The sequence below is a fragment of the Ambystoma mexicanum genome, chromosome 5q, assembly GCF_040938575.1.
Source record: "Ambystoma mexicanum isolate Mex_15411 chromosome 5q, UKY_AmexF1_1, whole genome shotgun sequence".
NCBI lineage: Eukaryota > Metazoa > Chordata > Amphibia > Caudata > Ambystomatidae > Ambystoma > Ambystoma mexicanum.
In genome coordinates, this window is record NC_090933.1 from 1,203,410,087 (window position 1) to 1,203,482,175 (window position 72,089).

A 72,089-nucleotide genomic window follows, 5' to 3' on the forward strand; every position below is an offset into this window, starting at 1 on the left:
ACCGTTCTGCGCAATGTAGATTTACTGCTGGGAACACGAGTAGATCCTTTAAAGAATGTGTGGATAATCAGGATTTAATTGACGCTTGGAGATTTTTTTAACCCTGAAGTGAGAGAGTTCTCCTTTTACTCACCGGTACATGACTCTCATTCAAGGTTTCATTATTTTCTTATTTCTGATCGGTTGGCTGAGGGTTTGCGAGAGGTAACTATAAAAGAGAGGAGTATTTCAGATCATTCACTGATTATGATGCAGTTGAGTATGGGACAGGAAAGGTCGGGGTTTACTAGGTGGCGACTTAAAACTCATATTTTACAAGAACAGGGGGTTGCTGATTCTCTGGACAATTTCACGAGGAATTACTTTGATATTAATGTTGGGTCTGCATCTGATGTCATGGTCTGGGAAAGCTTTAAGGCGACTGTGAGGGGGGAACTGATGAATATTACATCCCGGGTGTGGAAAAAAACCTTGGCGGAGATTCAGAAGCTGGAAAGGAAACTGGAGAAAGTGCAGAAGGATTTTGCGGTGTCCAAGCGACCTGAGGATAAGTTGTTGCTTGGGCGGTTCAAGGACTTACTTAAACAAAAAATGGATGCCCAATATGAGAAGGGTATGTTTATTATGAAGCAAAAGTTTTGGGAACAAGGTGACAAAAGTGGGAAACTGTTGGCGAATAGGTTACAGGGTCTATCGGATGCTTCTTTTATCCAAAAACTGGTCGATGACAATGGTGTTCATATTAGTAAGAAGGATGAGATATGTAGTGGTTTTCGGACGTTTTCTGAAACTTTGTATCGAGAAGACCAGTTTCCGAGCCAGGTAGACATGGACTCCTTTTTTGATAAAATTATTATGCCAAATTTGAGTGCGGACCAAGCTGTGATGATGGATAGCCCTATTGAGGAAGAGGAAGTGTCAGTGGCTATTGGTCAGCTCAATAAGGGTAAATCACTGGGGATAGATGGTCTTCCGGTAGAGTTTTACCAGACACCGAGTGGGGTTCTTGTACCATTCCTGTGCAATCTATATAATGGTTTTATGCGGGATGGTTTGCTTTGTCCCACTATGAAGGAAGCTTGTGTAATTGTTATCCCGAAGCCGGGGAAAGATGGTAAGAGATGCGAGAATTATATGCCGATCTCGCTCCTGAATGTGGATCTAAAAATTTTCAGCAGGATTCTGACTAATAGGCTGAATATGTGCATAGGCAAACTGATCAGTGGATCACAGGTTGGTTTCATGAGAGGCCGATACGGTTATGACCATATTAGGACGTTGATAGATTTGATGGGTCTACCGAAGACGAAGACCAGGGACACCTTTTTGTTATTTATGGATGCGGAAAAGGCTTTTGACAGGGTCAATTGGTCCTTCCTTTATCACACCCTTAAGAGGATGGGATTTGGGGACGCGTTTATTAGGACCATCAGGGCATTGAATTCTAATATTAGTGCGAAGTTGTGGGTCAATGGGGTTATGTCCTCCTCGTTCTTGTTATCTAGGGGAACTAGGCAGGGTTGTCCGTTGTCTCCGTATCTGTTCAATCTAGCCTTGGAACCTCTCATCCTATACTTAAAACAAGAGCAGGGCCTTCGGGGCTTAGATTTGGAGATAAGGAGATGAAAGTGCTATGCTACGCTGATGACATGACAGTTATATTGTCTAACCCGGCTGAGGGATATGTACTACTTAAACAGATGTTTGATGAGGTGGGACGTTTATCGGGCCATAGGATCAATTGGGGGAAGACTGTAGCCTTTCCTTTGGATGTTAGTGTCCCGCGTGATGTCTTGGATTTTTGGCAGTGTCCCTGGGAGGTGGGAACAATGAAATACTTGGGCATACATTTAGTTCGGGATTTGAAAAGGATGACTGCTTTCAACGTGTCAAGGATGCTGGAGGTAATTAAAAGGGATATATTGAAATGGGGCCGACTGCAGTTGGGAATTTGGGCCAAGGTTAATGTTGTTAAAATGGTACTTTTGCCGAAGGTTCTTTACATCATACAGTCCATCCCCTTGAAGTTTACGAGAAAAGTTGTTGCTCCTGTTGATAAAGTCTTTCGGGATTTTCTTTGGGGAGAAGGCAAGCGGCCTAAAATTCCTAAATTTATTTTGAATGGTCCAGTAAAAGATGAAGGATTTGGATTCCTGAATTTGATGAATTATTGCACAGGTTTTCTCTTGAATAAATCGACCCCATATTTTTCTGAGGTTCATGAATATGTTCCCAATTGGTATATAAATGAGAGTTACCAGTTTTCGCCTTATGCGCTGAGAGACCTCTATTCAATGTCTAAATTGCCTGCCTCAGTACAGAAGCTGCCCACAATGGGTGCGACTAGGGAAGCGGTGCTGCGCTTTCTGGACTTTGGAGGTGGGAATGATGGGTTGCACTATGATGCGTCTTTATGGCAAAATGCATGTTTGCAATTAGAGAATAGGCCCTTATGCTGGAAGAGTTGGATAGGTAAGGGCATACTTAGAGTCCGTGATGTGTGGCATAATGGTGACATGATCTCCTTTGAACAGCTGAGAACATCCTTTGGTATTGGAGCTAGAGAAAGAAATCGTTATGAGGCCTTAAAGATGCTCTTGACTGAAAGGACAGGGATGTTAGATGGGGGCATGAATGAGAGACCTGCATTGTGTGAACTTCTCCGTTCTGCATCGTATGGAGTTTCGACTTATCTGAAGTTGATGCCGGCGGATGAGGTTGATGTGAGAGCATGGGATAAGCTTCGTCAGACCTGGGCGGATGATCTTGGGGCGGATATCTCGGTTCGGGAATGGACGTATTTGCTTCATGTAGGAGTGCATAAGTACTGATTCATGTTGGGGTTGTGGATGTGGTGTGGGCTCTTTGATACATATGTTGTGGACGTGGCCGAGAGTTTCCGACTTCTGGACTGGGGTATTGGATAGACTGGACCTTGTATTGGAAGAGAAACTTCCTCGCTCCTTCCTTTCAATCATTTTGTTATCCAACAGGGGTAGAGGAGACAGAGCTAGGGACTGTACGGAATGGATTAATAAAGGGTTGATTTTGGCAATGAAACAAATCCTACGGGTCTGGAAGTCAAGGAAGAAACCGGGTGTGGATGGGTGGTTATCAGATATGCAGGTCTTGTCGAACTTTGATAAAGTTATGCTCCTTGGACAAGGTAGAGAATGTTGTTATTCTCGACTTTGGGGACCGTTTAATGACCTATTTGTCTGAAGGTTGGGTTCCAAACCTGGGTGGATAATTCCTTAGTTGGGTTGGGGATACTTTGATACTTCTGGTGAAGGGGGGCTGTTTTGTTGTGTGTTTTTGTTTCTTGTTGTTTTGTCTTATTGGTTGAGTGTCAGGGATTTTTGTTCAAATTGTATTTGTTTTTTTACAAATATTATTGATGTCCATGTATTCAGTATTATTTTGTTTATTTCTGAGGTTCTTTTAGACATTGCAATCTGAACACGATGCGATGTACTGGAGATTGTTTTTCTTTGTTGTTTGTTGTTAAAATTTTTAAATAAAGTGATTAAAAAAAAAAAAAGACAGCAACATGATTGACCAGTTATTTGCATATTTTAAAGAGTTTGGCCGTGTTGTTAGAGGCCACAGAGACGCGTGCTTGAATGTGTGTTGTCTTCTTGATGAGTGTTATTGCTTCAACTGGCATTTTGGTGCAGCCAGTCTAGGTATGTCTAAATGAGGCCTTGCATGCTTTACTGTAATGGTATTACGTGTCTACACTGGTCTACATTGTGCAGCCAGATGGACATGCTTTCATTGTGGTATGGCATTTTGATAGCAAAGCATTAAAGTTCCTGTGCACTGTTGGTGACTTGCATGTATTGGATTGGTATTAACCTACAAAACCATTGCAAACACTCTGGCTTTTTTGCCAATTTTTCTCAGAAAGTGTGCTGTATATTGCATTAAAACACATATTTATATCTTCCTCCTAGTGCAGTTTGTGGCACACCCCTTCAACAGCACATTTGTGCGTATTGCGCAAGTGTGATAATCTAGGTCAGCCCAGAGTGTGGCGCAACCCATGATTTGTTGCTGAGTTGGGGGGGGGCCCTCCGCCTGGCTTGCAGGGGGGCGCCCACATTTTGTGTTACACCACTGGCCCTGGGCCTGCGCATAATGAACGTGCCCAGGCCAGGGAACAAACAAACTCCACATGCCCTACCTGCGCAGTGCACTGCTGCGCAGCCTCAGCCTTTGTTTTTCAGAACAAAGGAGAAGCCAGGCAGCGACGAGTGCTGCAGTGACTCTGTGCTCATGACAGCGTGTGTGCTATCGAGTGAGAACAGGCTGGATTTTGGGGGTAGCGCCTCGGCAGTACGTGGACTTAGTGACTTCGGTGTCTGTCCCCCCTTCCAAATATCCATTCTCCTGACTATTTCTTAAGAGTTAACGCTTGCAGGTATCAATGGGCCCTTTTAAGGTCATGGATCTGGCATGCCTGTTCCAGCTTATTCTGAGAAGCTATATGGAGTGGTTGGTCATGCAAGGCGTGCAAGAGAAAACTGTGAAATGTAAGCCAGGATATCGAGGGTGCTCTGAAGACTGAGGAGAAAGGGTTGAGTAACTGTAGATGAGAGTTGTGGGGTGCTGGCTATGGGGGAAGGAGAAGCGAGGGACTGGGGTGCATTAGAGTGTGGGACTGCAAAGTGAAAAAGGGTAGAAAGGGTGCAGAGGACAGAAAAAGAGAGGAGCAAGGGAGAGGAGAGATGGGAACAAGAACATAGTGCAAATGAAAGATAGGGATGGTTTGCAGCACGGGGTGACCAGTGTGTGCAGGGGAGAGAGGGGTGCAGGAAAGACCAGAACACAGGGAAAGTGGTGTAGGGCAGAAATCGCATAGGAGGTTCTTTGGGATTTGCAAATGAGAGAGAAGAACAGACAAGTGCGAAAGTGCAAATGGCAGTGTGTCAGAGGAGTGACTTGGTGTGGGGTGTAGGGAAGGGACTTGGGAGAAAAGGGTGTACAGCAGACGAGAATGTGGAGTAGAGAAGGGTACAGAGGGGAGATTTGTACAAGGAAGAATGGTGCCTCGCCTCATGTCCCCAGATAAAGGGTGGAGTCACAAATGCGTCTTCTTTTAACGCTTGATCCATGCTCATGAGGCCTGCACGAGGACGATTAGAAGTCGTTTGTTGAAATAATTGCAGATATATACACTACACCATATCTGTCTGTGCATTGATTGGGCCTGATAATACACACAGTGACCCCCCTCTCCCAGGTCGGCATTGGGAGTATTTATTAGAGGGAACGTGGGAGCTCGGGCTTGGTGCTCTCCCACTGCCCCAGTGTCATCTGCGCTCCTGTATTGTTCCTCTCCAGGAATAGACAGTCACAGCAGGCTGTTCCTGCATCAACTCCCTTTTCACTCAATCCTACCTGCAGCCTAGCTCTGAAGTCAGGACTAACCTTAAATGAGGTATATATTCACCTCTGACCTGTCCTGTAGTGGGAGCTGGTGCCAGGGTGCGTGGCATCTTGCCTTGCGACACAGCATCATGTTATTTGGGCTATTTTACTAACTTTCATGGGTTTTTGGTGGATGGATGCCATGCGTGCCACAGACTCATTTTATGCCATAACCTATTCCTTTAAAAAAACACTGAAATGATCTATAAAGGGCACGTAAAGTGGCAGTTCTGGTTTAGATAAAGCCACTGATTTAGGGATGTTTACTACAAAGCCCTGAGTAGTTAACAACTTAAATGGAGCTGCGAAGATACTACTGGTGTAATACAAATGTCTTATCCAGGGATGCCTTCATCCACTCCTTTTCACCTTAATTGTTCATTGCACTTGCACTATCTGAAATGTCGTCGAGCTGATTATGATAGTTATTCTTCACATTCTTAATTGTTTCAAGGACCTGCCTGTAAGAATGTGACTGTATTTCTCCCATGCTCCCTCCCCCTTGAAACGCTTTGAAACACATTGTGTATAGGCGCTATACAAATAAAGAATCAATCAATCAAAAATCAATCAATCACTCTATCAGCACTATACATTTCCTTCACTGAAGTCCTGCTAAAAACCAGCAATGGCAATTGTTTGCTTGTCTATACGTATAGGGCATTTTCCAGGCACTGCTATTAAATGTTCAGGTACTTGCACCATTTTGCAGCTGCTACCATCAGTAGGTACCTAATACCACTATGGCGATGCTTGGCAAGGGCCTTTTCCAATGCTTGTTTTAAAATAGGGATGCAACTGCATTTTTGGTACCTACCACCAGCTGAATAATGAGTTGTAGACAAGTTTTAATAGCGGCCACCATAAGCCATCTGGGTGACCCAGAAAAAAATAAAGCAGAGCCTCGAGATTCAAAACAACACTTGTTCCTCTATCTGTGTAAATCCAGTGAATACCCTGGTGCCGAGGTATGATTGCAGCCCATGCACTTCTTAAGTGTTCCATCATTGAGGGTTCAAGTGGAATAGGATAGGATGGGTTGGCGAAACTCCATTAAGCACTGCACTTAAAGCGCAGGTGAGAGTATTATAAAAGATCTCATCGCTGGGAGGATTTTATACTCTGAACTGCTTTTCTTTTTTTTAATTTTCTTCAGTTTTCTTTTCTTCTTCTCTCTTGTTTTATACAGTGATGATATATGTAATTTAATACACACTGCTATTTTGATTTTGTGAAAAGTTGAGTTCTTTGACTAAGACACAACAAATAAATAAAAAAAACAAGTCCCCAAGGTGTCCCCTGTCCCCCCCAGATTGTATGGGTCTCCTACGCCCCTGATCCCAGCAACACTGGAACCGGAAACATAGAGTTTGGGGCAAGACTATGGGTTGTAGTAGGTGTGTACAACATTATATCATGGACATAACTTGGGATGTAATGCCTGCAGTATCGCAGGATGATGCCTGATGTATTGTGAAGAGGAGAGACACATTTTCAATAAGAAGAGCATGGCATTAGACACGTGATCACCTTTTAGCAAACCTGGCCATTCCTGCAAGGACATCCAGTCCTGTTTTTATTGGTAATTCTGGGACTTGTAGTATACCTAAATTTCAAATGGAAAATAAAAATCTACAGGGTCCAGAATTCAAAGGAAAGGAGCTGACCTGACACAAGGCCTGGAGAATCTGGACAGTTCTGTGTATGCAAATGCAATAACATACACCCATCACTTTATCCCACAGACCCCGATCTAGGGGTTTGCATTGACTTGGTCGAATTGCATCGGCAGTTGGAGCACTGGTCGAATAATTTTTTGGACAGCTAGATTTTGCATATATGCAGTGGGGTACCACCTGCAGCCCTCCCCATAACCTCTATACTGTATTTATATCCCTAAACCCACCCTCCACATATATATGGAAAAATGCAGAATACAAATGGCAGCCAATTCTCCTGCGACCAATTCGTACTTGCAATAATTAACCAATACCTATCTAGGATCAACCAGCACCATACCCAAACCATGCACTCATACACACACATAGGGATATGACACCACATATCTGCCCACACATGTAGGACAAGAGAAAAGAAAGTTCTTCTGTGCAAATAACCACATGCCTTATTGTAGTAATGTTATAAAATACATTCATAAAACATCTCACATGTCACGGATGACATGGCCAATGATGAAGAGGAGATGTCCAGCACATAAACAAATATCACATTGCATACTTCAACACATGTACCACTGACCAGCGCATCAGAAGCCACCAATGCACCAAACACACCAATTGGAAGCAAGGTCCTCCACAAATCTACTATCACTACCGCGGGCAAAGGAAAAAACAAAGAAGAAGGCCCCTGTGGAAGCAGTGCCACCAACCCAGCCAGCACAACCTCTGCAGACAGCACAGCCACCACAGCTTTCCCAGGCAGCCCAGCCAGCAGGACCCTGCTGGGCAGCAAAGCCTGCCCAAGCAGCACAGCCTGCCCAGCCAGCACAATATTTGCAGCCTTCCCAGCCATTAATGACATGTCATGTGATTGTGGAAGTGACCCAGCATTATTATTATTATTATTATTTTTATTATTATTATTATTATTATTATTATTATTATTATTATTATTATTATTGGATTTATTGAGCACAGACCTAGTTACGAGAAGCAACAGAGTGTTTTACAGAGGTAGACAACAGTACAGATGCATAACACAGTGCTTTTCAGATGTAACAGAACAGGTATACAGCGGGGGTAGGATAGAGAGGGACACAGTAGGGGTACAGCTGTACAGGCTGGTTGAGAGAAGAAGGGCGGACGATGCCTAGCAAGTCAGGTGGCGTGGGGGGCAACGTGATGGCCTACGTGTTGAGGAGGAGAGACTCCTTGAAAAGGTGGGTCTTGAGTTCTTTTCTGAATTGTAGGAGCGTGGGGGCAAGTCTGATGCTGACAGGGAGGAGGTACCATGTCTTGGGGCATAGGCAGAGAAGACTTGTTTTCTGGTCCTTTCCTTTTTTCAGCGGTGGATTTCAAGTAGGCACATGTCTTGTCTTCTGGTGGTGCGCTGTCCGCAGGCGATGCAAAGTTTCTTTGCGAGGTAGCTGGGTGACTTGAGGGCAACTGACTTATAGATGATGCCGCAAGATTTGAAGGTGATTAGTGCGTGCAGTGGGAGCCAGTGAAGGTTGAGAGTGCTGGGGCGATGTGGTCATATCTGCGCAAACCCTTGATGAGGCAAGCAGCCGTGTGTGGGACTCTTCTCAGGGGCACAAGGGGGGAAGATGGGGATGCTCAAGGAGGGCATTGCCCCCAGTGGGATAGGATCAGTGCTTGAATGGTGGATCTAAAGCTGTCCAGAGAGAGGAAGGGCTTGACTTTCCAAGGGAGAGAGAGCTGATACAAAACTGTCTGAGTTTTCTTAGCTATGTGTGTCTTGAAGGTGTTTGTCGATGTGGAACCCAAGTGACTTCGTGCAGAAGGGGAGCTCAGGTGTGAAGCCCTCAAGGTTCATGGTTGATAGCCAGGTCTGTATGTCTGGGTGTTCAGTGTTGTTGGAGGTGAGTAGGAATTTGCTCTTGGAGTGGTTCAGCTTCAAGTATGCACTGGACTTCCAATACTGTTGTCAACGAAAGGCAAGTTTTGACCCTGTGGATGTTCTTGATGGAGTCGATCTTGAGGTATAGCTGTGTGTTATCAGCATGTTGGTGGATGTGGATGTTGCGTGTGGCGAGGAAGGCTCCCAGCAGCTCCATGTATAGATTGAAGATCACTGGGGAGAGGATGGACCCTGAGGGACTCCACAGGTGACAGTTAGCATTGGTAATCTAGAGGAGTCCATCTGAACAAACTGCTGGCAGTTGGCGAGATAGGACTTGAACGAGCATAGGACAAGGTCACTGATCCCCATGCACAGATGTAGCATGTCTGTGAATGCCTGGTGGTCTACATTGTCGAAAGGGGCTGAGAGGTCAAGTAGAACCAGGAGGCAGAGGTGGCCATTGTCAAGGATATTGAGGGTGTCGTCGACCACCTTTCTGGTTACTTTCTCTGTACTGCATCTGGGTCTGAACCCGGATTGGTAGGTTTGGAGTTTGCTGATTTTGACGTGTTGCTGCGGTTGTGTGGCTATCGCTTTCTCGATTATTTCACCTAGGAAGGGAAGATGGGTGATAGGACAATACTTACCTCAACAGGTAGGGAAGGAGAGCATCTGTGGGGAGGATCTTGAGGATGGATGCTGGGAGGATGTTGTCTGTATACGATGTGGCTTTGAGGGTGGCCAGGACTTCTACCAAGTCCTCTGTAGAGTATCTTGAATGTTGTCCAGGGTGTGGAGGAACGTGAGGTGGATCTGTGGATGCAGAGCTGGTGTCTATGTGCTTGCAAATCTTGCTGATTTTGTTGATGAAGAAGGTGTTGATGGCAGTGGATTTTCCGATGGAGTCTGGTATGGCAGGGTCGGGTAGTGGGTTGATGCAGTGCTTGATTGCTCTGAAGTTTGCTCCGCTTGTGTTGTCAACTTCTGCTATGGTGTTCTGATAGTAGGAGGCCTTGGATGTGTTGATTAGTTGTCGCCAGGTTGCTTGTAGTTCCTTGAGGAGCGCCAGGTCAGATGTGGACTTGGAGCGGCACCATGTTTTCTCTTGTTTCCTGATGACTCATTTGCTGAGGTTGAGTTCTTGAATGTAGCAGGGTGCTGACGGTTTCAGTTTGCAGGTGCTTTGTTTCAGAAGCATGTGTTGGTCGCTGGTGGCTGAGAGGGTGGCATTGAGTGCTTCCAGTAGAGTCGCAGTTCTGTTGGGGGTGTTCGGTCCATGTGAGGTCGAGGGTGGCAAGGTTGTTAAGGATTTCAATCAGGAGATACACTCTGCTCTCGGCTTAGTGTACAGCGCAATGGAAAAACGGATTTGATATATAGATTCAATTATTTGAAAGATGTACCACTCGTATCACACCCCTTACTTAAAAATACCCCGGGTCATGCTGGACCAGGAATCAGGCTGGTTTGCAAAAGCTATTATTTATTTATTTATTTATTTAAGATCAAAATCACAATATATATTTTAATAGGTAAACAACAATCACCAATGGGATGACAGAACACAGAATAATATCTTTAATACACTAGAAATAAGTACTGAGCAAAACAAATGCAGCACAGAAATAATACTTTTGTGTTGGTTCAGATCAGATAGCACTATGGTTAGAGGTTCTCCCTGCAACACCCCTCAACCCCAGATAGGCAATGCTAAGAGATGGAAGGGGAGAGCAGGTATTCAGGAGTAGTACAGATCAAACAGTGTCTCACTTCCCCATTACCCCCTTACACAGAAAGAGAAAAACAAAGAGGGCTTTTCAACTGTCAGAATGACTTTTAATCTGGCTGAGCAAGAACTCTAAATGTGTGGAAAAATGTTTAAATTTTTCGAAATTCCTATGGGAGCCGCTTTGAACAGTTGCACACAAACATAAGCAATGATTTAGTCAGCAGAAAACATTTGCAATCTTAAAATCCAAGTCAGAAACAAATGCAAGCTATTTCACACGTGTAAAAATTTCTCAAAATGAAAATTCGTGGCAAACTTTTCCATGCGCTTTATTCACGATAACGGGAGAATCGCACTGATGTGGTACAAGTAGGGGTTGAAATTTCATTCCTATCATAAAAACTGAGGAAGTTATAGAGGTTTTAGTAAAGGTTATATTTGTGAAATAGGCGCGAGAATGGAAAGAGGCTTCAGTTTTAAAATCAGAAAAATATTGACTATGCACTAGAGCATCCAAGCTAAGCCACCAGGACGGCACAACGTAGGAGTCAGGAGTGATTCGCGACTCAGTCCTGGTTCCTCGCTGTCCACCTTGGAGTGCAAGTCACTCGAATGAAATGAATAGATCAAAGTTGACAAAATGACTAGGAAAAGGATGCTTTTACAGAGAGACAGAATACGATTTCACTACCGATTTAAACAATATTGCTGATTATGGAAGTAAGGATAATTCAGAGGTTAGGAAGGGACAAGATAATGCACAGGAATCAACAGTTTCTAGCTTCCTGTTAATACTCACAAAACAAAATGGATTAAAGATTTTGGACCACCAGGAAACTGGACTGTCAGGATTCTGGACCGTCAGGAGTCTGGACCATTGAATCAGATCTATCAGGGACTGACAGCTGGGCACATCGGACTGGACAAAGTCAGCAAGGCTCTCTGGTAATAGCACGGCACAGGACTGGACGGGATCTGCCCTTCTTGGTTCTGATGATATTTCAATTCAGCAGGCAAGCATTAACAGTACGCCCGGCTGTATTATGATGCTTCCCCTAGGCTTTTGGGGTTCTGTTCTAGAATTTGAGGCCTATCTGAGAATGGTTCAGCTATGCATTAGGCCTTTGCTTTGCCAAGTTTCTGGAGTCTGGAACAAGGAAGATGTAGATTTCAGCAGCAGGGAGCTCTGTCAGCAGTCAGGAGAGTGAGTGGATCTGTCTGTCCCTATGTGCTGTCAACTGTCTCTATTTATGCTATAAAATGACATTATAAAGGGGGTGTATGGGCTGGCTTAACTAAGCTTGCCCCTTTGCGCTCAATAGGGTCAATACTTCATCTCCGCCTTGCATTTGGGGTGATTGGATCAAGGCCGGCTGATGTCACATTTTATGATTTGCTTTACAGTCCTCAGAGACCTCCCTTTAGCCACTGGTCTCAAAATCGGATTTTACACTAAACACACATTTCTACATTTGTCACTTTTATACAAATTACACACAAAGATGCCATATTTTGTGTAGCATCCTTTCATCAAAACCTCGCAGCTGTAGGATCTGGTATCAACTGTTTACAACATTTTGTCCTTTTCACTATGAACACAAATTCCAAATTTTAAGCAACTCTCCACAAATGTGTGTGTTTAACATGGGAATAAGTATATAAAGTTTCACAATTCTAGCAGAAATACAGACCCCTTAAACCCACATTTCTTGCCATTCATGTTCAGAATAAGCTACACGGTTGTACTAAGTTAACAAAGGTAGTGCTAAAAATCAGGTTAATTAATCTGCCATTTTCTGATTTTGCACCCCTTTTGATAATAAGTTATACTCCTTCTAAAATGTCCATTACGTATCCTGTTAATACCAAATGGTCAGTATTTGTCACTCCTTGAAGCATGTGGTGGCCCCCTCCTTTGGAATTTGCTTCTGTCAGCCAGGAGTTTCCTGGGCTGCAGCACACCTTCCATATCCTGGGTTGTAGGATGTCCATTATTCCTTAGCTTTCTATAGACAAAAGTCAGGGCTAACCAGCAATTAATACCTCCTCATGAGTTCCTGCTGAGAGGAAGGCCCGCCTTCCAGGAGGGAAACCTGCTTTTCCTGGTCTGGCAGCCCCAGCCAGGCGAATTAACTTTTAAATCCAGCAAAACCAACTTTTTGGCATCAAACATAAGTACATTATTTTCTTAGCCTTAAAATCTGTGGGATAAAAACACAACTAAGATCTGTATTCCTTTTTGGCAACAATCCTTTTTCTGTTTGCTAATACAGCAGGCTTTTGACTTTTAGCTCACTTTTAAAGTTTCATCAGTAACTCTGACAGCTGTCATTCAGGTGGCCCATGGTGCTGCACCCAGATTTTGGCATATGCTGTCAGTTTTCAGACAATCCAGTTTGTCTGAAGAATGTTTTGCTCTTCATGTCAGAACTTTTTATGTTTACAATGCTTCATTAGATACATGAATCTTAGCACCAGGAAAGATTTTAAATGTAAAAGTGTTGCGTTATAGATAGGCATTTTGGAGTTTTTAGCAACAAAGCAAATGACATTTGGAGGCACATTTTGAGGTTTCATTTGCAAAGTGCTGCTTCTCTGTTTGCCCTCTGTTTGCTGGTCATGGAGCCCACTGGCACCTTTTCTGCAGGGTGTGCTCTATTCCCCCGCACATGCACCATGGGTGGCAGGTTGTGCATCCCTCTTTTTGTGTGCTGAAGCACACGGTTTTGGTAGGTTTTTGTAGGTTTTTGGCACGCACAAGGGTTTTTCCGCCATTGTTGCTGTTTTTTTCCCCATAACTGGCACCCTGATGCCACCTAGCACAGCGGAGTGGGTCAATACATCCCACATGGTCTTACATTAGGGCTTCCACCAGGAAGTTCTTGAAGGACCTGAAAGTTTGTCTGAGGTTTTTCTGCTGGGATGCTGGGAGTGCTTGAATGGGGTAGTGTGCAGGATGTTGAAAGGCACAGCCAGGTGGTCAGAATGGTAAAGCGGGAGAGGAGAGCTGTAGTGTAGGGAAGGCATTGTGGTGATGATTAGGTCAAAGATGTTACCTTTCTCTGGCTTTGGGTCTTTTGCATGATGTGTGAGGATGAGTTTGTCGAGAAGGCTGGGGAGAGATTCCTTCATCATTTGATGGCCTTGTTCTCTGGGAGGTTGAAGTCGCCTAGGAAGATTTTTTTGTCATGCGTGAGTGACATGGTGGTAACCAGGTCGATGAAGTCTCTGATGAAGGTGGTGTTGGGTTTGGGTTGTGTATAGATGAGATGTAAGGTGACTGTGTCCATCAAGGAGTGCGGGAAGTGGCAGGAGAGGTCTTCGATGGAGTCAACGTTGTCACTGTCAAGTCTATTGTAGGGCTACAATGTCTTGTGGATGATTGCTGAGCGGATGTTGGCGAGCATCAACATCTGTGTTTTGGATTGTGAGAGGGTGTTAATGCGCTTGAGTCCGAGAGTCCAATGTGGGTGAGTTTGCTGGAATGCGCAGTCCATGCCTTAGAGGAGGGGCAATGGCGTGGGTGTTGCCTGGTGATGGTGGGGATGGCCTGTGGGCATGGAGGGAGAAAACATGGCGGTGCATGCTTACCCGTTTTCTGAGGAGGGGTTCGGGCCCTGCTCTTCCCGGTCCAAACAGGTCCAACCAGGATTTGCCCTTTTCATCATTTGCCTTTCACTTCGGACGCCCAGGTGAGAGGCACCCTTAACCTAAGAGTTAAGAGCAGAAAGGAAGAGGAAGGTCTAAGAAGGTGGGTTGGGATTAGGCCACCGTAACGAGAACCACTTGAGCCTGCTTACCAACTGCAAAGGAAAAAAGGCTGGAGGGCTGCTTAAGTAGGGAAAAAGTGCTGAAAAACAGGAAGGCACAAACAGTTTAGCAGAGATTGACAGATGGGCGGGGATTAGGCCACGTAATCGAGATCCGCTCACACCCTCCGCTTCCCAGCTGGTGTTATTGAACATATTTGAAGACTGCGCAACTCCTATACAGCTAAGCTTGGAGATGACTGTTTGAGACCAAGGCAGTACAGATGTTTGGGCCCAAGGAAGTACAGATGTGTCACCCTATCTGATGACTAATGCCAACTCACTACTGCAAACAAACCAATCATCCCATGTCAGTTCATATGCCGTCCAGGATAGGTCAGCCTGACAGGTTGGATGACTCAGTGAGGCAGAACACCAGGCCATCATCAGTCACCTCAGGGAGATGCAGACATGGCTCCAGTGTCAAGAGGACCTATATCTGCAACACCTGAATGTGATGTAGGATAACTGAACTGCATTAATGCTGCATGGAAAAACGTTGGGTCAGTATGTATCACATCTGCCAAGGACATCTAAGTGCCTTATGGGTGCTGTAGCACTCCAAAGTCATCAAATTAGGGCGAGATCATATCGCACTTCCACCTGCAATCTGGCATTTTGTGGGTGGATGGAGCAGTCCCTGCATCAATTACATCCGGCAGTGAGTCAAACATGTGAGTCTCCGCCCATCAACCTCTGTGAAGACCACAGAGGAATCTGTCATTGACAGCCCTCTACATCGCTCTACATGGCATACACATCCTTCAGACCACATCCCACTTGCAAGGAGAAAGAAAAGATGCCAATAAGTGCAATGACACGGTTTTCATAAGCACACTGGTTCAGGTTGTGTTAGGGATGATTTTTGGAAGAGATTGAGAGGAGTTTTTGTTGGAGTTGACCACTGGGGGAGGAGGAGAAGAATGTTAGAATTGACATCGGATGAGCAGGAGGGGTTGTTCTTTGGTTGTCTTCTGGGGGAGAGGGAGGAGGATTTGTTGGGGTTCACTTATGGGGAGGAAGTGTGTGTTGCGGTTGACTTTTGAGGGAAGAATGGGGGTGTTGTCTTAAACCCGTGGGGGAGAGGGTGCTAAAACACATCTGATTCTGTCATTTACAGTGAAGTCTGTGATTTAAACATATGCCTCAGAAGAACCATATATCAGTATCCACTTTAGGAATTTGATCAGGCATGATTCTCATGTTGATGATAGCATGTTAGGCACTTCTCTTCCACGCTACACATGCACACATGTGCTCATTTCAAGAGGACATGCCCTATCTCCTCATAGAGATAGGGCATTCCTGCAGATAACAACAGATAGAGTTTTGGAGTTGCAAAGATAACTTGGGGACTGCCTTGTTCAAATAAATATATGTCTTGCCCTCAAGGTGGCTTGCGTTCCACAGATGGGTGGAACCAAGAAAATAGCAGATGTCACGACCTCAGAAGAAAGAAGCCTTGTGGCACTACATATCAGACCAATTCATAGGATCGGGATGACCACACCATACATCTCAGGCATCTGTTTACTGTGCACACCACCAAGCACCTAAACCCATTGATGTCAATAGTAGCTTATTTACTGCCATGTCCCTACTACATGATTACCATTTCTTCTCCCAGAACACTCAATCCGCTGGGTGCTGGGTGTAAAACTTCATGGGGGCTGACCACACATTATATAATATGTTATTTATAGCACGCTTAATACCCAGAGGTTTCTAAGCACGGACCTGGGGATCGAACCTGTGTTGCTCTGTGTCGTATTGCGTGGACCCGGGGATCCAACCTGTGTTGCTCTGTGTCGTATTGTTTCTAAAGTGAGCACGTTGCCCCTGAGCTATCCTCCCGAGACTACACATACCCATATTGAAAGGCAGTTTAAGTGCTAGGACCATCTTTTTATTTTTGTAACAACTTTCTTTAAAGGTTCACATCACGTTTGATGGTCCATGTCACATGTACAGAACAATTGGGATCTGACAACATCACTTCCGGTATAATGCAGACCTAGCAAATATATAGCACACAAGGATAATAACAAAAGCCGGATGCCAACAAGATAAATTAGGTTACTCAGACAGATGCATTGATCGCTTAACTGTAGGAGTGGAAAACATTCAGGAGCCCCGCTCCCCCACAGGTACATTGCAGCATCAACCAGCCTTATATTTCTGATTAAAAGCATGGTCAGTTTCCAAGTATATCCGACGAGCTTGGAGAGTACGTGAAAAAGGAAGTCATCCAGATCATGATTGACTCCCACACTTCCCATGTGTTGATGTTTACTAGAAGATCAAAGTGGGCAACTCATGTTTTAATGTTTCATGTATTATGAACACTGTTATATGATTATGATTGTATTCAGAATGTTGAATATTGGATGTTAGGTTGTTGCTTTTGCTATTTTTTTTATTTACTGTTTTTAGAAATGTATACAATGTTATTTGGTCTATTCTGTTGTACTTTTATGGACACTTGAATCCGACTAAAGGAATGTGTATGGATGGACTGACTGACATTTCAGAGAAAAACAGTATATCATAGATCATGCGCTTTGTAGCCTGCAGTGGCTCGATTATGAAGAACGCGTTGAAATGGTTCCCAGGTATTCCACCGTCTAAGAGTGCCCATCAACAATGAACAATAGCCCAGCTCTGCATCACAGCACTATGTTACATCGATCAGCCATTTATGACTTGAGGGTGGAACAGAACTTGACCACTGCATTAAGATACATTGCTTAGCTGACAACATACATGTTGACAGCAATCTCCTGGTATCCGTAGCAAACCCAGATATCCTCCCAAATAAGCAGCACAATGGATCTCTGGGAACCTCCCTCTCAATTGTTTGAGTTGTAGATACTACAGATTCCCAGAATGTGATGAGCACCGCACATGACCAGATCATATGTATAAAGTCTGCACCCTTCGTGCGACCTCTGGGGCACTTTCCACAAGACGTATCACCGAACTTCATTTGGCGTTCAATGCAAACTTCTGCCTGAATAGATACAAAGAGACCATATTTTATTGTCCAGTTCCATCCCAACAATCCTTTAGCCACTTTCACCCTACACAGAAGATCCTGCATAGGGGTAAACTTCTGTGTCATTTGGTAAATAGTACAAACAATTTTCTTAGAATTGGCAGAATTCACAATGTACCCAAAGAATGGGAGTTCTAAGAGGTGCCCGGGTGAATCAAGGGGTCCAGGCTCGAAAAGCCACACGCAGCCAAAAATACTGGTAAGTCAGTCGATAGTCATGTCCCAATTTCACTGTAAACTGTTCCCTAGAAACACATTCCCCACCCAGGGAGAAGTCATACATATAGTTCACTCCCTATTGGGTCCAATCCCCCACTATCACATCATCACAAGCAGAGTCTAAGTCCTTAATACCCCAAACCTGCAATTCCAGCGCATCCGTAAACACTTAAATAACCTCCTCCATGCATCAGCCATGCAAGACACTGGGTCACACCTGCGTTTATCCTTCACGTTCATGGACACCAGGATCACCTGCAAATAGGAGGGGTGAACCGACCTTCTCTCAATCCTAACATGGGGGAAAGGCAGTGAGCCAGGCATCCAAAATGATGCAAAATGCGCTCGGGCCACTAGGAATTAAAGTTCTATATCAGGGGGACATAAGCTGCCCTGGCCATAGGGTCGAGTGAGTATATCCCACTTGATCCGTGGCAACTTGGGGTACCTCGCTAACAGCGAGTGAAGTTCCACAAAAAATGTAGCCCCGGGGCAAACCGAAATACTCCGAAAAAAGTAAAACAATTGAGGGACTATCACCATTTTAGTCACCGCTTTGCAGCCAAACGTCAAGAGGGAAAGAGTGATCCACCTCTCAATCCTTCTTCTAAAATGATTCAAATATGCATAGTGATTATCTTTTAACCCCTTAACTGCCAGGCTATTATGCACGTCTATGCAAGAAGGATGAGCATACTCGTCATGGTCACTGCTCACTCTAATGCCAATATATTGAACCACTGTCTGCTCCCACCTATTGGAGCCAGACCCACTCAGTTTAGAGATGCAGTGATTCAATGGAAACAAGATAGATTCAGGCCAGTTTATCCCTAATCCTGATGTCTCCAAACATTTCAATTTTCTGCATAAAGGATGATAGGTTAATTTCTGAGTTTTTAATATAAAGTATAATGTTGTCATATAGCGACACCAGCTCTCGCACCTCCCCCAAGGCCAGGCCACGATCATGTTGCAAGTTGCAGCTGAGCAGCAAGTGGTTTGTTTGCCAGGGTAAATAACAGTGGCAACAACAGGCACCCCTGCCACGTCCCAAGAACATGCTGAAAAGGAGCAGATCGCTTTCCAAACAAGCTAACCCGCGTGCTGGCCTCAGTGTGAAGCAACTTCACATAATTAAGAAAATAGCTCGGGAGCCCCACTTTCTCAAGGATAGCAAACAGATACACCCAAAATACCGGTTTGAATTCTTTCTCAGCATCTAAGATGGCCCCCGCTGCCTGTATCCCGTGGTAAATTTGTGTAAGTATCACTAATAGCCACCTTAGGTTAACCGAAAAGATATGGGGAAGGAGCCGATTGGCTAGAATCTTGGAAAAAATATTGGCATCTAGGTTTATCATCGAAATGGTCCTTAGGAAGCAACAGGTCCTTGACAGGCTTCAGTGAAATTATCGCTTCTCACATTGTGGGCGGCAATCTGACTTTCTACAACGACTCCTGACACACCAGCAGCAGATACATGGCCACGTTAAACACAAACTCTTGAACAATTCAACCGTAATCCCATCGGAACCTGAATCATTAGAGGAAGGCAACGCCTTAATAGCGGCCATTATATCAGCGGTTGCAATTGGGGCATCAAAGAGTTAATGTGCATTTCTGTCCATTTTAGGCAAGGGAATTTCGCCTGTATGGAGCTCCCCGAGATCAAGTGACCCCCTAGCAGCATATAAATTCTCATAGTATTGAAGAAAAATCCCCAAAATTGAATCAGGATCCAACACTATGCGCCCTTCACTGTCCCTGACAACCTCTACATCTACAGGGCCACCATCACTCTTCAGCAGGCCAGATAGAGGATGACCTGATGTACCTTCTTCACCGTATTTACGAGCCAAGCTGGGGGCCGGCAGGAATTTCCCTTCCCATACAGCATCCACATGAAACAGGTCCAACGAGAACTTAATAGAGGCCAAAAGCTACTCTTCAGCTGTTTGTCCCAACTTTTCCTCAAGGCAACACCGCTCTTTCTCATGATCGGCCAGACGCCTTGTAATAGTTTTAAGAACACCATTTTCAAGACCAATGCAGCTGCCCCAAAGGTAAACGTTAAGTGTCTCCCAAATTCTCCCCATCAAGGGCACTGATCCAATATTGCGGTGGTGAGCTCCAAAATGTTGCTATGAACCAATACATCTCGCAGTGCCTGAGACTTGAAACACCAGAACGGTCTCGCAATAGCCCCACTAGCAAATTCAAATCTCCAGATTATCGGAAATGTCCGGGAGAGAGTTTTAGGAAGGAGAGTGCATTCTTTAGTCTTATGAAATAGCCTAGCCCCAATGAAAATATAATCGATTTGTGACCGCGTGTCAATGACAGAGGAATAACACATACATTCCCTGTCCTCAGGGTGCAACGTTCTCCATCCCTCCATGAATTTCATGCGCAGACAATGACAGGACCTTTGTGCCTGTACTGGATCTATCAAGAGTGGTATGCAAAATGGTATTGAAATCTCCTATCCAAACAATTTGAGTGTGTGAAAAAATCATGCAATTTCCATGTTGTTCTTTATTTCAGACAGAATCGCCATAAAAGACAGCATATCATAGAATCGAAAAATCGCAAAGAGAAAATAAGTTAAAAATACCAATTGTACCATTTGTTCTTGTACTTCACACCAAAAATAACATAAAAACACCTTTACTGGTTAAGAAGTTATCCTATTTTCTTAAAATGAAGTTTAAACAATGTCACAACGGCCACAAACACTGCGTGAGTAGGACATCTTTACATCACATCCAGAGCGGCACAAATGGTTCGAACATTGAGGTGCGTCCACAAGGATCTGAGCCATTTGGACCACTCGGATGAGTATATTGGGAAATGGAAAATAAAATGCACTTTGCCCTCAATCTTGCTGGGGCAGAAGGGACATGGAGATGAGGATAGAACCTTCTTATCCCATTTTACCATAAATGGAGCCAATGGCAAGATTCCCAGTTGAAGCTTAGCAAAGATGCTCTTCAACTTGAGACTTGAATCAGAATCAAGATACAAGTCCAGGCCCCAATTTGTCTTGACTGACACATTGTTAGTTGCCATCGTTCCTTCATGACAGGCGTCAATCATCTGGCCCTATACCCAGCCAATGAAGTGGTTCTTGACACTACGTTTGTACCTTGTACCAATCTTAGTAGGGTCTTCCATAGGTCTTCAAGCACAATGTTTACTAGCATGTTTCTAACATGCCTCAACCACAGCAACTGCTTTCCTCCCGATCTATTCAGGCTTCCTTCTTTCCTTCTCTTTACAATATTCTCTGTACAATACTAGTGCCTCGGAATTAGCCACTACAGCACTGGTTGGGGCATGATGGAATATTTTATTTCAGTTAAACCAACCTCACAGCCACAGAAATAGAGGATGCACTTGAGGCTCACTAAGAATCTATTCTCCGCTATTTGGATTGAGGCGCAGGGAGTATATCCCCATCAGTTGGCATGATATACAACATCTGGAATCGCCTGAGCCCTGTAGATCTTATTATATTTTAATTTTATTTTAATTGGTTATTTATAACACGCATAATACCAAGTGGTTTCTAAGCACGGACCCAGGGATCGAACCTGTGTTGTTTCCCATAGTCTTGTTTTCAAGGCGAGTGTATTGTCCCTTAGCTATCCTGACAAGACCATCTTAAGATAGACTGACACTGCATTGTCTTCCAAGTGAGATGCAAGCCTCGCAAAAAAACCGCTGTGACGTGAGCAGGTTATGGTACTCGTTTCAATTTGTGTTACCCAGGAGCATTGCTAGGGGGTGGGCTAAGGGGGCTATAGCCCCTGATCTTTTGGTTGTAGCCCCGGATAGAATCTCAGGAGCTACAGCCAAAAGACTAGCTAGCCCCCAGTCCCAACAGTTCCCACATCAGCTTAGCCCCGGGTCTTTTCCAGACCTAGCAACTCCCCTGGTGTTACCTATTTCAAGTTATTGGATAAAGTCAGACGCAGATAATTATGAATATGACCGATTCAAACACGTAGTTGTTCAGACAGAATTTTACAGTTGGCCAAGAAGTGTGCAAACCTTTGATGTTACATACATTCTCAAATGCGTTAAGTTGGTGTTGCACCCCGGCCAGTGTTTTAGTCAGAAAAACTGCATCAACTGCAAATAGAATAGGACTCCATTTATGACTGCCCAGGCTGGGGGCATCTTTTGCCACAGCGGGTAACGCTTCTGCAATGCCATTAACATGCAATAAGAATAGCAAAGGGGCCAGCGCACAACTCTGCCTCACTCCGATGTTAATGGGCACTGGGGCAGCTGTTCCACCAAGCATCCCCCAAGGAATGAGAGCACTATTCCCATGGTACAAGGGCTTGATTGCATTACAAAGGCTCTCAGAAGTCTGCAAATCATATAACGTTTCCCAGGGGAGGTTTCTCGGGACAGTATCAAAAGTGGTCTTTAAACCTTTTAATTAAGAGAAAAATGAACATCACAAACAAAAGAGACAGAAAAGCAGTACCACAACAAATGCCATACAGGGGGAACATAATCCATATCGGGCTGTCCAAATGTGAGGAGTAAAAGCAGTCATAAGCGGATAATAGACTGCTCACATCACACTCCTAAGAGTAGGTGACTAAAAGACATACCTTCTGGTGAGAGAAGTAACAAGACCAAAGCCAACATCACTGCCAGTGGGCCCCCGCTGCCCTTTGGAGATCTACCAATGCCAGATATATATATTGGGAGTTCAACCTCACATATTTTTGTGATATAAGGTCCAACCTCACCACCTGGTAAACTGTTGAGACCCGTGGCCTATAACCTGGCTGGACATGTGATAGGATATCTGACTCTGTTACCCAGTCCGCCATACCATGTAGGATGATCCTCGAGTTGATTCTTGCCAGAGAGTCGATCAGTGAGATTGGTCTATAGTTAATTGGTTGGTCCTTATCGCCCTTCTTATAGATGGGAATGATAACAGCCACCCTCCAACTTTTCAGTGACTCGTTTGCGCTAAATACGTCATTTAGAAACTTTGTGAGAAAGGGGACCCAGATAAGAGGTTCGTTTTTTTACTGATGCATTTATCAATCAAATGTTTGTAAAAAGCAGGGTCATCAATAATTGGGCCATATATATTAACTATGATCAAGTGCATGCAAGTTGAAACACCGGAAACTATAACAAATCGGCCCTCAGGGTCCTGCTCATGCTCTACAATCTATAATCTAGGAGATTTATAGATGAGGTACTAACGCCCAATGAGAACAAAGAAAAGGAAGTATCATATCTGTACGAGCTTCAGGATTTAGCAAGTGCCTCGTTGACGGTCGTTGATAAATGCGTCCCTTGTAGAATAGTTATCTTTGCCCCTTGCTGCTCTCAATAAGTGACTATCCTGCGCACCTTAATGGGGTCATTCAAACCCCTAATGTTCCAACATATCGAACAGCAACTCTCCGGTGGCATCATCCCAGGTCCCATCAAGGAAGGTAAAGCCATGGTAGTCTCCATTGTAGGATAGGCGCTTATTGGGAGGGGCATGGGGCAAAGATAACTCTTCTGCAGGAGACGTATTTATTGAGGGCCGCCAACGAGGTGCTAGCTAAATCCTGGGGCTCGTCCAGATTGTGCACCTTGAAACACATTATGTATAGGCGCATGATAAAATCCCATTAAAATAATAAACAATACAAATCATACTTGTCATCTTAGGAATGCAAGTGATCTCCCATGATGCTAACCAATTTTAGAAATTAAACCAAACAACCCCAACTCAACCACACCCTCCTCCACCCACACAGCAATACCGCAACCCACAGTGAAGTCTCCGAACCACATGAAAAAACAACCCCAAACCTGAAACTTTGGGCATTCACCCAGGGCCAACCTGTAGCACAGACCTAGCTGCTCCACCCGACAGGAGGACAACAGGCTCCATGCACCAACTTATATGTGCTAAAGATGAGCCAAGTTGTTGCATTCCTAATCATGAATAAAATAACATGATCCCAAGTCCCAGGCATAGCTAGAGGTTTACTTATGTGTCATTCTATAGACCCATCCCAGCAATTAAAACAGCTCAATGGAGTCAGCAGGTAATACCTTTCTCTCGGGGAGACCGAAGAGGACCCATTTTAAAAAAAAACAAAAAAACATTTGTACTACCCCGGATCCACATACCAATCCCAATTACCCACATATACACTCAGTCAGCCTTTCTGCAAGGATTCCATGAAGGAAAGGGCATCTGCCGGACCATTAAAGTTAGCCTTGTTATTGTGGACCACTTGCAGCTCTGAGAGATACAGCATAGCATATTTTAGACCCTGCTCCCACAGTTGAAACTCCACAGCAGCAAAAGATAAGCAGGCCTTCTGGGAGGAGGAATGAAGTCCATATAAAAGAAAATCCTGGCTTCCTGGTAATGCATTTCACTTAGCTCCCAGGCACATCACAGAACAATATCTCTATTCCTGTAGTTCATCAGATATGCAATCCCTTGACAATGACTTTTCCCAGGCTTGTGACCTTGATGAGTTATGCGATGAACCCTTTCCACCAGAAACTGTGAGACAGCAGGGTATCTGACAACACCTATTTAATGAAACCTTCCATGAACAACTCCATGTTTAGTTGTGGGATGAATTCAGTTATGCCGACCACCTGTATGTTGTTTCTTCTAGATCTCGCTTCTAGGTCATGGTGTTTCATGCAAATCCGTTTCACCTATTGTTATAAAACAAGCAATGCATGGCACATTTTGGAACTGGTATCCTCCAAACTCCCAATCCTGTGTTCCACCTCCGAAAAGCAGCCACGCACCTTCTGAATATGCTGTTGCATCCTACACACCATAAAGACCAGATTATCCAGCTTTCAATTGACTGACTCGAATTGGTCTTCCTTTGGGCCAGGATAATGGATAATTCAGATTGATCATTCAATGATCGCTCCCAGTGTTATGCGCTTCAGGGAGCTTCTCCTCCAACATCAATTCCCAAGCTGTTCTTCCTCCTGATGCAGGGGCCCTATATTTCGGTATAACTGGGGGCTCTTTATGTGAGAATGTCAGCCTTCACTGATGCTTGTTCCGCTTGTTCATGAGTGCAGTACCCCTCTCCAGCGGGCTAGATACCACAGGAGGAACCAGTCCCAAGACAATAGTGATCACAACGGCCACACATCCTGTGAGGACACATACCATTTTCCCATCCCAAAAGCGAGGGACCATCTCCCCACTTAACGCACCAAAGCAGGGTAAACGGATCTGGTCACGTCTGCACAAGAGAAACAAATACAGCGTAAACAGCAGACTTACAGATTGTCATCCAGATTTTTTCAATAGTAATACAAGTTGCTGCACTCTTTGCCCTCAGCACACACCAACTCTGCAACAAGTAGGGCCACTATTCCCCACGGGCCGTGTGCTACTAATAACATGCCTGCCACAACAAGGGATGTGATCCCTGCTCAGCATCTTCAATAGCATTGGGTATATCCCTCCATAGGGGAGGCTTCCGGCGTCATCCGTCCATCACCTCCCCAGCCGTACTGAGCACCAATGCGGCAGGGTCCAGGCGATGATCGCTACTGTCTCCCGCATAGGGTTTACATCCTGCCAGGTACCAGACCTAAAAGTCCCAGTCGGCAGTGACCAGTCATCTGGCGTGCTCCGCAGAGGTGAAGCACTGCCACCAAACTCAAACAGCCCATGGGGAAGAGGTCACAGAAAAGGATTACACCTCTGTGGTGGCTAAATGGACAAATGTTCTCGGAATGGTCTCACTTTTCCTCATGTCATTGCTGGAGCTCAGTGCAGAGTGGACATCTTGGTTGTGTGCCCTCTACTGCCGCCCTGCTTGCTAGGACTGTCTTTGATACCTCACTGGGACATATTTATCATTGCCTCAGGATAAATCCTTCGTCTACATCCCACTTTGGGTGTCCTGCTCTGGTTCCTCCATATCCTCCACCCCAACACTGTCAGGTGGAATGTTCACATTGTGGGGCATCGGCATATTGTGCTTTATGCACAGATTCTGATGCATGCAACATGCAATGACATTGTGGCCAACCTTCTTTGAGGAGTCTAAAGGTTTCCTTTATGATGCTGCATGTTTGAATGTGAGCGGCATTAAACCACCTCTTGACTGGCCTCTGTGGGTTTCTGTCGGATTGTAAGAGACAAGGCAAGTTTGGCTATCAAGTCTCGCTGGAAGGATAATGAGTGAGGTGAGAATGGTACCATTAGTCCTATTTTGTAGACATGATTACTTGAGTTAGGGGCGGTGGTCTTGTATCTCTAGCACAGTGTGTAGAATCTGAGCTCCCCACACCATGCCCTCCCTGTGCTTAGCCCCAAATCACCAGGCACTCCTTGTTCACAAGCCCCTCACCAGGCACTCCCTGTGCTGAATTCCCCTCACTAAACACTCCTTGTGCTTAATCACACCGTCTCAAAAGGAAATTCCTTGTTTCTGCTTGGCTAAGAGCCACATCTGTTGAATACTGTACATGACCATGTGGGCTATGGTCATGTCTGTATTGCGGGCCATCGTGAAATTCAGAATAAGCTGTAGTTCCTGATTTCTCTACCCCACCTCTGTCTCATGAGGAAGCAGAAACCGCTGGCACCTTAGTCTGGGAAACCTCTAATATTAGGGAATTGTGTAGGGTCATAGGAGTGTCCTTTGAATGTAAACTATAATGATGTTAATCTATGGAATGTACCTACATTTCTAACATTTGATTATTTTCATGGAATAATATCTCTGATCTAATACCTCCCACCAAGACATTCCAAATTCTGGGATTAAAAACAGACTGTTTTGAATCTTAATATTCTGTTTTATTTAAAAGTATAAATCAAGAAATTAAAAGCTGTGCTGGGTAAGTCACCAACAAAATACCACATAAATGCAGGAAGCTTGTCATATAAAAGAAGTGCAGCCTGCCTGCTAGTGTCTCATTTAGGTTTACATTAACAATACATACACAGTCATATATATATATATACACATATGATGAACTATTTTAGACACAAGAATAAAATTCTCTTCAATATATAACCATACACATTGACACTGGTAGTTGGATTAAAAAAAGAACACACAATTTTAAAAATTCGCATAAAAACTAAACAATTCACATAGTTTTCTATGAAACAAGTGTCATAAATAAAAAAATGTTGTTTAACATTTGAATTTCCTGTTTTAATACTGACTCAACTCTAAAACATTGGACCTTATAGATGTTTAGGTTGGTCATAGATACAAGAATGTTTGGTAGGGTTGACATGGTTCATGGCAAAAGTTGTTTTATGTATAGAAAACTGAATTTAGGATTTCTTTTTTGTGTAAATTATGGTTTTCAAAGTCAGTAAGGTTATCAATCCCAGCAGATCAGTGAGGTACATTATAAATAGAGCTTGTTAACCCATACACAATTTGCTCCCATGAAAACTGAGGGAATTAATACATATTTCTTACTATCAGAGACAAATATGCCCCTGTACAGTTGTGGATTCTAGGACCCCTTTTTTTAAATATACTTTAAAAAAAATTCATTTACAGGCCCAGTGTATCTTTAATGATATGTGTAAACAGAGTTCTCCATAAAACGTTTCATTGCAATATGGGATTTAATTAATTCGATTATACTCACTTCAGGTTTGTCTTTAAAATGCCCATGCCAGGTAGGGACATTAACAGCTCAGGAAGTCACACCAGGCAAATTCTTTTTTAAACTGTCCTCCTGATTCCAAATCCATCTCAGGAAATCTGGTTATGAATCTGTTTATGTCTAAAGGCCTTCTTAAATAAAATATACATCAGCTATGTCCAATTGTATACACAATTCTCTTTTCTCATGTCAGGAAGGCCCTTTTCCTTTGATGCTTTCTCCAAAACATCCACTTCTTCTGATGTGCTTGAATTTAAATATCTAGCAAACTCCTCTCATGTAACATAATTTGATACCAAATGTTTGGATTGGAGAGAGAGCCTGTGATGATTTCCCTTCACTTCCTCACGTCCATTAAGATGATCCACTTTCCAGCGATTTTCCAATGCATTTTAACATGTCATGAGGAGATTTACTTGTTGTGAGTAAGCTCTTCTGCAGGAGATTTATAAAATTGGACTGAAAGATGCCTTTCCCATATAATTTATTGTATGAAGTTGTGTCATTAATAATACTTATATATTCAGGATTGCAAGACAATTCTGAATTCAAAGACATTGTTCATGTTTCAGTAGCTGCATGTATAACAAAGTTATTAAAATATGCAAATTCATTAATGATAAATATTTGGATGTCATTTGAAGTTTGCCGGTATCCCGCTGGTAATACCAAACTGGCCTACTGTTTCTGCTGCCTGATATCCTGTTATTACCGGGATATTACAGGTGGCGGAAAGGGTGGTAAATCCCCATTCCAGGGGATTGCCTGTAATACCAGCATTTATTTTCCGGTGGGGGCCTGATTTACCTCTAGCTTTTAGCTGGAGGTAAATCAGTGGCCCTCACTGGCAAACTTGTGATTTGGCGGTGCAGTAAAAGTGCTGGTTATAGATTTACCAGCACTTTTACCAACATGTTTACTGCATCAGCAAACCTATAATGACCCCCAGGACTTCGACATAATTCCCTTAAATGCCTGTGACTTGGGCCACTCCACTGAATTCAAGCTATGTCAATTTTAAAAGTCAGACAACAGGTTAAACATTTTAGATGGTAATGTAGTTATTTAATTATTTGTGGCTTTAAACCATTATGTTTCTAATGCTGTACCCAATTAGCTGTTGTGCAGGTGTTGGTAGCCTTATGGCGCTACTTGGGTATAGGCCTGGGTCTGCTTGAGACCTTTTGAAACTTGCCATTACTGGCTGGCCATGCCATCATCCATCTCATTCCAGGGTGGCCATCCAGATAAAAGTAAAATAATAGGACCTTCGAAATCCTGAATTTGGAATTTATTTAGCCTATCTTCTTGTATTTTTCATACAGACAGGTGTCCTGGATACACACAAATGTTTTCATTAATCACTCAATGGCTTGATCACAGTAATTGATAACGGTACCTGTTTAATTTCTACACTATTGGGCTGTGGACAGTGCTATTGTCGGTCTAGAAAAATGGACAGCTCTCACGATGGATGGCAAACGCATTTCGGTGGCCGAAGGCCAACCGGCTCATGTACGTAACGATAGAAATACAGGTTCCGAGTTTGACCAATGAACGGCCATTTTGATGTAACAAGGATCGCCATTTTGTTTTCTAACGATTGCTCATTGCTTTCTGTTCAAATTGCTTCGCAGCACATTTCTGCTTACACTGCTCGACTGTTAACATTGTTGTCTGAACGTGAAAGGACAAGGCCGCAAGGCCGCGAGGCTAATAAGAGTTTGTTGAAACACAATGTAGGCAGCTCCGGAGAGAAATGCCCGGCTCCCTCCCGAATGTAGCCTTGAAGCAGAGCCGCAGGGCATTTAATCATTTCACAGCTGCCAGCCAGTCTCGTTATATGGTAGGATATGTTAGAATAAAGCAGCTAAAGGCTTGAATTATGCTCTTCTTACGGCCCCCCTTTTCCGAGCCCTGTAGAGCGTGTCGGCTCCCAGGACACGAATAGCAGCTCATAGATAGCAAGGTCTGGAATGTGACTCTTCCCCCGTATGTAGCTCGCTTACAAGAACAGAAGCACTGTGTTCTGTTCAACAAAGAAAAGATGTCTCTGCACTTGCAAGGTTGCATATTGTTACTAGAATAGATATTTGAAGATGTCATATTCGTCGGAAGTGTCCATCATCAAACCGAGTTCAAAGAAACCCAATAAAGTGTGGGTGTTAAACATGTCACAGCCGATTGTATGATATGCATTTTGTATATATGTAACTGATGTACGTAATTCACTCTCTTGCGTCCCCTGAGGTCTAGAGATACACGTCGCGGGGCGTGAGACCGAGTTGGCCAACTGAGACTATTTGCTTTGCAATAAACCCTAGCTTTGGGAATACAATCTCGTATCTGGCTTATCTATCGTGTGTGGTGACTTGCCTTGTTTCCATAACGCGAGGGACCCCTAAGGGCCCCTTTCAAGATGGCGCCCGAATAGGGACCCTCCCCCACTTGTTCCATCGTGTACATTGTAATTGAGTAAAGGCGGAGAACGACGAGGACGGGACGATCGAGCCGGGATCAAGAGGTGTTCGGGGCGCCCTGTAGAAGTGATGAGAGATTCCTTTGCAGATCTGCACACATCTGATCCCTGATCGATGTATCTGGCTAGAGAACAAGGAGGCGAGGGTCCCGAAACGAGGCAGAAGCCAAGAAACGCAGACACGATGTCATTGGTTGTGTCAGTATACAGACGAAATGTGTCCTGGAGGACAAATTTATTTATCAGGTGAGTCATACCCCGATCAAAATAATCCTGATATTGGTTGAGAGTTGACTTTGCAAAATCAAACGCCCTAGGTAAGGTTGATTAATCAAGGGGCGGTTGAAACATGCCTGGGGTATTGTCCACCCTAGCGGGGTTTTTCCGCTGTGGTAGACAATCTTTGGAAAATGGCCAAATTGCACCACCTGGGGGAACGCCAGTGTATGAGATGTATGTGAAGTATGGTGTGGGAGCGATAATATTATGTGAGACTTGGCATAGGCAAAACAGAAAGCAACAAGACCATCAGTGGCCGATAAATGGTAGTTTTGAGATAGTGAGAATAGATAATTTAGAAAGGGTGTTGATAAGAAGGAAAACACGTCCCGCAGCATTTGATATCGTTAAGGACTGGAGAAGGGAAGCAATGCTCCGATTTAGAGGTTGAGCGAAGCATGCGCGCAGGCATAAATCGAAAGGTGAAGTAGCGGAAGAAAAGGAGGAGGAGGAGTGGACTGAGAGTCTAAGGAGGTCAGGTAGACGTGACCAGTTGAATCAGTTGAATATAGAAAAACTATACCCACAACGAGAACTGAACATAGCAGATGAAGTGATGGAAAACATATTGATCCATACAAAACAAGGCCCAATATCAGAAGCGAGGCCAAACACGTCAGTAACTATTGCTCAAGCCCCTCCCGTAGCTCAAACTCTCCCTCCCGTAGCTCAAGCCCTCCCACAGCCACAGACCGCGTACGTAACACTTCCTATTAGCCAACCAGGCCCACAGCAGACACTCCCCGTTCCTATTGTCCCATCAGCACCTCCCGCCTTAGATACAGACTCGGTACCGTCCGTCCCTCCAGGGGTTGAAGTTGAAACCACGGGGGCGAGAGGCAGGACTGAACAAAGTGGATGCACCAGGGTAACTCGCAGTGCGATCAGCACAGAAAGGAAGGTAGAATTGCAGCAACAGGCAGAAATGTATATAGAGGGGAATGATGGGACGGCAGCATTGGCTTCGATGTATGACTTCCGAAGAAGCAACGAAAGACAGGTAGTGTTGGAATGAATGGGTGAATATTTGGTGGAGAGATGGAAACAGTTAATTGGGAAATTACCACCGCAGCGCTTGTTAGACTTAAATGCATTAGCACGCTGTAGACAAAGAGATGAAGAAGTGAGGGAACATGTGTATGGACTTTTTGAGCTTAAAAATGAATTGGATAATGATTATGCTGAAATGTTTACTGCACCTGGGTACAGGGGTAAGGATATCGGGAGAGATAGGAAGGAAGTGCTAGGGCCACACAATCGACGGCAACAGTTACCATTGCCGGGGCGAAAGGCGATGGTGGACGAATTACTGTTATTAAAACAGGTGGGGGAAGACTTGAAAGAATGCATACTGAAAACAAGGGTGTTACTGCAGCAAGTAGCAGGACATAATAGAGGAAGAGGGAATGCACAAGGGAGGAGTAATTTGAATACGCATGGGGGGCCATTGGGACCAAATCAGTGTGCGTAATGTAAGGAGGAAGGACACTGTTGAGCACAATGTCCACATTTACAGAATAGAAATGGACCTGGTCAGAGAAGACAGCACAGAGGGCACCAAGGAGCAAATGGACCAAATAGGAATAGTATGCAGCAGCACCACAATAATGAAGGTAATCAAAACCAAGCCCAAAACCAAAGTGCTCCTAACCAGAGTCAGGGTCAGCAAAACCAACAGTATGGGAATCAGAGTGGGGGAAATAGAGGAAAGAATGGGAACATTTTCAATACGCAGCCAAATACGTATTACAGTAATAGTAGTGACTACACATCGGATGATGTGTTATTTCCCCAATAGGACAGCCCAGGGCAAGGGTCGGAACCAGTGTCCATTCCCGTGAATCAGAGAGGACCCTACGTAGAAATGGGAGTCGGGAATAAGGAGCACCGCTTCCTTGTAGATACAGGAGCACAAAAGTGTTCAATAGACCATCACTTGGTTCCGGATATACCACTGTCAGGGCAAAAGAATGTTTCTGTAGGATTCGCAGGTACACCAGTCATAAACCCAGTGTCCCAACCAGTCCCAGTTACTATAGGACCATTCACTGAACATTGTCCCTTTCTCCTAACAGAAAATTGTGGGGAGAACTTGTTGGGATTGAACTTGTTGAAAAAGCTAGGTGCAATTATACATTGTACGTCAGACGGGGTGTTTCTGACGATTTGGCCACAAGATGCTCCTGTGTCAGAATTCATGTCTGAAACCTTGCCAGGAGAGTTAAGAAAAGTGCCAACCTGTATATGGGCGATGCATGACAACGATGTAGGATGCTTGAAGATAGAGCCAGTGAGGATCATTTTGAAAGAAGGAGTTACACTGCCAAGAATTCCCCAGTATAAAATTTCGGCAAACGGAGAGAAAGGATTGAAAAGTATTGTTTCAGATTTGGTGAAATTAGGGGTAATTGAAAAAATTACAGGCAGTACATGTAACAGCCGATTCTTCCAGTGTTTAAGAAAGGAGGCAATGAAGTACCATATTGTTTCATAATTGATTTGCGCGCGCTAAGCAAAGTAGTAGATCCACAATTTCCTTTGGTCCCAGACGTCACTACAATATTGACAATGATACCTGCCTCAGCAGAATACTTTAGCGTGATTGTTCTAAAAAACGCTTTCTTTAGCATTCCGGTGGACAAGGACAGTGGATATTTGTTCGCGTTCACATTAGGGGATGATCATTTAAATTCACGCGCATTCCACAAGGATATACGGAAAGTCTGAGTATTTACAGTACAGCGTTAAAAGAACAGCTAGACATGCTAGAATTACCAGTGGGGTGTGTACTATTGCAATACATAGATGATCTGTTGATCGCTGATGATACAGAAGAGATTTGTAAAAAGAGCACCGTATTACTACTGTCACACCTAGCGGCACATGGCCATAAAGCTAGTTTGAAGAAGTTTCAATATAATCGAAAGGAGGTAGCTTATTTGGGCTACCTACTTTCGAAAGAAGGGAGAAGGCTAACGCCAGAGCGCATAGAAAGTATTTCTTGTATGCCTATTCGAAAGACACAGAAAGGAGTCAGAGCCATAATAGGCATGGCTTCTTATTGCCGGCAGTGGATCAGTAATTTTGCGTTAATTGTGAAGCCAATGGTGCTATTAACTAAGAAGGATGCGGTGATCCCTTTGCAGTGGAATGTAGAATGTCAAAGAGCGTTTGATCAATTGAAAACTGCATTATGTTCTGCTGCAGTTCTGGGCATGCCGAATTATGAAAAAGTTTTTAGATTATTTGTATGCGAGAATGAAGGATGTGCATTAGCTGTTTTGACACAGGAACAAGGTTGAAGAAAGAGGTCGTGCGGCTATTTTTCTTCTGCGCTGAACCCTGTAGCGCGCGCACTATCACGATGTTTGCGATCTGTCGCGGTGGCTGCTGCATTGGTGAAACAAACGGAAGGGATGGTATTGGGGCATACTTTAATTCTGATGGTGCCACATGCCATAGATGTCCTATTAATTAGGAAACAGACGCAACACCTCACCTCTGCTAGACTGACAAGATATGAGATTATCTTGTTCGCGTCCCATATCCAAATTATGAGGTGTAGCGCTTTGAATCCTGCAAAATTAATGCCACTGCCCATAAAAGAAATTGGTCACAACGAATCACCACCCCATGATTGCTTAATGGTCACTGAAGAAGAAACGAAGGGGAGAGTTGATTTAAGTGACATCCCACAAAAGGAGCCAAATGGAGAGTTATTTTGTGACGGCTTTTGTTTTAAACTACCTGATGGCACGTCAACTGCCGCTTACGCTATCACTACCCTAGAGAGCGTTGTAGAAAGCAAAATAATTCCCTACAACTCGGCACAAGCGGCAGAAATAATAGCATTGACCAGAGCCTGTGAGATTTCTGAAACGTGAATATCTATACTGATAGTCAGTATGCTTTTTGGGTGGTTCATAACTTTGGTCGACTCTGGGCTCAGAGGGGTTTCTTGACATCGCATGGGGCCAGAATTCAACATGGTCCTTTGATTGTACAATTGCTATCTGCACTCACATTTCCAAAGCGCCTAGCAATAGTGAAATGCGAGGCACATAAAAAGATAAAATGCAAAGTGGGAGAGGGAAACGCATTTGCAGACAGAATTGCGAAACAAACTGCCACTGATTTGAATAATAAAATGATGACAGTCCATACTGAGGAAGTACCCTGTATGATAGAAGATGGAATTGCCACTGTCAAAGAGATGCAGGCCAAAGCCACGGCCGATGAGATACAAGGGTGGGCAGAGGGCTCTGCTGAGTTAGATTTAGAGGGTTGTTGGGTGGACAAGGGAACTAAAAACAGGATGTTGCCAAATTCTTATGTGACTGCAATGGTCACGATGGCTCACAGCCCTACCCACATCTGTGCAAAAAAAATAATACAGCACCTATCTACGGTATGGCAGAATATAAACATAAAGAAGAATGCAGAGAGGTTGGTGCAGAACTGTATTACGTGTTTACAACACAATGTAGGAAAGGGAACAGTGACTCCAATAGGCAGTTTTGGCCCGCTTCTATGCCTTTTGAGGTAATCCATTTTGATTTCATAGAGATGGAGAGGTGCCAAAACTTGAAATATGTCTTAGTGGTGATCTGTGCATTCAGCAAGTGGGTGGAGGCATATCCCTTAAAAGACTGCACAGCAATGAGTACGGCAAAAGTAATGCTTAAAGTATACTTTTCCCGTTTTGGCTTGCCCCGTGTCATATGGTCAGATAACAGTCTACATTTTGTGGGCGCAGTGGTATTACAGCTATGTGCAGGTCTTCATATTGATAAGAGATTTCATAGTTCGAGGCATACAAGTTCGGCCGGTCTTGTTGAGAGGCACAACGGAATCCTCAAGTAAAAAATTAGCAAGATATGTGCAGGGAGCAAGTTGAGTTGGCTGGATGCATTACCGATAGCGCTATTGTGCATGCGTACGTCTGTACAGGCTAGAACTGGGCTCTCCCCGTATGAGATTGTGATGGGGAGGCCGGCGAATGTTTGGTGCGCACCCAGGCCAAAGGGACTGAGTGAAGTGGAACATCCTGTACTTAGCACTTATTGTGGCCTTTTAATGCAGAAATTGCGTTTAATTCATCAGCAGGTGCAGGAGGCTCTACCCGTAAGATATACTGGTCCGGGGCACGCGCTGGAGCCAGGAGACTGGGTGCTGCTTAAAAACTTTGAGAGAAAATCGTCGTTAGCACCCAGGTGGCGCGGCCCCTATCAAGTGCTTCTGGCAACGCAGACGGCAATACGGGTGGATGGGAGGAAGTCGTGCATCCATGCCACCCATGTCAAAAAGATCCCATCTTCACTGAAAGACTTGCCCAATCCGGACGACCGGAAAGAGACAGCGGTCCCAGAAACGAAAGAAACTGCTTCCAGTCCACCGCCGCTAAATATGTCCGAGGGGGAAGTGAAAGTCGAAACAAAGCCTGAAAAGATTGCCAAAAAGGGAGAAGGACAAAGAGTGCCCCAACGTTGCCCAGCAGAACCTACATCACTGTTGGCTGACACGATATCTGCATTGCAAATAATGACAGATACTAAATGTGTACCCCTTTGGCACCCACCAGCACTTGCCATTGCGCCAGAGCCAAAGACCGAATCCGCATCAATGTCGCGGCGCACACCAGCATCTGCCATTGTGCCGCAGGCTGACTCTGAGCCTGGATCTGGAAGTGCACCGGCACTGTTCACGGATCACACAATACCAGGAGTGAGGCGATATGATTTGCGGCCTCGAAAGACAGAGTGATCCACAGTTCTTTGGTGTTTATGCTAACCTCTGGTTCCGCTCATGGGCGGAGAAGGAACTAGAGGTGTAGAGGAGAGAAGCGTGAGAATTGTGCAAGTCGAGACTCGCGGCTCCTCGGTGCGATCATAAAAAGTACATGTGTCCTGAACCAGAGCGGACAAGCTGGGCACACATGGTACAAAGGCAATAGAGAACTGTTCAGAAGTCCTCTGAGCAGTATGAGAGAGGATACGTGATCTTGCCTAGAACGAATAAGCAAATAAGGCTGCAAAGGGCTGGCAGACTGAACTGTTGACAATTCCTTTGAACTTATTGACATACGGACAAGTGCGACGAAGAGAGATATCCACGACGAACTTTGTCAGGAAGAAGAAGGAAGGTGAGAAAAATGTCGGGACCGGTTTCAGCCTCCTCCTGCACCACTGCTGAGAATGTGTTAGTTATAAAGACTGTAAACTTAGGGAAAACGCATGGTAAAAAAAATGGTATGCTGGCTTTGACAATAATCATGTACTTCATGAGCGTGGTAGCACCAATAACGACAGCCTTTGTGTTATGGTATGTGGAGTCTATACACCCATTGGGAATGTTTTTACCAATAGTTAATATACCCACTACTGAAAGCCGGTTCAGGTGATTACTTATACCTTGTCCCCAATGGAAGAGAGACACAGAGAAGGGTATGGGAACAATACGCTATTACTCATCATGAATATGACGCATGCAATTCTAAATAAAAATAATTGTTGGGTATGCGCCCATTTACCGCAGCATGCAGGGAAAGGAATAGGGTGGTATGTACAACCATTACCATTAAGTTCTGCATGCAGTGCATCTTTAAGTACAATGTTTTATGGGAAGTGGAATAAGAGTAGTACGGGTCAATTAGATAGAACGAACATGAATGAGTTTGAGGAAATAATTATGAGGCCTGGTGGTTGTTCCATATTCCATAAAGCACAAGTGATGATCCCAGAACCTACGCCAAAAAGTACATGAGAAATAACACGACAAAATAGACAAGATAGATTGTCCCCACCAGTTAAAACATCTGTGATGATGTTTCGTGTAAGAACAGACGGGAACAAAGATGCATTTCCCCCTTCTTACACGGTGAACTATAACCCGAGAACTGTCCTGTTTTGTCTAAAAAGGAAAGCCACCTATTCAGTAGGAACATTTACTGGATGCATGAATACAGAGGTACTAAAATGGGAAATAGAACCAGTATATGTGGGAGATCCAGTCTATTTTATATGTGGAGAAAAAGCATATCCTTGGTTGCCCAGAAACTGAGGAGGTACATGTTACCTAGGTCTACTGTTCCCGGGAGTATTCCTCTTAGAAACAGCAGACATGGCCAGGCTATCCAGATCTAGAACCCGAAGGAGTAGCGAAGGTGTTTTGATAGCGAAGGATGTAGCAAAATCATTCATACCATTCTTGTCCCAGATAGTGAACTCCTATAACATAAGGCAACTGTCCAGAATACTAAAAGATACGATAAACACAACGACAGATATACTATTTAATATGACGTTGGAAGAAAAGGGAATTAAGTTAATGATGCTGCAAAATAGAATGGCTTTCGATGTAATCCTGGTTGATCGTGGGGGAATTTGCAAGATTGTGGGATCAGCATGCTGCGTATTCGTAGATGACTACTCCCCTACAATTTTTGAAGCAATAAAAAAAATGCATGTCCTAAGCTCCGAACTCCCAACTGAAGAAGAGGGCTGGGGAATAGAGTCCTGGTTTTGGGGAATACTGCGTTCTTGGGGATGGAAGTTGATTGCGATATTAGTAGTAGTGTTTGGAATATTCATAACATGCTGTTGTTGCATACACTACCTACCGATAGTTTGCACTGAGATAACTGAGGCCCTGGGGCATTACCTGACTCGGTAATGCCCCCTCGGCGAGAGGCTTATTGCTATTAGTACCCCGGCCCACAAGACAGGGGTACTAATAGCATTTTTTCTTTTGCGAATTGCTGCGGCAGAGTCCGTTTTCCTTTTCCATGGCTGCCATGGGGAGCGGACGAACTGGGGACAGAAGTGTTCCTAGTGTGTTTGTTCCAAGAAAAAAGGATAAAAAAGAAGGTAAGTGGGATTGGGAGGGCAGGGAGGGGATTGTTTGCAGGGGAGGGGGGTGGAAGAAAGAAAATACTTACCTGAATCCCCAGTGGGGGAGTATGGCAGCCTCCAGCTGTGTGGAGGCTCGGAGCAGGGATTGTCCCGTTTTGAGCCTCTTCATTGGCTGAGGGGCTGTCACGACCCCCACCGGAAGCAAAGGAAAGGAATCCCGGCCGAGGGGTTCCCGGTCGGGTAAAGCCCCAGCGAGGGCCAATCAGAATGTTTGTTACATTCTGATTGACCTTCGCCGGGTACTAATAATCAATGATGATCCACCAGAGATCCAAGATTTACCAAGATCAATGCCAGGTGCTCTTTCTACCCTCTTTACCCGTTGCATAGGCAATTGAAGTACCCATAGGCATCCTTAGAGGGAGTTTACAGAAATCACTAAGCCATACTGCAAAGGATCTTTCCCTGATATAAAATAGGGAGCAATTGTCTGATGCTTATCAAAATCCATTTTCCTTAAAGTGCACTTGTATGCATCTGCAAGGGGGCTAACCCAATGTCTGACTCATTACAGATTAGATTTAAAAGAAGCCTTGTTGACTCTGAAGCACACCCTCAGTTCCCATCATAAGGGAACCAGGGTTTCCCATTGGGAGCTAGAGATGCAGATGGGAAAACGTGTTTGCTGTTAAGGATATTGGGAATGCCTTTGTTTGGCCCCAAAGCTCTGCCCGGTCCAATAATGCTGTGCAGGCCCTCGCTTGGTATACCTGTTACCCAGACTTGAGTGACTGACCCCCATTCTGCCTAGCAAACATAATGTAGCAGCCAATCTCTTTAGACGGGGGCCCGAAAGAAGGTGTCTAGGCCAAAGGTGGTCAGAATACATGACCACCTCCAATGGGTTCTCCTAAAGGGCGCACTTCCTCCTTCGATGGCACATCTTATTCACAATGCCTAACCCTTTTTCTTAGGAGCACTCATAGTTAATTCTTTAGCTTGCGATGCAAGATCTGAGATCCCAGTAAACTGTAAGGGGAAAGATCCGGGAATGAACCCAATGTCTCCCTGCTGGTGCATGTTGGATCTTGGCCGTGCTTCTCTCATGGCCTGCCTCTCAGATTTCAATAAGTGACTCCTCCACAGCCGCCTAGCTAGCACTTCTCATAAGTGCAGGCGATGCATAGATGAAAGGGTGTCCTGGGTTCTATGAAAGCAAGAGGAAGAGTGGAGTTTTTCAAAGAACATACATGTCTCTAATCAGATGCAGCCTAAATTCCTGATATGTTCCATTTTACAGTCATTGCTGTGCAGTACTTCATGTGCCCTCAGGTCCTAGCTACACAACTACAATGACTACAATGCAGATATGAGGACATGAGGGTACATCATTTGGGGTACTAAAGTGCTGTTGCCTGAGCAAGACTTGGGATACCTCGTAGAACACACCAGAGGCATTGAGCTGCTTTGCTGTCATATGCAGTATGCTGCAGAATATGAATATGGGCATGGAACAGAATGTCCCATTGATGATAGAGGTCTGCAGAACTTGCCCTCAGGTTTAGAGGATGATGCCCATAGCATCATGACAAGAAACATCATGATGCACAATGTCCATAATAAACATATTTTCAATGCATACTTTTATTTTGTATTCATTTATTTGCATTTTTTAAAGCGCTCACACAGCCCGTGGGCATCGTGACGCTGTTACAGGAATATGTCTCTTGGTTGAGTATTTATAACGCTCTTAATACCTGGAGGTTTCTAAGCGCGGACCCGCGGATCGAACCTGTGTCGCTTCGTGTAGTCTTGTTTCCAAGGCAAGCACATTGCCACTGAGCTATCCTCCCGGAACAAGATTGCCAGTGTCCCAGTTCCAATAGTCTCACTGCCCCCTAGTCCTGAAGTTCCTAGTACCCCATATCCCTCCACCTCCATGCTTCCCAGTATGGATATCGGAGAGCACCTGAATGCCTCTTTGGCTCTGCTGTAGACAACTGTGACGAGGGCAGAGGGTAAGAATGCACAGCGGAGGCAGTGCAACAGTCCCTACCACAATAGGTATTAGTGATGGAAAGGGACTGCTCTGGCATGAAAGGATTGCATTCAAAGTGATCAACAACCTGCCTGTCACACTGCATTCTGGAGGAAGCCACACACCGTTGCACCTCTGTGGAGCACAAGTGTTACCGCAAGAAGGTCGGTCAGGAATGATGATGCCTTCTTCCATGCCTGGCCTGGCATGTGTCCTTTTGCCCCTGCTCTGGGGTAGAAGCTGCCATGGCAAGTGGTTCAGTGGTGCCAAGCTGGGCCTCTTGGCGAACACCTACTGCTTCAATGTAAACAGCCACAGCCTAAGACTAGAGGATAGCGGCCTGCTTCTGTGACTTTAAAGCCTCAGTCTTGACCATGTCGGTTCTGCAGCTAACATAAGACTCGGTGTGGGCCTTGAGGACATGGATTGCATGCTCATGAGCGCCCTGGGATCTGCAGCCATCGGTTACTGGCTGGCCCATCACATCATCTCTGTAAATCAGTCAGCTGAAGGCCTCCATCACAAGTGCTGCATTAGGCATGGAAGAATGGGTGGAAGGTACGCATGGCAGATAATGGCTAGGACCAGAATGTACAGTTGAGAATTGCCCTGCTCTTCTGGCCTTTCAGGGCTGTAATGAACGTCTGGCACGTTATCATTTCATTAGGGCATTCAGCCAAAAGTACATCCGACGTATCAGGTGATCTAGGACCCGAGGGGCACAGATGCCATTGTGGATATAACATCCAGAAAGGGAGGGCAGTGTGGGTTAGGACACAGTCACCTGGGACTTCAGCTACTATTCATGACCATCTGAGTCTGTCCGCTGGTCATCCTCCTCCACTCTGATTCCTGCTGGTCACCTGTAATAGGGATCACATTGCTGGCTGAGGGCATGTGCCAACTTCACATTATCATACATACATAGGGTACCACATGCACTGCTGTGTATCCACTAACCTATGCCAGGTCTCTAACTCTCTCCAGGCCAGCTCGGTTCACGCGAGTCATGGCCTTTTCCCAAAGCAGCCGCTTGAGGTGTGGTGGCGACACATCACCCATGGCATGGCAATCCTTGAAATGTTCTGCCACCTTCTTGTTAATCGTCCTCTTCAGGTCATTCCACCTTTCCCTTTACTCCTCAGCAGTGAGGGTTCTGCAGGCCGCATTGCTCGTATGAGTGTCGATAGCCTTAATAAGACAGGACCTTGTTTTTAAGCCGATCTTTGTCATCGGTTAACCGACGACATAGGACACATCCTCCTCAATGCAGTTCACAGGACAGTCAGCTCCCCATTATGGACTTTCATCTCAGCTCCTTTGAACGGCATGATCCTCGTGGGTTAGCAGCAGGCAAGTGTGCCAGTTGCCCACAAGACTTCAGCCATTGAGAAACAGGTAGCTATGACAGCAAATGATCCAGTAGGTTTCAGGTGGCTTGGCAAGGTGGTATCCCATGTAGAGTAGTTGTGAGCACAGGAAGACAAGTTCTGTGAAGTTGCAAAATACGAGTAGTATCTGGTGCAGTGGCCCAGACTAGAAGAAGATTTTTGGTCACTAATAATGCTTGGTTGTTTGTAATGTGGGCCTATATTTGACTGCCCTTGTTTTGGTCTGGTTTGGTTGTGGCCATGGGTCGTTTTTGGGACTTGTTTTTTCCCATTTCATATAAATGCCTGAAAAGACTGATGCAAAACTTAATCTGCTAAAGAAAGAGGGGGTATGTAACAGTACTGCAGTGTATTACAGTTCACATGTTCTGCAATGCAAAGTTGCCTTTCACAAATTGTTTATGTAAGGCGACCAGGAGCCTTCTGTTTTTGTTGGGGTTAACTCTTTGAAGTGTCTTGGTTCCAGGTCATGAAGAACATTCTAGATCCACCATCTATGGGTAGGTTCCTTTATTCTTTTTCCTGAAGGTAAGTCCAGTACATGAGAGAGCATCAGCACAGCAAAACACTGGAGCATCCACACCCAAGCAAGCTCGGCTTCCAACTGCCACTCTAGGAACACTCACCCAGGCTCCACAGACATTCCATTGACAAATCCAAACATTCCAGGAAGCAGACCTTCTACATTTCTCCCTCCGTACCCTCCACATGCATTCATCCAAAACATTCACCCAAAACACTTACCCCAAAACGCATATGTCATAAAAGCCCGGAATGCTCAATTTTTTTTTTTAAATCTGTTTTTATTGTTTACATTGTACCAGTAACGTGGTTACTCAACGAAACAACAGTACAATTACACCCACCCCACCCTCCTTCCCTCCCCCTTTCCCAACTGTCCGGACCAAAACGTAATACACCACAAGTTTCAGCTCTGTGATTATTGTGAGTCATTTGTGTCGTCGCCAGAGGAGCCTTCTGCATTGGGGTTGAACAATGTAATAATTAGCGTCACCCATTGTAGTAGGTCGTCCGAGGTGTCCTGTCTTTGTTGGCTCTGGGCCATCTCCCAAGCAGCTGTTTCGGCATTCGTCCATTTGCGAAGGTCTTCCCACCATGTTGACAAGCACGGGGCCTGAGGGCGCTTCCAGTTCATGGCGATGCGTCTCTTTGCAAGTATATACATTAGGTCTTTTAGTTTATTGAGTGGTCTATTCTTCTTGCTTCTGGGGTATCTGCCGAGGATACATGCTTTTGGCGTGTGTACCTCCAGGGTGACGTTCGCCTCGGCCACCTTGGCTTTGACCTGAGCCCAGAAGGACTGTATGGTGGGGCATCCCCAGAACATATGTGTCATCCCTGCATGGGGTTCGTTGCATTTGGGACATCCCGTCCTCACGGCTCCGCTAAATCTGGAAATGATGTCTGGTGTGAGGTACGCTCTGTTCATGATGTAGAATTGAATGAGTTGGAACCTGGCATTCCTGGATACCTTCTTGTGGTATACCATTATGTCCCCCCACTCTTTGTCTTCGAACTGCAAGCCAAATTCCTGTTCCCACTTTTCCTTACACTTAAGGCTTTGTTGGGTGGTGCTGTCGAGCAGTGTTTCATATATTCTGGAGGTCTCGTGGCCCCCCTCCGCTGCCCCGAGCAGGCTCTCAATGCTTTCGTGTCCGGAATCCAAGTTCTCCATTGTGGGCCAGCGGGCTGCTAGTCTCTTGACCACTGCGTTGTGCAGTAAGAACTGTCCCGTGTGGATCCCAGAGGCTTCATGTAGCTCAGTAAAATTTAAGATTCCCTGGTCGTCCACCAGGTCGCCCAGGGTGGCGATGCCGCTAGGTTCCCAAGTGTCTCTTATTATCCTTTGACTTCCCGGCCTGTTAGTCATGATGGTAGCTATCGGGATCTGTGGGGAGTAGGGGTCCGGAAGCATTGCGGCCTTGCAGGCTCTTTTCCATATCTGGATACCTAAGAGGATCAAGTACAAGTGTAGTTGTTTAGTTCTAGGTTCAATCCATGGCAGGTCCCTGAGTAGCAGTTGCGTGACTCCTGGCTGCAGCAGGCGAGTGTCTGTTGAGGCCTCATCGGCCATCCATTGTATCACGTGCTTCAATTGTCCAGCTAGGCAATACAGTTTGAAGTTAGGAACCTTGAGGCCCCCTTTGTCATATGGTCTCTGCATTGTTTCCAGGGCGACTCTGCGCCATCCTTCTTGCCACAGAAATGTCCTGCACAACTTGTGTAGTTCATTGAAAAATTGTCGTGGTATGTTATATGGTACGTTAGTGAAGAAGTAAAGGAGTCTGGGTAACGCCACCATTTTTAGTAAACCCACTCTGCCCGCCACCGATAGCAGCAGCCTGCTCCAAAACTCCATTGATTTTGCCAGTCCTTCCTTTGCCCTAACTGTATTCAGAGCGTGCTCTGTCTTGGGTCTCTGTGCACCCTTATGCCCAGATACTTCAAGGAGGAGGGTTCCCATTTCAGGGCTAGCTTGGGGAGCACTCCGGCCCCTTCTCCGCTCAAGGTGGCTAGGTGTAACAGGCAGGATTTGTTCTGATTAATCTGGATCCCTGTATATCTGTGGAATCTGTCTAAAGTTTCTAGTATGTAGGGCAATATGTGTGCAGGGTTCGTTAGATAGAGGAGCATCGTACATAGAAATCACGTGGTTCTCCCCGTCTACCACTATGCCCCCATCTCCATATTCTTGTCTTAGGTATGCTGCCACCGGCTCTATAGCCATAATGTACAGCATGGGTCATAGGGGGCATCCTTGCCTAGTTCCCCGGGATAGCCTCCATTTGTCTGAGAAAGTGTTGTTGGTGCGTATTCTGGCCTCGGGGTTGGTGTAGATGAGTGTGACCCACTTAATGTAGCTAGGCCCTATACCCATCTTGGACATGGTAGCCAGGAGCCATTTCCAGCGCACCGAGTTGAACGCTTTGGAGGCGTCCAAGGACGCCACTGCGCATTGCGTTTGTCTACCTTTGGTACTGTAGATGATATCATGCAGTCTACGTAGGTTTTTGGTGATGGTTCTACCGGGCACATAGGCCGTTTGGTCTTGGTGGATCAGGGTCGGGATGACTTTCCGCAACCTCATGGCCAGTATTGCCGTAAGTACCTTACTGTCTGTATTTAGTAAGGACAAGGGTCTATATGAGCCGCACTCAGCGCTATCTTTGTCAGGTTTTAAGAGTGGTATGATGACCGCCTCCCTCATAGTACCAGGTAGTTGGCCTGTTTCGTATGCCTAGTTGAACACTTGAGAGAGTAACAGGGCTAGTTCGTCCTCGTAGGCCTTGTAGAACTCGCCTGGGAGTCCATCCGGACCCGGTGCCTTTCCAGAGGGGCGCGTTCTAATAACAACTGCAACCTCTTCAGGGGTTACTGGCCCTTCCAGGGATTCCGCTACGTGTTCCTCAAGGTGTGGTAGTCTAATGATGTCCAGTACGGTCTCTATTTCAGTGTCTGTAGGCGGTGGGGTGTCAGTGTAGAGGGCCTGGTAATACCCAGCGAATGCGTGGTTTATGGCAGCTTGTGAGTGCGTGTCTATGCCGTTGGCATCGCGTATACGGCAGATGGGTGTTCTGGGGGTGTCTCGCTTGTAAAGCCACGCAAGTAGCTTACCCGGTTTATCACCGAGGGCGTGGCTTCTCTCGGTGTATTTGACGTAGCTGAGTTTTCCGAGGGCCTCCCAGTGTTGTAGGCAGGCCTTCTTTAATTCGATTATTTTGCGTACGTGGGTTGGGTCTGAGGAGGCTCTGGATTCTAATTGCTTCAGCTCTTCTTCGGCGCTTGCTAACTTTGCTGTGATGGATTTTTGGGCTCCCCCTGTGGTGGCTATCATTTCCCCTCTGATCACTACTTTGTATGCTTCCCATGCCGTGCTGATGTGCTGGACACTGTCCATGTTCGTCTGCCAATAGTTCGCTGTGCATTGTCTAATCTGTTCTTGAAATGCCTCATCTAACAGTGCTTCGCCTCTGAGTCTCCATGTGGGTATGGGGGGTCGGGGTGCCATTATTGTCCAAGAGGTAACTATGGGGGAATGATCCGATAGCACTCTGGCCAGATATTGTGTGTCCTCGAATGTGTCTAAGTGTTCCTAGCTCACCAGTAAACTGTCAATTCTAGTGTGTACCATGTGTGGGGGTGAGTAAAAGGAGTAGACTCTGCCCTCTGGGTGCTGAGCCCTCCAAAGGTCTTATAGGGCGTATTGTTGTAAGAGGGCTTTCAATATTTTAGCGGGAGGGGAGGGGCGGGTATGTTTACTATCCGATCTGTCCATGCGTGGATCTAGGGTGCAGTTGTGGTCCCCACCCCATATTAGCATGCCGTCTCTGTCTGGACTGAGCCGGGTATATAACGAACGGAAGAAGACTGTCGCGTCGTGGTTGGGGGCGTATGTGTTCACCAGGCAGAGTTCTATGCCTTCTTTGGTGCCTCTAAGCAAGGCCATTCTACCTTCCTTATCGATGTTAGTGTATGTTAGGTTGATGGGAATGGAGGGGGCGATCCATATCAGTACTCCACGTGCGTAGTTGGAATATGTGGTGCCTATCAGGGTTCCTCTCCAACTCTTAGCCAATGCTGCTAGCTTTTGTGCATTCAGATGGGTCTCCTGTAATAAGGCTATTCCTATCTTGTGGCGTTTAAGGAAGGTGTGGACTCTGTGCTGTTTAATGTAGCTGTTCAGGCCCCTGACGCTCCATGACATGACTTTGACTATGTTATTCATGAGTGTGGCGTGTGTGTGGGTATGTGGGCGGGCTGTGTAGTAGCGTCGCCCTCTGGCCTATCCGTATGTGGTACGGTGGCTTGTTCTGGCAGGAGCCCCTGCTGACTCTAGATCGGATTGGTGGTGTGTGGTGATCAAGGTGGTCCTGGACTTCCCCTTTAACTAACTGAGTCGGGATTTCAATAGGCGGGTTCCCATCCCTATGAACAGTAAATTTGGCGTTAGCCGCTAACAGAACTAGTTTAGCGGGGTTCCCCCGTTCTGACATCCCCGTTTCCGCTCCATTAGACCTACGGTCTCTTGGTGCCCTACGGGCGGGTTAGTCACCCAAAGAGATTCGGGGGTGCGGGACAATCCCCTTGGTAGTGTCCGATACCAAGTGGTGCCATTCGGCCAGCTCCAAGACACTCAATGGTGCCACAATCTGCGAATTGAGGTTACTTCATGTGCTTTCTAGTAAGGTGGTTTCATTTGGCTTCCCTGGGGGTGCCATTTTCTCGTGTTTTCCGTTGCCTTCCATCTATGTCAGGAATCTGCTCCCTATCCATCCATTCGTTTATTTCTGCCGGTGATTCAAAGAGGTGCGTTCTATTGTTTTGGATGACCTTTAGTCTGGCCGGGTAAAGTAGCATGTATCGCAAGCCTGCATCTTTCAATCTAGCCTTTATGTGGGTGTATTGAGCTCTACTCCTCTGAACCTGGAGGGTATAGTCCGGGTAGATTGCGATTTTGGCGTCAAATTCTATGCGGCCACCGGTCCGTGAGCGGGCTAGGATCGTCTCTCTATCTTTATAATTGAGGACTTTGGCAATTATCGGCCTTGGCGGATTCTCAGGTGGTGGGCGTTTAGTGAGAGATAGATGCGCCCTTTCGATGGTGAACCCCTGAGACAATTTCCCGGCTCCGACCCCCTGCAGCAGCAGGTTCTCAACGAAGTTCGTGGGGTCATTTCCTTCTGTTCCCTCCGGCAGTCCGATGATCCTGATGTTGTTGCGGCGCGCCCGCCCTTCTGCCTCGTGTCTTCGAGGTTCTTTACTTTTTGGGCTAGGGCGTCTACCTCTCTCAAGAGGTGGGTTTTGGCTTCAGTGTTTTCCTTTACCTGAGACTCTAATGCTTCTGTTCTGCCTGCGATGGAGCGCACGTCTTGTCTCAGCAGATTCAAATCAATGGCCACGGCATCTATTTTGCCCTCCATGGTTTTTTGGAGCGCCAAGATGGCTTCGAGTAGTTGCGAGTTTGCGGGTTTGGGGGGCCCCTCTTCTGCAGCCACCGAGGTTGTGATCGCGGCGTCTGGCTTGGTGACACCTGTGGCTGCAACGGCCTCCATTGTTGTCTGCCTGTGCTTGTTCCTGGCACCTTTTACGGACATCTCTTTGTGCTGGCGAGCTTGCAATGGTTGCCAGTGGTTCTGGAGTTGGGGTCGGGAGTGTGCACCGTGGCGTGGCTCTTTCACGTTGCCCCGGAGCGTGTGGCCATGCAGTTCAGTTCAGTGCTAGTGTGTGCACCGTGGTGCTTAGCAGACTTATTGCAGTGGTCTTTGTGAGGGCACCAGTGAGTGGCAATCCTGGAGTGCCGGGGGGGTCGCGGTCCAGGCGGGCCCCTTATGCCGGAGCTCAAATCTTGCCCTGCGACCAGCACCGCGGGGTACGGCCCCTCCCCAGGGTAGTGTCGTGAGCCTATGCCGGTCCGCTTACCGGGGGGCTGTGGGCTCCCTCAGTTGGGCCGGTCACGAGTTGATTATGTCCCCCCATCCCCTCTTCCACTCCATACCTCGCAGTGTGGTGCCGCTCTCAGGCGCACTCGATCTTCGGGTCCAGGCCTTTTGATGTGTGCCTCCGCCGTCGGCGCTGCGGGCCACGCGCCGGGGAGGCACTCGGAGGCGGACACAATATTCCGCCGCCGGTTGTAGCGCTGCGTGCCCACCGGACGGCAAGGTCAGCTGTCCGCTTTCCCTTCCTTGGTCAGCTGCAGCCCAGGGCAAGCCTCCTCTTCTGCTCTGCGGCGCGGCGCTCGTCTCCTCCGCCGTCAGCAGGCAGCCGCCATTTTCGGGCGCGCACTTTCCACCTTCGCCACGGCGTTTCTCCTCCTTGGAAGCGCGCAAAGGTCTCGGACTACCGTCGGAAGGTCAGCAGACAGTACTGAGGCGATCCCTGGGTTGCAGTTATAGTTTACTTCAGGTAAGATGCAGAGTGTAGGCAATATGATGGGCGCATCAGCGGAGCTGCAACGAAGCGCGGCTTACTCACATGGCGGTTGGCCACGCCCCCGGAATGCACAATTAGGTGGGCACCCACACCGAACTCTACTCAGAAACAATTCAGCCCAAATCCATACACCATGCACATCATTCAATATCTGGCCACAACAAAGCACAGTGATGACACAGTGTACCCAAATACACAAAGTAACAGGAGTAAGAAAGAAAGAAAAAAAAACCAGCCTAAACTGCACTGCACATGCACCCGGTGCTACAAAAGACCAATCATAAAAACGATGTGACCATCTGATACTCCCATATAGTGTTGGGACATACTACCTCAGAAAATGTGACAACAGCCACCAACAGATTAACCATCCAAAGTAGACTTCCACCCAAAACCGAACACTTCTCACAAAATCCTGTGGCCAGTGCTAGGTGTTCACTAGCAACAAGTATAATTACTCCAAAGAACAACGAACTGGCCCACATTGCACCCCTACCCTTGGCCATGCACTACCCTACACCATCCAGGTCCCATGCACCAGCAGATGCATATTCCCCAACAGCATGACAAACCGGATCCCCAGCCACGCCAAGTACTCCGAAATGACAACCCAACCAACACAGCATCTCCAACCTCGGCCATGCCAGAACCCATAAAACTAAACAACCGCAACACAGTTTTCTGGATCTGCCGTGCAAATAGAGGATGGCGGCATACCCAATGCAGAAACCACCACCACATGAAAATAAAACTACAACACAGTTTTCTGGATCTGCCCGACAATCAGAGGATGGCGGCATACCCATGCAGGGACCCACCATCCCGTCAACATGTACCACATACGCCCCTAACAGTTCTGGCCATACCAAACATAAACAATGAAACAATACATTACAAAACAACACATAATGATACATACCTTGAGTGGTCTTGAACCCATACGACCTATGATGACGATAGTCCTTCCTGTGCCCTCATGTCCAAACAGTCCATTATTACTCCATGGTGCCCTTCTATCCAAGCAATATGCATGCAGGCTCCCCCACCTCACATGTTCAAATACCCAAAAATGAACAATGTGTCCCGATATTTTCCTGTGCATGTATCCTGCACTCTCCAGTGTGCGGACACACTGCAATACCCTTCAGCATGTAAAACCAATGCATGAAAACTTCCTGTGTAAGCCTGCACCACCAGAAAGGAAATGGAAGCCAACATGCATTAGCACCCTGGTGGGGGGAGCCAGCCAATCAGGTGGCTAGGAATGCAGGCTTGAACCACTGGTGAAAGCCTGTGTTACATCAGACCTGACGGCCTGCTCCCCCTCCACCATCTTCCCCCACTTCACATTATTATTTTATTTTGTTGTCCCTTCTCACCCCCATTTACCTTATTCTGCAGCAGCGGCACTCCCAACCACCACTGCTCCTTCTTCTCTACTCCTGCAGGCTGTCATGGAAAGGGAAGAGGGGCTCCATACCATGCCCCGCTTCCCTTTCCATGGCAGCCATCTTGGGAAAGTATGAGTATTCGCGATGGGGCCCTAGGTTTGGAACCAACCCTGCTAAGCTCTGTTGATTGTTAGGGTGTCTTTTTTATTTGCTGCCAGGTCACAGGATGGGTTTGGAGGTAAAGCCCACACCTCCTTTGTTGTATGATCAGGGGTTTATCCTGGATACCTTGCAATTGTATTTGATGTTTCCAAAAAGTGGATTTTCCACACTGTTTATGCTAAGTTTTGGGTTCAGATTTTATTTGTTATCAATTGTTTTAGGTGGACTCATAATTATGTTCAGCCGACACGTGTTGAGTCCATTTAAAACAATTCATAACAAAAAAATCTGAACTCAAAACTGACCATTAACAGTGTGAAATATCCATTTTTTGGAAACATCAAGTACAATTGCGAGGTATCCAGGATAAACCCCTGATCATCTTGGGAAGTATTTTCCTTTGTTCAACAGGACGCGTGTGCATCCCTTTGAACAAAGACAAATAGTTTTTTGTAGCACCCCGGGTTACCGTTTTGGTGCTCATGGTCTTAAGCCCCCGTTCCAGCTCTTGGAATGGGGGCTTTATGCCAAATTACAAGAATCAACTCCTAAATCCTAACATGAGGCCACAACAAAAATACAAATGCATTCATAGAACAGGCCTTCACAGCTACACATTAAGCACCCTACGCCCTTTCTAAGAGACCTGCCCCACCGCCCCATAACCAGAGGGCACCACATACAACATACACAAACCATATTTAGATGACACCGGCCACTCGCCACATGCAAGTCAATCTTATTCTTCCTCGTGTAGGTTGAGGTTCCAAATCCTCCGATAAAAAGCCAAAGATCAGGATCAAGGTTCTCTTAAATTCTTGAAAATCTTTTGCAGAAGGGAAATGTGTATGCTCCCTCCAAATTGCCTCTAGAACATAGACCACACTCCTCAAAACCTTTCTGACTGTTAGCAGCGTTGCATGTCCCTCCTTCCCTGTGACACCTCTTACCCACTTTAAGTGGATCTTGGCTACCTTTCACTCTCCCAAGTCAATCACTGATTCACCGGCCTATGAAATGCGTCTACGGCTCATCCGCTTGCGCTGACATCTATTTGCGATGGGCCTGCTATATCGTGCCAGCTTCCCCAGACCACTTTCACATCAGCTGCGCTCTGCGTACCTTCAGCACAGAGTTCTACTCTACTCGTTCCCCGTTGTGACATCCGTGCGACTGTTGCCCGTGATGTCACCAGTAGCCGCCTGTCTGCTGCTGGGAACAGACCATTTTCTTGCAGCATTCCCTTCACACTGCCCGATGCCAGGGCGCCGGCCACCACCATCCGTGTGTGGACCCACCCCTTTTCCAGCCCGTTGCTACAAGGAAACTTCTGCGGATCATTTTCGTTTTAGCCCATCATGGAGGATGGATCCCTTGTACCACAACTCAGAGCAAACACCTGTCCCTCAGTGCCCTCTATTATGGCACTGACCCTCCACGTTACACCAATTACTCCGGGACAACTCTCCTATGGCCACACCCATGTGTTCCCAGCCCATTATGCTCTGGGCACCACCTCAGCTGTTGGATGCTCCGGGCTCTGACACTTTGCGACACCTTCCATTGGCAGCCTTGAACCTCTAGACCACTCAAAAGCTGACCCTTACGCAGCAGATCTCCTGTCCCACATATGTGAGCCCCACTCCTTACTCTTTGGGTGTGGCTGGGTCCCTGGGAGGCAGTGCTCCCCCCCACCACAGCTTCCTTCCATGTTCCAGTACTGTCCTTCTATGTCACAAAAGACCTACTCATCGCCAGTAAAGTGACCATGTTCCAGGTCACAAACAACACACTAGATAGAACGGCTATAGTTAAGTTCCTTTATTCTTGGTAAATCCAGTACATGTACATAGGATAATATCAGCACAGCACAACATCAGCACAGCATAACACTGGACCATCTACACCCAACCAAGCTCTGCTTCCAACTGCCGCTCTCGGAACACTCAACCAGACTACACAGACATTCCATCCTGACATTCCACGCACACATCCAAGCACTCCAGCAAGCAGACTACAGCACTCAATAGCTATTTCCAAAGCACACATCATCACATTATTTTCTTGAGTAGGAGTTCCTCAGAATGACCCAGTAAATGATCAATTCAGGGGCCAGGTGACCAATTAGCAGTGTGGGCACGTGCGGCGGAACATAATTTTTCTCCTAACCCAGGCTGAACCTAATGATATCAAACTGGGGCTAGAGAGCGCTGTGCTCACGCTCTCCAGCTGACACTCACCTCAGCATGCCACAAAGGCCCACCGAAACTCAATGTGGCTGCGGCTCACCACCCATCCCGGCCTTCATGGAAATGGAAATGGGCTTCCGCCTGGAGCTTTGCTCTCCAATTCCAAGGCAGCCATCCTAGTGGTATTTTAAGGATGGATTGCACGCTAGCCATGGTCCATTATTTTACTCAAAGCCATTGCTTGTAGCACCCCAGTCGGCATTGCGGGGGGCTGATAGCGATAACACCTGGCTGCAGGGCTGTACGGGGTGATGATGGCTCAGGGGCTACGAGGTGACCATTTCTCAGGGGCTACTGTTCAAGGCCCTCATTTTGCTCTGTTCAATTAACTCTGGGACGCAAGCCATTTGTTCCTGGTACAACCATTGAAACTGGGATGTATTACGTACACACACACTCAGAGCACACATGCATTTTTGTCATGTGCAAAGCATGTTTGTGCATGTGCAGTTTCATTAGCGCTGCTGCAAATTCACCATTGTTGCCAGCTCACAATTCATTGGCTCGTGATTTGAGGCACGTGATTTGTGCTCAAACATCTCCCACAGCACACAGCCAGACACTGCTTGCAGAACCCTTTGGTTACCAGGACAAGGTTACTTAATGGCCAGCTTGTTCCAAAAAACCTTTTCCACTAGGCCAGATATAAATGTGTCTGTCGCCGTCTTTGCGTCATCACTGTGACTTTGCAACTTATTCCCCGAAATGACAGACATTTTCTTGGCATCGTATTTTTTGTTCAACGCCATCTTTACGTTTTTCATCTTGGCGATGACTGGCTATGATAGCAGTGTGACAGCCATGGCCTGTCATATGTTCTGATACGTTTCTGGGGGATGGGAAGAAGCCTTTGATGTGATATGTATGATCAAATATAGAGAGCCCTGCAAATCGTGGCAGTCCAAAAAAAAGGCTGTGAGCCCTCCAGCCTGTTTCTTGGCAACATCTCGTGTTGCGCTTGATTTATTATCATATACTTGAAAATAACAGCGCTGCAGTTTAAATAAACCTTTTTGTTTATTTAATTTTTCTGTTTCCAAGCTTTAACCTTTGTGGGGGCTCTGCTGATCAGAGGCACTGCCTTAAACTGCGCGATGCAGGAAGGAGAAGAGGTTTTCTCGAGCTCAACAACTCGTATGGTTTGGGGCGCTGCCATCATCGGCCACACGGGCAGCGCTTAACAGCTGAGATGCAACTTCAGGGAATTGAGCTGCAAGGTGGTTGGCGATGCCCTTCCCATGAGTTCCCAACGCATTCAGGGTCTTGGCAGAGGTCAGCCAGTCCATTGATTGCGCTCGAGCAAGGGTACTGATTAACATTGTCTTGGGTGCAGTAAGTTTGCTTTGGTGTTTCATATGATATGATAGGTTATGTATAACGCGATTAGAGATTTCTAAGCGCGGACCCGGGGAATGACCCTGTGTTGCTCCTTGTCCTCTTGCTTCCAAGGCGAGCCCGTTGCTCCTGAGCTATCCTCCCGAGACATAGGGCCGCGTGGACTGATAGGTATTGCGATAAAGATTAAAAAAAAAAACAAATACATCGACAGTTTTCATGGTATCCATGTCAAATTTTAATAATACTAAATAACGTGTCAGTAAATATCAAGGCACAAATATCACTTCCCCTTTTGTCACTGCTGCACTTTTCTTTTATAGGAGGGGTTGCTCTCTGTAACATTCCTACCTCCCCTTGCACACTCCTGTGACTGCACTGCCCCCTCCCCATGCCCCATGCACTTCTCCCTCCCCTCTCACCCCCACATTGCGTGATCTCAATGTCACCTGACATTTGGTAATGCAATATTTTGTGAACTATATCATGGGCTCAATACATTGACTTGTCTCTGTTTTATTGGCAATTGGTTGCCCAACAAATATTGTTTATATGTTGGGGGTTTTTGTGTGCAGTAACTCTGGGAAACACCATAAAACACATAGAATGTAGGGGGCATGCTCTAAATGAATATCTTGACAACCTTTATTATTCAACATAATTTTTACAGACCCTTCACCAATATCCACCAATGGAATGCATTCATAATCCAGACCTTGCTGTTTTATGGATTCATTCAGGCACACAAATGCATCAGAATCTTTCATCTGCTGCCCATTTTTGCATTTCAGTGTTATTGTAACCTGTTTGGTAAATGCAGGGATAACAATATCCTTCCTCATTTGTAATTCAATTGCATGAGGGACCAGTTGTGCGCAATGAAAAGCCCTTCTTTTGTCTTCAAATTCAGGTGCCGGCCCACCTAGGCGTGACCATATTTTTTGATTAAGGAAATCTAACACCATACACATTCTGTCCATAATGTCATTGCCCATGTAAAAGTCATTTTGTGCTCTACTCGCTATCCGTACATTATGGTAAATTGTTTTCTGCCCAATACTAATTTTCAGCATGCATCTTCCTGCAATTCGGTTTTCAAAGTCTGGACTGTCCAACCCAGAAACATACTGGCTCTTAATTCAAAATTTCGGGATCTCCTCCCTCTCCATTATTTTTTGCAACATTTTCTCATTAATGAAGCTCCTTTCCTGTTCAAGCGCTAAAGTGGCTGTTATTGTTTTAAAACAGTCATTTATACCAACATGAACCCATGGTTGCTCATCTTCCATGTGTATTTCTGCCAGAGTGGTAATGTGTTTTTCTGAATCTGTTTTAGGAGCAAGATTCTGTTTGCATGTTTTCTCTTTTAAATAAAAACGTAATGTGTGCTCATCTATGGCGGTTTTCCATTTTTTCCTTGGGTCCAAGTATATTTGTACAGGTAGTTTTTCATTTTCGCTCTGCATTTTGTCTTGGCACATTAATATAACAGTCACACTAACGGCCTCATTACACGGATGGCGGTGAACCATGGCGCTATTATCGCCATGGTTCATGCCGGTAAAATTCCAGCACCGCCTTGGTGGAAAGGGGAATTACGGCCCTATTCCAAGGTTGACGGGGCGGTAATTCCCCCTTCCACCATTGCCCTTCCCCATTCCCATTTTTGCCCCATAGGGCTCTATGGGAATGGGGAAGGCGCTAATTACGGTACCGCAAATTGCGGTACCGTAATTAGCTCCACTGGTCCCTTTGCGGGTTGGTTTTTAACACCTGCAAAAAGCAGGCGTTAAATTCCCCAACCCGAAAAGGGACCTCGTAGTAAGGCGGTAAGGATTTACCGGTACCAGTAAAATACCGGTAAACCCTTACCGCCATCCGTGTAATGAGGCCCTAGGTATGCAACTATTCTGGAGATATACCTCCACTGCATCATTTGTTTTGGCAACGGTGTGACATTCATTTATATTGCTGTTTTGTGATTTTAGTTTCTTAGGTCTCAATGGTTTTTTGGTTAAGGACCACAGTACTCCATTTACTCCATCTATGAGAGGAGACAATCTTTTCAGGCAATCTGTCCCCATCAGAAATGGAATTTCACAAATAGATGTGATCAATACCTCTTGTTTCATTCTGTGCTTTCCTATTTTTATGTCAACCTCAGTGACACCTATAATGGGCACCTCCTCCCCGTTAATATTAGGCACTGGACCTTGATTTTCCTTCACTGTGATCTGATTTTGTGGGGATCTCCCTTCATTGATACTCTTTACCAATTCTTTAGACATGATTGTGGCCTGTTCGCCAGTGTCAATCATTGCAAATGTTTGTCATTTTTCTTCTACAGTGATGGGAGCATAATACCTGTCCTCAACTTCCTCTAATACACATAAGAAGTGTGAATTCTTACTGATTTCAGGGCTCACCTTTCTCAGGCCTTTTTCACTTTTGGCTAAGCACATTGGTAAATGGAAAGACATTTTTCCCTCCTTTTTGCCCATTTCGGCGCAAGAGACTTTATTCATTTCTCCATGTTCAGAGGTTTTTTGGAGTGTGGCCACTGTTCGCCCATCCATCCAGGTATCATCAGAGACCACATTACAACCTTCCAACTGAACATTTGTAACAACATCATTCAGCAATTTGTCATTGTTTAATTCTGTGCATTTGTGATCATTTAGTATGGTACCAGCCCTTTCAGCCTCTTCAAAAATATATGGCTCAAAGAATTCTTCAGGTGATTGACCTGTACCCTCCTTTTGAGTATTTCCTTTTTCTGCCTGTGTTTGGTCATTGTTTTGACTGTCCAGGGAAGTAATTATAGCATCCCCACTTACTCCCTGTTCACTGGTATTCCCCATGCATGAGTCATTTTTCTTAAATCTGTCTCTTTGTTCTTTTGGAATTTCAGGTGTTTCTTTTTCCTTTGTACAAATCTTCAATGTTTGATTTAGCTCTAGGTTAAACCGTACCTCTCTTTTAGAAGTATTTGCACGTTCTGTTACATGTTCTTTTACTGGTACTTTCACTTTTAAATCATTAGGCATCTCAGAGTCGTTATGCAAAATTACATCAGAGCAATCTGTCTTTTCGGCACTGCAGGTATCATGAGTACTTAGTCACTTTTCAGAAGCCCCCCGGTCATTGCTATGGCCATCAGCCCCCTCTTTGGATGGTTGTTCTTGCGCTGTATAGAGCTTTCCTATTTGCTCAGCTAACATTTTCACTTGGGCCTCAAGACACTGGAAACTTTCCATCTCTCTAGAATCCTCTTTCTGTGGCCTAGATCGATATTGGTTGTTTTCCCCCTGATTGGATCTATTCTGATACCTCTCAGGTGAGTGATTTCTATTGGGATGGTTCCTGAACTCTTGATTCATTCGTGGAGGGGAGCGGGGAGCGCCCATCCTTTGATTATAGTCCCCTAGTGGGGAATCATTGTACTGACGTGGAGTGTAGTTCATGTTCTGCCTCATGTCCTGTCTCTCAGGTTGTGGGTACTGGCTGCCCCTATGTTGATTCCCATTATCAGCAAATCGATCCATATATCGGGTTCTATCCTTATTACCATATATCATGGTATTGGGGTCGAATCTGCTCTGTGTCCCCAATGTCTGGTAGGGACCATCATTTCTTTGATCTTGATTTGGTCTCTGGTTATTGTTCATATTGGACATATCAGGCCGATAGCCTGCCCGGGGCCTGTCTCCATAGTACCTAGGGCTAATGTAACTCTCCCTATTACTAGGATCATGTGATTGAAACATTGGTGCAGGGTGTGGTGACCTTTGTTGATTACCCGTTTGTTCAGGTGTCACATTATTTTTACCTGGACTCTGAGCAGACTCAAGGGACATTTTGGCTGACCTGATTTCCATCACTGTTGCTGAGGGTTCTTTAGATTTAGGTCTAGTTTCTTTCATTTTATCACTTTCTCTACCCTGACAATAGAGTACCTCATATAGTTTTGTGCTTTGATGTACAATCCATTCAAGGGACTTGCCACGGTCAAATTCACGGACCAATAGGGATATAATGTCTTTCTGTAGCCCATAGAAGTAGGCAGTTTTAAACTCATTGGAATTGGGGTGAAAAGATACATCAAAGCGAGAAAATGCTCTTTTTAAGTCTTGTAAAAACTGGCGAGGGGATGTATTAGGCCCAGCAGTGATTGTGTAAGCGACTTTCTTTGCCACCTGCAATGACTGGAAAGGAGAAAAATGACGCCTAATCTCTTTTTTAAACTCTGCCCATGTCATATTTTGCTGTTCATTTAATCCCCTTATGATGCTGGCCGCCGGGGCATCTAAAGTTAAATGAAAATACTGCCTGTACTGTTCCTTAGGTATCTGGAGTGCTTTAAAAATGTCATGCACCGCTTCTAAGTGATCCTCAATGCAGCATTCCCCTCCTTTTTAAATGGTTTGATCAGGGCTTTAATGGATTTCATTATCTTTATGGGGCTACTTGTTGCAATGCATGGAATTGCACCTCTGTGTGATTCAACCCTGGTTTCAGGTGTGTGGGATTGGTGGCGGCCCCCACTGGGTGTGTCAAATCCCCAAGGGCGCTGCAACCAAGTTCAGTCACCGCCCCAGTCACTGGGGCACTAGCTTTTTGGGTAGAAATAGAATTCACCTCAACTCCATTGAATGTAGTGCCCTGCCGCCTCTCCTGGGACCTGGGAATGCACATTTGCTGTTCTAAATCCTTACATTTTTTAAGGAGCCTGTTTGCTTCGTTTTGCAAATAGTTGTTTTCATCACTCATTTTATTAATTACCTCCTGCATGTCGCACATTTGCATTTGGCATTCATTGAATTCTTTGTTCCTCTTGTCTCTTTCTAGAATCATTTTAACCATTTCTTGTTCTGCGCTTTGGAGATCACTTTCTTTTTCACAATTTTCTTTTTGTAAAATCTGCATTTCTGAAACAATCTCATCTTTATCTTGTCTAATGTGGTCCACCAAGGCTTTTAAGTGTACCAATTCTTGTTCCCTGTCCTCAAACTGTTTCTTGCTTTTGGACAATTGAATATCAAAATCTCTGTATTTTAATTGCATGTCTTTCTGACATCCTTCTAATTCTGTTCTTAACATCTCCTCCTTTTTACTTGCCCCATCTAGGTCGGCTTTTAACCTGTTAATCAGCTTGGTGTCATTGTCTTGCATTTGCAGGGACCTGTTCAAAATAAACCAGATCTTGGCGCATAGCCGTATCAGACAATCTTTCTCTGCATGTTTATCAGCTGCATTTAATAACCATAGAAGGCAGACCTGAACTATGCTGCCTTCTGTAAAAATATTGTCTAGTTTTTCTTTCTGCACTTCACCATGAATGCGGTCGTGCCATTATTCGATGACCACGTCCCATGTGCATATAATTTTGCCTCTAAATATTGTACTAGCTCTGGGAATGTGGCTTCCATTTGAGACATTCTGAAATTCGATTTTAGTGACACACTGCTATTATGAAATGGGTTCCCTTTAATGTACAGATGGCAGTGTGAGACACACTTGCCATGCCCAGTAGGTACTCTATGATCACTTTCCCGGCCTGCAACGCACCATAAATATGTTGGGTATTTTGTGTAGATTTGGGGCCTAGCAGTATTTTCTTACCGCCAAAAATAAAAGTAATTCAACAGCGAACTAACATGTGGTTTTATCACTAATTTATTTACATTAGGGAAACTATTCCAGAGGCCTCTCTCTCTGCTGACTCATGTACCTCCAGCAGGCTATTTCATTATGTCCCATTCAGAAGCCACACGCACATATACGCTGAGTGGAACCGTGCACACAGCTATTTTACTGCCAAGTCTCATTTTTAGCTACCTTATTCTTTCTGTTGTTTTATCTACATGAAAAATGACAAATGCACTGCCTAAAAATCTTCCCCAGATTACCAGTGCTATACTGGTAGATGCACTGAGAAAAGAGAAAAACAAAAACACACTACACGTCTGCTTTCATATATTTCTGTGTATTATAAACAATTGCATTTCAACACCATCTTACCCCTTTTACAGAAATAAATGGAAATTGCACAGCAGCAGAGATATTCACTTTATATTATCTGTAACAAAATGAAAAGGAATACGGCAAGAGAACATTCAATTTGCAACAGTACAGTATGTTAATTAAACACAGGAATTCCCTTTTCTACTCTGCCAGAATAGATTTCTCACACACACACACAAACCACCCCCTCACTCTGCAGGATAATTACTGGCAAATTGTAGCTTGTTCAGCACGCGAAGTCTCTGGGCTGGTCGCTTTCTTGAAATGGCTCAGGGCTCCCTCTTAAAGCACCCCAGCGAGGACCTGCAGTTCTGATCTGCAATCTCTCAAGCTGGTGCTTATTGACTGCAATCTCCAGTCTGTGCGGCAGTGCACTGGGACCTGCTTCTCAATCAGGAAACTCCCCAGCCACTCCAGCCAAGTCTTCACCCAAGCTATGCAAAATGTCCACCCCCTCTTTCCTTCCCCGAGATTCTACAGGAAAGCTCTGTTACAACCCCTAGGGTGACGTGCACCCAATAAGATTCTATCATGTCATATCCTCCTTCTCTAAACAATGGCTTACTTTTACAGTAAGCAACTGTAACAAAACTGATTTCCTTCTTATTCGAGTTTTGTTTCCGGACGGTGAAAAGCACAGAGACCATAGAGAAAAATCTGGATGCACATTTAAAATGAGCCTGTCTTTTCTACCTCATTTTGCACTGAAGAAAACATTATGATGTTATTTGATTATTATTAGTGATTAGTATTTGTTAGGTGTATTAGTTCATTAATTATCTAATGTGTCTCCTGCAACAGAGGCATTTCAGGCAAGAAAAGAGAAAAAAATTGTGCTTTTAAATGAGAAAATGGTTTGTTTTTGACCTGTGTATTCTGTCTCCATTTACATGTCCATATTTTACACTGGCAACACATGGCTTGAAACAGTTGCATCATAGCAATACCTTGATCTCATGCAGTGGCGCTGCACTCCAAAAACACGCTAAATAATCCTACAGGATTAAGTAATAAATAGCAGTAAAAGCGGTGATAGTGGTTATCACCACTTTTCTTAACCACTTTTAGTGATCGGGGGGATTTTAATGCATTAGTGAAGCAGAGCAGACTCGGCATCTCCATTGCCTTTACTGCCTTGCACATCTGACAGCATCACCACCAGAATGTGGATCCCACGCTGGTAGAAATGCAATGGATCACTATTGAATCTGCCCGATTTACAGGTTTTCCAAAACGGAGTGCAAAAAGGTAAAGTGGTCGGGTCAGGTGAAGTGGTTTTATGTAACACCCTTCTGCTAATACTGCTGGCCTTGCTGTGCAAGCCTGCTCAGCAAAAGACTGTGGGAGTGTCACGTTAGTGGGATAGTGGGAAAGGCAGGGACGTCAATTCACCAAAATGCCGATGGGGGGGAGGAAGTGACATCGCCCTCCCGATGATATCACAGGAGGTGATGTGACATGACCTTTGACCCTGCTGACATCACATGAAATGACATTTAACCCCATCTAACATAAGTAACCTTACATTTCATAAAATACCAGACTGGCACTAAAGCAGTCATAAGACTTTTTAGATATCAAGAACATTTTCACCAGGGTGCTGCCCTGCATGCCATGGAGGGGGTCATGTTATGACAGAGGTAGATCAGAAGAACCAACATATAGTCCAGGGGCACTGCCATGCCCACGCCACTATAGCCTCACATGGCCATTTACAGACATCTTATACCAATTATGCTGCACATGTCAGGTCTAGTATCATATGCCAAGTAAAGCCCACAGTCGCAGGCACTGCCATAAAACAGTGTGGCTAATGTAGTCTCTGAGCATACAGCCATGATATGATATGATATGGCATTTATAACGCGCCTATACACAAGTGTTTCAAGGCGCGCTCTCGTGTCGGTTACATCCTTGCAGCCTAGCTATGTCCAAAATATATAAGTTACAACTTTGCAACCCCAGTGGCTTCTTTCACATGCTAAGTGCATCCTGAAATGCCCAGTACTGCCCCCATTGTGAGTTAATGCCCCATATACCTGTTATGGGATAAAGTCAGAGGAATAGCCAACTGACACACAACCCCAAACCCTGTAATAAGTAACACAGAACCCTTTATTTTATTTTTTATCACAGAAAGACTCATCATAATGCCATGTTTATAGAGGCAATACCTATCAATCAAATTTTAATCCCAAAATACATCACAAATTCAAAGGGAGTCCATGACAATGTAACGTGTTTCGATTTGTACGTGGTTCATCATCAGGAGGTTTAATAGGCTGACCCCACAGCGCTGTACTCTTATACGGCACTGACCACACATGCCATTGACCATACATTCTTGAGCTATATGGTAAGTGGCATATGTGGTTGATTGGACCTTGCTACGATTCACACCTGTGGCCTGCAGAACACATGAATACCAGCAGTGAGCACTTGACCCACTGAGCTATCTTACCAGCGATTTCTTTTTAAATGGGAATATCACAGCATTCAGTAATACATTGGCTCTGGTGTTTACATGTCTTATTAACATAACACTAATATTCATACTGCTTCTAAGTACTGTAATGATGCCATGGGGCACACTAGTAAACCTAATAAAAGTAGTGCTATATTTTCTTTTAAAAAGGATAGGAAGAAGAGGATGATGGGTAGATATCTTGATAAATGTTTTAACTGCACAATTGATTAAACAGCATTATGTCTCACAATTGGATAGCTCAGCGAGTTTAAAGCTAATCTCTGACATGTGCTAGCGTACACTGTCCATATTCATATTTCAGCAGGTCTAAACCAGTCCTTCAACTTTCTAAGGTTAATTCACAAATTTAAGGGTCTGCCACCTATGGCTCATCAGATGTTGTGGGCTACAACTCCCATCCTTCCTAACCAGCTTAGTCAGTAGCCAGACATCATGGGAATGGTAGTCCAAAACATCTGGAGAGCCAAAGGTTGCAGACCCCTGCACTATGTACTATTACATTTCATACTAATAACACCTATTTCTACAGCACTTAAAAGCAGGAGGCATCAGGAGCCAGACATGAAGTGCTATACATAAGAATATCCTATCATACCATATCACTTGAATATGGGAGAATCTAGACCACAGCAACTTCAAGACATATTGACTCATTATAAGTTTGCCGGTCTGGGAACTACGGTACTGGTAAGCTTGACGATACCGTAGTTCCCGGGCCGGTAAACTACGAGTTGTACTGGCGGGTGCCTTTCTGCCCACCAGGTTGGACCTGGCAGGCAGAGCGGCACACGCGAGCACAGCATGCCGGATGCAACGGCACCATTATAAAAGGTGCCGGTGCATCCAACCTCCCCATTCCCATTCAGCCTTATGGGGCCGAATGGGAATGTTGAGCATCTTTTTTCTGGCGTAATGACCCGGTAATTGTCCATTTGCGGGTGCCAGAAGAAAAATGACACCGGCGGCAGCCGTGCCTGTTTTACAGGCACGGCTACCGCCAATGTCATAATGAGGCCCATGTAGTTTTTTTGCACAAAAATATTGGCCTTAGAAAAACTTTAAAAAACATGTTGCTCTCTTCACCTGGAGCTTCCAGTCTGTATGGCTTATATAGACAAAGATTACTTCTCAGTCTTGTCTTTGCGAGTATGGCACATTAGAGAAAGCCAAACTTCACAGCGTGATTTCCAAAAATAAAGATAAATGCCAGTAGAGACACATAATAACACATATCATGTTCGCTTCATCATAGATGATCAGGAAAACTGCCATGCCCTAGTAAGATATTAGAACTAGACTGGCTGATCAAAAAGGCCGGTCTAGTCATGTAATAATGCTTATCATGCCCCCTTTGTCATAGATGCCCAGTAAAAAATGTCATGCCACAATATAAAATGGCAAGACTGGTCAGAATGCCTGTGTAGCCACGTAATAACACTTTTCATGCTTGTTTCATCATGCTTTTAAAGAAAGCATGATACATGGTTTTACACGGCTCAACTGGCATTTTGGTGTACAGAGTCAAGCCATTTCTTAATTTGGCATGACATTTTGTTCTGGGCATCACAGTACGAAATGGCTAGACTTAGCACATTAAAATGTCCAACTAGTCATGTAATAACACTTATCATGCTAGCATCATATGTGTTATTACATGGCTGCCACAGTATGAAATGGCTAGACTTAGCACACTAAAATGTCCATCTAGCCATGTCACATTTCATGCATATCATTCAAGTATAAGTGTTATTACATGGCTAGTTGGACATCCTAGTGTGCTAAATCTAGCCATTTCTTACTATGGCATGGCATTTTTTACTGCCCATCAATGCCTAATAAAAAATGTCACGTGACAGCAAGAAATATCTAGACTGATTTCATCAAAATGCATACTAGCCTTGTAATATCACTTATCATGGTTGGTATGTCATGCTTTTATAGCATGCATGATAAGTGTTATTATGTTCCTAAACTGTCATTTCGGTTTAGTAAGTCTAGACACTTCTCAATGTGACATGACATTTTTTACAGTATCATAGATGCTCAGAGCAAAATCTCTCCTTCTCTCCCTCTTCTCCCATCCTCCAACCCCACCCGCCCAAAATAAGGCTCCCAGGGTGGCACAAACCCAACAAAAGGTAACCTACATGTATTCACTCATTCAAACACTCATTCCTGCATCATTCACACAGCATTCATCTCAAAATAAATTCACACAGCATTTACTTGCTCATTCAAACACATATTCACGTTTCCAAACTGCATTTAGGTAGCACATATTAGCTCATTTAAACACATATTCACGCATTTAAACAGCATGTACACAGCACATACTCGCTCATTCACACATGCATGCATACAGCATACACATACAAGATTGCATTTTCCTTCCACGAGCTTCCGAGCTCCACCATGCTCCTGCACACAAGAACAGAAACCAGGAAGCAGGAAGCACTTCCTGGGTCCTGCACTTGCAGGCAGGATCCCTGCCTCTGCACTCTTTCATCAAGGGGTCAAAGGGGCAGTGTCAGGGGTTTCAGGGGAGTTAACGGGGTTACAGCCGCGGCCCCCAAATGACATTGTCGAGGAAAGACAAGGAGCGGAAAGCTGCCGTGTAGAGGAGTGCAGGTCGGAAGCACCCATTACCTGTGCGCTGGATAAGGATTCTGCTTTGTTATGGCAGGGGAAACCTGCGTAGGACTGTTAGCCATAGGGGCAGTCCCAGGATCATCAGGAGGTTTAATAGGCTAACCCCACAACGCTGTACTCTTATACGGCACTGACCACACATGCCATTGACCATACATTCTTGAGCTATATGGTAAGTGGCATATATGGTTGATTGGACCTTTCTACGATTCACACCTGTGGCCTGCAGAACACATGAATACCAGCAGTGAGCACTTGACCCACTGAGCTATCTTACCAGCTATTTCTTTTTAAATGGGAATATCACAGCATTCAGTAATACATTGACTCTGGTGGTTATAGAGGCATTTGGATGGCATAGAGTGAAGTGTTGACAGGGAAAGGGTAGGGCATGTATGTGCATAAAGTGTGCCATACTTTCTTGGTCATCTGATAGGGGTGGGTGCTGTGTACATGTTCAAAGACTTAACATGCAAGTCATTTGTAAGGTTTGCATAGGTGGGGAGAGGGAATGGGATCCTTGTCCAGAGATTTCTTCAGGACCGTTTGTGGCTAGTTGACTTTGTTTTGGCAGGCTCGACTCCTTACTTGATGATTGGGTGGAAATGGAGTGTGTGGGCGCCAATGAGCTATGTGATGCGGAGGCTGGCCGCTCATGTTGCATTAGGTGCACTTCGTCATTGTCCAGTTCATTTTAGATGAAGGGCCATCTTTTGAGTTTTTCCCTGTGATTTTTGGCTAGGGAATTCCAAGATTTTGTAGCCAGTAAGGAGACAGACATTGGGCCTCATTATGACCCCGGCGGTCCGAAAACTACGGTACCGGTAAACATGCTGGTATCGTAGTTCCTGGACTGCCATACTACGAGCTGTGCTCGCAGGTGCCTGTCAGCCCGCCAGGTGCGGCCTGGCAGGCAGAGCGGCACCCGCGAGCACAGCACATCGGATGCACCGGCACCATTCTGAATGGTGCCGGTGCATCCAACGTCACATTCCTATTGAGCCCTATGGGGCCGAATGGGGATGGGGAGTGCCTTATTGCAGGCACCCGCAAATGGGCAATTACCGGGTCTGCCAAACTCAGCATGAAGAGGTTCTTGCCCATTCGCGGGTGCCGGTAAAAATGCGACTCTGGCGGCAGCCGTGCCGGTTTTGCCGGCACAGCTACCGCCGGAGTTGTAATGAGGGACATTGTTCCTTGTCTTTTTCTTTTGAAGTCTTTGGTAAGGACTAGAGTGGCGTTACTTGATCTGAGAGTCCTGAAGGGTGTCAAATGCTGAATGAGCCTTGTAAAGCCAGATAGACCCTTCCAATGGTAAGCGCATGAAATAAACGAAGAGGGTTTTGAAGTGTATTTGTTTTTTGATGGGCAGCCAATACAGCACGCAAAGTGCAGGGGTTGAAACAATTATTTCTAGGTAGTAGGTTGGCTGCCATATTTTATGCCCTGCCCTTTGTGACTTTTCTATGAGGTAACCCAGGTGGCCAAGCTATATAACAACCATGGTCCTCTGGGTAAAAATGATAGGTACGCTAGTAAGCATTGTAGCATGCTAACAGTTGCTCTCACTTGTGAAGCTGCCACCCATTGCTGTTCCCTTTGTTGTCCTGAGGTTCCTTATCAGTGACGAGGGTGCTGGACATGGGCTTTGTCCAACGGGCCATGGAACTATGCTTGACACTGTAAAGCATGAGTTCAGTTTTGGAAGGGATAGGTTTTAGTATAGTTATCATCATCCATGTATCCCAGTGAGCAAGGCATCTTTTAGGGCTGGCTAGTTAGTTGAAGGGGTATTTGCAAGCCTTAAGATAATTTGGGAGTCCTCTGTGTAGTTGTAGCAGATGAGGCCAAAGATATGATATGATATGGCATTTATAATGCACCTATATACAAGTGTTTCAAGGCGCATCAAGGCAAGGGAGGGGGAACAGAGGGAAGACAGAGACAACAATCTTACTAGGCCAGGTGACATTGAGATCGCTCAAGTGTAGGAAAGGGGGATTGAAAAAGTGCCGGGGGAAAGGAGAAGGGGCAGTGCAGTACATAGGATAACAGTAAATAAATAAAGACAATAAATAAAAGTGCAACCAGCTGGTGGCAAGTACAAGGTCAAGTGCAGACATCAGGTGTCAAGTGCTGGTAGGGGGCTGCAGGGATACAGAAACAGTCCCTGGGTGCAAGGGTTATCAGGGGGGAAGTGCAGGTGCACAACTGGTGAGGAGGGGACCTGGGCCCGAGATAAGTGGGTAGCCAGGTAACCAGTGCAGTTTCAGCCAGGAGATCAGCAGGATAGAGGAGGAGAGAAAGCAGAAGCAAAGAGGAAGGTCTTGAGGTGCTTCCAGAACCGGACATGGTTCTCCTCAAGTGTCAGAGAGGCAGGGAGGCTGTTCCAGAGGGAGGCTCCAGCAGAAGAAAGTGATCTACCACCCACTCGTTGCTCGCAGTAGCGACTGACACTGAGGGAGTTGGAGGCAGATGAGCGAAGAGCTTGAGAAGGAAGATAATTAGCAAGAGAGAGTTGAAGGTATTTCGGCCCCATGCCCCAGAAGGGCTTGTGGACCATGAAGAGGATTTTTAACTGAATCCTTGCAGCCACTGGGAGCCAGTGCAGAGATTTCACTCCTGGAGAGATACGTTCCCTGAAGAGGCTGAAGAGTTCCATTAGTGGAGTATTATAGACGTTGAAAAGCAGCGGTGATGGTGAGGACCCTTGGGGTACTCCACATTATGGATGACATGGCCCAGATCTGTATGCGGTCACAATAGTGGGTTCATTGGTGAGCAAGGAGGTTATCAAGGGCAGTGCCATTCCTCTGATCATAATGTATCCCACTCCTTTTAGAAGTAGTTCTTGACTAATGGTTGTAAAGGCTGCTGGGATGTCCAGAAGGATGATAGCATCCCGGGAGCTTCCCCCCCTACATTGTTTTTAGAGTGTTCTATGCTTTTCGTTTGCATTCCATTTTGCAGGTGTAGAAAATTGCATCAAAGGGATATTTTGCACTTCAGTACAAATGTTCATGGTCCTCTCCAGAGCAATGTCCGTATCTTTTCACATGACCGCGAAAAAACTTCAGTTAGACACATTGTGGGGCATGTTAAGGAGCACTGAGCCATATGAAACAACAGTAGTGGCCTTTTATAACGGAATTTGTGGGCTGACTCCAAAGGCACTCTTCTGAAATCTAGTGCCAAATGGTGCATTTTAAAGTAAACTGGGCCCAGCCCCATTAATGGCAAACCTCCATATTAACCACATAGCGTACAGTCAGTCTCCCACCTTTTATCAACAGGTATGTCCAGCTTCGCACCAGCAGTAGGACTGGGCACTTTCTACCCAGTCACCTTCTACCCCGTCATCTTTACGGCCAGCCTCCACACAGGGACGTCATTTAGGGGACGCCAGAGGTCACAACTAGGACCTCTAAGGTCTCCCGTGCGACCTCTGTGGTCTCCCTTGCGACCTCTAGAAAAAATAAAGGGTGGGGGGTTTAATTTTTTTGCAATGCAAGCTCATGGGCTGTGGCCAGCACCATGTGGCTCTTTACTTCTGGAGTGGCTGCCTTTCTTGTGCAGGGCCCTTAAAAAAAGAAGAAAAATAAGAACAGGAGTGCCACAAGTCTAACATTTTCAGCAGTGACCCTAAATAACAATGAATAGGAATAACAAATAACTGGTCTTTCTGGAATTCTATACAATAATTGCTAGACTCATCAAAGGTTTATTTCAGGCACACTTCAGGGGGCGAGTCACTGATTTAGTCTGTTCTTAAACGCCTCAACTCAGCCTTTCATCCTTCTGATGTCGATAAATGAGTACCAACACAGGTTGGGTGATATTGGGTGTATATTTTTTCTATATAAAGCACTTAAGCGTAAGTGCCATATAATAACACATCATTATCTTTTGGTCATGGACGTCTAATGGCATTCACATACATTTGGTAATATGGGCCTTTACAGACTGATATTAACGATACATATGGCCATCCTTTCTTGTATGAAATGTACATCACATTATAGTGATATCGTAACCATATTTTTTGTAGTGTACAATGCTATGTGATAGCACTTCCTGTTTTGTCAACGGGTGAAAGGTCACGTTCCATCGCTTCGCGATATCACTTCAGGGTGGGGTCAAATGACATCACTTCCTTTGATGTCACCAGGGGTCAAGGGTTGTGTGATGTCACTTCCGCTACCCCTGGCATTTTGGTGAAATGACGTCCCTGCCTCCACATGCACAGCAAGAGGTATAACCAGAATCCACACGCAAAGGCCTAGACCTGCTAGTCTACCCTGCAGGCATAGTTCCCGCCCTATACATGCTGGAAAACATCTTTTGACAGCGTCTCATTCCCAGAAACATTAGGATTCGGCACCTTCTACCCAGTCACCACCTACCCAATTATCTTTACGGCCAGCCTCCACATGCACAGCAAGAGGTATAAGCAGAATCCACGCGCACTGGCCTAGACCTGCTAGTCTGCCCTGCAGGCATAGTGCCCGTTCTATACATGTTGGATAACAGCGCCTTATTCCCAGCAACATTAGGCGTAAGCGCTATATAAATAACACATCATTATGGCCAGCATCCCAGTGGATAGTTAGACTCCCGCTCCATACCAAGAACCATACCCCACCACTGGCAATCGGTATGCTGGGCCTCCACATACCCAAAAAAGAGAACTACAGATTTATACGCCAGCCTCCATGCACCAAGTAAAACGTAATGCCAGTCTCTGCATGCTAACGAACAGTGACTATCAGTTCCCGCATTCGCACTAACATATGTGTTCCGCCTGCACATGCACAGCAACTGTTCTGTCCAGTCTCCATGCACACCCACACAGCAACAGGTGTGGCCAGTCACCACATGTCTCTGCGCCAACTCTCTTTTTCATGACCCCCCACCTTCTTTTCTTATGCACTTTAAAATCTACCCTTTCAGAGTATCTGCATTAGTTTTTCTGTCTTTTTCTGTTCCCCCACCATCTCTCAGAGGCTCAGATAGCTCAGTGGGATAGGCGCGCACTACTGCGATGAATGCTAACTAGGCCGACTAACATGGACAACCCTTCTTTTCACCTTCTGAGTTGAATAAATAGTGCACGTTTTATTCACAAAACCTCCAACCACCAAACACCTACATTTCTCTATTCATTCTTATGCGTCCTTGTTTAACGTATTTCTCTTCTCGTCCCTTGTTCTCGCTTATCTTGCCGGACTGTTTTCTTGTGTTATTTAATAGGTGCTTCATCGCTCCTACCTGTCATTGGAAGGTTGCCTTTCCTGGGGTTATTTTTAACATGCCAGCTTAAAGGGTAATTGATAGGGGTGTGCTGAATTCTGACGGCCAGGTGTTAGGCCTGGCTCAGCAGGAGAGCCAGAGCAGAGTTCAGAGGAGCAGGCGCCTCAGAAGAGGGCGTGAAGTGGCAACGGCCCATATAACCAGACCCTCCACAAATCTACTCTGTGGTGTTTCACACATAAATCTGAAACCATTCGCACCGTGTGAGGTGCACATGGTGCGTCTGCCCTTGTGCACAATGGTCGTACAAGTGGTGAATTAGAAATACGATGTACTTGGACCTCAAAATATGCTTGCAACTATAGGGACTCGCAGTTTGGGCCTGCAATTAAAGTGTATGTACAATGTGGCTGCATGTGTCAAAAAAGTATGGGCGGTGCACAGCCATCAACTAGGCCACCCCCATGCAAGTTACACACGAATTTGGATGGCCTGCATTGAGGAAACGGGCGAAGAAGGCTAACAAGGTGTGGAGGGAATTGCCGTGCAACTTACAGCATCACAGCAATGCCGCATAATACGGTGCACCTTACAAGAAAACGTGCCATCTGAACACAGGATCACATACAGTGAGCAGACAACTTCTATGTACAGCACAAACATATAGATAGTTGCAACCAAGATAACATGCATCATATCAGTGGCACAGGCAGCTGCCACTTGCACCAGAGAACCACCGGTACACATGCATGTGGACAGAACAGCGGAACAGTCCGCATGTAAAATCGAAAGCACAATGCATGTGTGAATGCTCACCACCAGAAACATCGCAACTAAATGCGCCAGCGCACAACTTGTGCAGCGCAACATCAAAAGACGCACAATGAAGACCCCATCACACAACAGCACCGAAGCAGAGGGACAAAGCCACAATTGTGCAGCAGACACCTGACGCACAAACATGGGCGTCATTTTAGGGGGGGACGGGGCGTTTGTCACCCCCAACTTTCATGGCACCCAATTTTGTCCCCATTCATTTGGCTGGGTCACCTTTTCTTCAGATGTCGTGTCCCCCCCAACATTTTCAGCAAAGTTACTCCACTGCCCACAAACATAAATACACAACCTAGCACCAGCAAACGTCTGTGTGGGTCTGGCCAGTAGCGTTCAGAAAATACAACCTGACAATCTCAGTTCAACACCTTCCATGAAAGTAACAATCAAATGCATCATCCACGTGTGTCATCAATTGGTGCTACCCCTGACACCCAAATGGAACCAGACGCTCAGCCATGACAACCTGCTTGTTGATTTGCTCACCGGGGCAACGGAAAAACTTGACTGGTGTGGTGCAACCCACCCACACGAACACTCTGTTTTGACCCTTCTCTTGGTGTCTACCTCTTGCTCTTTGACAACAGCCCCTGCTCTTGGCACCCATAGGCAACCACAATATCCATCCCCACAAACACCCTATGACGAGGTGTGTGTGACAAAGTAAGTTTAATACTTCGATGTTTTCGAGGATTGGTTGCTGTCGGTCAAACATGTTCAAATAAGGCCATGTTGAGCATGTGTTTTTGAGATGGCCTTTTGTTGGTCTGTGTGGGAAGGTGTAGAGAGGTGGAAGGTTGGAAAACTTGTTGAAATGACTTTGACATAAATACATTATTCAAGGGATTGGGCAATAATAATAATAATGCATTTCTTATAAAGCGCTACACACCCATGGGTTTTAGAACGCTCGAATAACAGAAGACATTACTATTCCACAGAGTGGTACTCATTTTATCGACCTCGGAAGGATGAAAGGCTGAGTTGACGCTGCCAGGATTCAATCCTGCCACAGTTGGCTGCACACACATATCAGGGTCGAGCGCTTAGCTCGCTGTGCTATCTGACCAGGTAGCTTCCTTTATTTCTCAGCTCGATGATTAATGTAATAAAAACATCCTTTTTTGTGATATCGGGTGCGCAAGTTATCCTTACACAAAAAGAAACACAATTTGACATTATTAAAATATAAACAAATCAATCATAGTTCATACAAAATACCCTATCAACATACATACAAACATGAAGTTAAAACAGAATTA